The sequence below is a fragment of the Neofelis nebulosa genome, chromosome 3, assembly GCF_028018385.1.
Source record: "Neofelis nebulosa isolate mNeoNeb1 chromosome 3, mNeoNeb1.pri, whole genome shotgun sequence".
Lineage (NCBI taxonomy): Eukaryota > Metazoa > Chordata > Mammalia > Carnivora > Felidae > Neofelis > Neofelis nebulosa.
Window position 1 is genome coordinate 175,319,018 of NC_080784.1, and position 70,384 is coordinate 175,389,401.

The 70,384-nt window shown below is 46.5% G+C and overlaps 1 long non-coding RNA gene across 3 annotated transcripts; it reads right to left on the bottom strand.

Moving 5' to 3' along the window:
* Window positions 1-31,757: 31,757 nt before the first annotated feature.
* LOC131507699 (uncharacterized) lies at window positions 31,758-58,242 on the bottom strand. Of its 3 annotated transcripts, none has more exons than XR_009259634.1 (5): window positions 58,024-58,242; window positions 55,122-55,577; window positions 46,523-46,633; window positions 41,517-42,282; window positions 31,758-37,245 (listed from the first exon to the last, which is right to left on the bottom strand). It is a non-coding gene; the product is annotated as an uncharacterized LOC131507699 (long non-coding RNA). The 3 variants fall into 3 exon arrangements; XR_009259633.1 differs by lacking the exon at window positions 58,024-58,242 and adding an exon at window positions 57,372-57,668; XR_009259635.1 differs by lacking the exon at window positions 58,024-58,242 and adding an exon at window positions 57,372-57,668 and having other exon boundaries at window positions 44,779-46,633.
* Window positions 58,243-70,384: the final 12,142 nt, after the last annotated feature.

A 70,384-nucleotide genomic window follows, 5' to 3' on the forward strand; every position in this document is an offset into this window, starting at 1 on the left:
CATCAGTAGGGGAATGATCCAATAAATTACGTATATCCACACAAAAGGAGATTTTTATAACCATTAAGAGGATGAGTTAGAGCTATACCAGTTGGCTTAGAGGGATTTCCATGAAGCATTATTGAGTGAAAAACACAAGTGTGTATAATATGAACCCATTCTTGTAGAATAAATAATGGCAAATTTTCACTTGTATGATTACATGGGCATGGAGAAAAATCTAGAAGAACACATCCTGGGCCATAACATGTTTTATCGGGTGGAGACTGAAGTCCAGGGATGATGAACAAGGAGAAATATGGAGGAACTTGAGGGGAAAATCAAGCAAAAAATGACAAGGAACAACAACAACAACAAAGACTACAGGCTATGCTCACACTTATGAAAACTTATATTCATGTGTATGTATAAAGAAACTGTTTATTAGCTAAAAGTATATAATTGAAAAAACAATGGGCAGCCCTTGATCATTTTTGCTTCATCTTCAGGGAGAAGCCTGCCCTGTGAAGCTGGTGTAGAATGGGTCCCTCCTATGCATGTGGTAGCAGCCAGGACATCTCAGAGCTCGGGAGACTGACAGGGATTTTATTCTACACCCACCTCTCCTCCTATTCCTTCTCCCCGGTTCCACTCCCCTGCCTTTCCAAAGAAACAGAGACAGTGTGAGTATAATGTGGCCTGTTAGTGAGGTAGTAAAGGACCATCAACATGGGCCCTAAAAAAGGTTATTTGGTGTTTGGAGGTACATTTTGAAGTATTTAAAGCCACCTTAGAAAAGACACACAAGACCCAAGGATCAGATGCACACCCTGGAATTTGAAGCCAGAAACCTGGGAGCAAAAGACAGGAGACTCAGGGAAGAAACGAGCAGAATGTCTTCTAGTTCTTGAGGCAGAGGAGATTAGACACCCCCAGCCAGCCGCCCACTGAAGACGGCTAACGTGCTTAACAAACACTTCACATTTTATCGCTGTTAAGGGTATCGCTGGGCTGCTAAGAAAAGACGTTCTCAGAAGCCAGAAATAACGTAAAAGTGAGAATTTAGGGGTGGCGCCTGGGTGGCTCAGTTGGTTAAGCGTCTGACTTTGGCTCAAGTCATGATCTCACAGTTTGGTTTGTAGGTTCGAGCCCCCCCATCAGGCTCTGCACTGAGTGTGGAGTCTGCTTGGAATTCTCTCTCTTTCCTTCTCCCTCTGCCCCTCCTCCGCTCATACGTTCTCAAAAATAAATAAATAAACTTAAAAAAAATAAAGTAAAAGTGAGAATTCCGATAGGTAATCCACTTTGCTTTTGGGGGTGTAAGCCAAACCCTGGTGTTGAACTTCTGTTTTGACAGTGAAAACTCAAAGCCTCAATCTCATCCGGAGAAAGAAGTGTGGAGGGTCCCCCCTTGTAGATCTCTAAGAGCAACACTGTCATTATTAGGGTAAATGGGAAATAAACTTACCCCACAGAAGAGGAAATAATATTAAGAACAGAATTAATAAATACAAATACAAACATACAACAGAGAGGATCAATAAATCCAAAATAATTCTTTGAAAAGTGTTCTGAAGTTGACAAGCCTCTGATAATACTGATCAAAGAGGGAAAAAAAAGAACAATCATTTTTTTAACGTTTATTTATTTTTGAGACAGAGAGAGACAGAGCATGAACGGGGGAGGGTCAGAGAGAGAGGGAGACACAGAATCTGAAACAGGCTCCAGGCTCCGAGCCGTCAGCACAGAGCCCGACGCGGGGCTCGAACTCACGGACCATGAGATCATGACCTGAGCCGAAGTCGGACGCTTAACGGACTGAGCCACCCAGGTGCCCCGAACAATCATTTTTTAAAATCATATTATGGGGGCACCTGGGTGGCTCAGTCTGTTAACATCTGACTCTTGGTTTTGGCTCAGGTCATGATCTTCTGGTTTGTGAGTTCAAGCCCCACATCCAGAATTCTCTCTGCTTGAAATTCTCTCTCTCTCTCTCTCTCTCTGCCCCTTCCCCACTCGAATTTTTTCTCTCTCTCAAAATAAATAAACTTTAAAAAACAAAATAAAGTAAAATCACATTATGAATGAAAAAGTAATTGCTGCAGATAGTAAAAATAGATTATTCTACATAGATTTGTGCCAACGAATTATAAACAGGTAAAAGAAGAAAATTCTTAGGGGAAAAAAAAAGTACCAAAATGTTATCAAAAAAATAAAATCTAATGATTTGGTGAAAAATTTAAAAATCAAATCCATAGTTAAAAATGTTCCCGCTAAATAAACATACCATTCCAGTCTTGGATAAATTCTTCCACAAAATAGGAAAATACGTAACTCTTTTCACTTTAGGAGGCTGGCATAACCCATACCAACCATCAAGGATAGTCTGAAAAAGGAAAACTACTCATAGATGATTTTACTCATAAACGCTGACACAAAATCACCAACAAGGCACGAGCAAATCAAATCCACTTATAAATAATAAAAAAGACAACACGACAGGATGAACTGACTGTATAACGGATCAAACGGGAAAGAGCTCCTGATCGTCTTAATAGATGCAGAAAAGCATTCTACAAAATTCAGCATCTATCATGGTAAGAAATAGTTGCTACACTACAAAAAGAAGAAAGTATTCTTCTTAAAACCTACCCCACACATAATAGTAAATGGTGAGTGTAGAGAACGCAGGGACCAAAAGCATTCCCTTGCGGATGGGGAACAGTCAACAGCTATCGCCACTTGTACTGGGCATCACGCTGGAGATCCTGGCCTGCAGGACAAGCCGAGGGAGGAGCCACAAGAGAGAATCTCCTGAGGACCCACCCGAGGCTGACTTTGTGGAAAAACGGGTTACAGGAGCAGGGAAAGTTCCAAGATATCTTCTGCATGCTGCGTAAATTCAAGTCCTGCTACTCATAAGGCTTTGGGACACAGCGTGGCATTTTTGGAGGGACATGCATGGAAGGCCCAGTGCCTGGTCCATATTACAGGTCAATTAAAAATTAATATCGAGAAGAGCAAAAGCTGTTGGAAATTGTCGAGGGGTGCTTGGGTGGCTCAGTCAGTTGATCTGACTTGAGCTCAGGTCATGAGCTCACAGTTTGTGGGTTCGAGCCCTGCATCGGGCTCTGGTGCTGACAGCATGGAACCTGGTTGGGGTTCTTTCTCTCTCCTCTCTCTCTGCCCCTCCCCTGCACATGGGCACGCTCTCTCTCTCAAAATACACAAATAAACTTTAAAAAATGTATATATGTATGTATTGCATGCTTATACATGTGTATGTATCTGTATTAGTGAAATACATATAAATCTCTCTCACTATATAGCATTTTCTCCCCAGAAACTTGGTGCATTTCTCAGAGAGACAGGGAAGAAAAACACTTTGAAATTTTATATTAATGCTCTGTGCTGACAGCATGGAGCCTGCTTCAGATTCTCTGTCTCCCTCTCTCCCTGCCCCTGCCCTGCTCACACCCTCTCTCTCTCTCAAAAATAAACATTAAAAAAAGAAGAAGAAGAAGAAGAAGAAGAAGAGAAATTGTTGAAATGTCATACCACATCCAGCCTTAGTGAGTCACAGTGCACAGTAGGATTGAAGCAGCCCTGTGAGTGAGTCCAGGAGCCACAAAGCTCGGATTCCCCACTACCCTCCCAGTGGCCAGTGCCTGCCTCACATACCCTGTAGAGATCACTAAAGACCTGCCCGGACTAGTAGAGATGGAGACTCCTTTCCTGGAGGAGCTAATTTCTACACACGGTCACTAGAAACAAAAAATACCAAGCACCCTTATGTGAAATAAAACCACTTTTCAAGCAACGACTCTGTTCTCATGGCCATTTGGTCTGAGACGTTTCCAAGCATCTTCTTAGAGTTTAGGCATCTCTATCTGAAATCACAGGATTCCATCAGGGGAGTAAAAAGTTAGGAGACCCTATTGGCCATGAAACAATTATAAGCTTTTCATGACATAGGAAGATAATGCAAATCAAGTTGCTTTTTTGAAGTTTTTGAAGCAGCATGCCTATATCACTGTCTTACTTTTATGACGGTATTTATTCTACCCCGGGGTCCACTTCAAAAATAGAACTTCCTCTTTCCCCCATCCAAGCTCGTTTTTATCTTTCATCTACAAAAAAAAAATATTTGCAATTTCTAAAATTTCTCAATTTTGACAGTCCCCAGACTCTGAACTAAGCAAGGCTTTCTGTAATAATTAGGTTCCCAAGTCAAGGGGGGATTTTGGTGTTTCCGAAAGCTTGAACTTCCTTCCTCTTTCTCTTCTGCGTTTTGCTTCCTTGGTCTTTGCGATTAGGGAAATTTTTTCCTCTCCGAGTCACAGTCTCTTACTGTTAAAAAAAAAAAAAAATCTTACAGCATCGCCTTCACATTCCCTTTCTGGTTCTTATTTCCCAGAGTCCTTCTAGCATTCCAAGGGTGATAATGGAGGGCACGCTAGACCGGAGTCAGGAGATCATCGTTTTACAAGGGTTTCTTTTCTGAGTGTGGAAAAAAAAGGATGGGTTGGGTATGAAAGGTCCTGGATTAAAGTCCTCATTTAGGTCGTCTTGGGGAGGATATATCCCCTCTGTGGGCCCCAGTTTCCTCCTGGGTAAAGGAAATGTTGGTCTACCACAGGAATTCCAGAGTCAGGCAGCAAACGTGAAGGAAGGAAGTGCACTGTCAGAAAAGCGCTGGCGTCCAGAGGCAATAGGGAGAGGTGGGGACTGCGGAGGTCTGGCACAGGCACCTCCTGAAGTGAGACTTGCTCTCGACTACAGCAACACCATTCAACCACCACAGGAATGTGAGCTCTGTGTTGGCAGACTTCCAATTTCTTAAGAGAGCCCTGAAATGTGGATTTTTATTTAAATTCTTTTGATTAAAAAAAATTTTTTTTTAATGTTTAGTTTTGAGAGAGAGACAGAGAGACAGAGACAGAGCACAAGTGGGGAAGGGGCAGAGAGCTGGAGACACAGAATCTGAAGCAGCCTCTAGGCTCTGAGCTGTCAGCACAGAGCCCGACGTGGGGCTTGAGCTCATGAACTGTGAGATCATGACCTGAGCCAAAGTCAGATGCTTAACCGACTGAGCCACCCAGGCGCCCCTTGATTTTTTTTTTTGTTTGTTTGTTTAATTGCTTGCTCAAAACTTATAAATCATCACAGGTCTTTTTTGAGAAAACTCCTAGAGTCTCTTTTATGTCTAACGTCATAGGATCCTAAGTTGTGCCACGGAACTTTCGGAGAGTCTCCTACATTCCTCCCTCCAGTTTTTGTAAGTCTTCTTGGAGCTTTGTTTTGGGGCACCTAGGCCCCTGGGGCTTTCCTTCAGATTTCGGAATGTCTACCTCATTCTCAGGGGAGAAGCATTTTGAAGCTAGGATTTCCTCACAGACAGGATTCTCCTAAGTCTGATTCCTGGTCTTGGGGTAAGCAAAGGATGAGCCGGCACTGAGAGTTCCGCCTCGAGACCAGCCTCCCCCTTCGGAACGGGCCAGCGGGACTGCTGGCCAGGGAACTAGGCGAGTCTCTTCCCCCCTACAACCCCTTTTTGAGAAGTGGAGTCTCTCCTCCCTTATCTGAAATGGGAGGGTTTCTGGAGTGTGGGCTTCCTCACCAATCCGTTCGCCTTCTTGGATGCTGGGATTCTTGGTCTCTCCCTGCTCCATTCTCTCACCGGCCACTAATCCTGCCCAAACGACCCTACGCTGTGCAGCTCACCGCCAAAAAACCACCCAGCAGTGTCTGCTTGGTCTGACTAGCCTCCATTCCCCGCTCCTGTTTGGTTCCTGAGAGCCACAAAGGCCGTCCTCTGGCCAATATTTCTTAGCTACTTAGGGTCCGTTTATCCTCATAGTAGCTCCCACACAAACACTGACTTTCCTCCGCGTCAGGTCCCTCCAGCAGTACTGCACATAAGGAGATAATACGACAAAGTGGCTACGAGCCTAAGCTTTAAATACAGAGTTCCTGGGTTCAAAACCATAAGGGCAAACAATCCTACAGCTGCCATTTACTGGCTTTGTGGTCTCAGGAACATTGCTTCAAATGTCTGAACCCAATTTCTCCATCGGTGAAATGTATACAGTAAAGCATACTTGTGGTGGTTAATTTTATACGTCAACTTGGTTGCCCAAAGTGCCCGGATACGTAGTCAAACACTACTCTGGATGTGTCTGTGAGGGTGTTTTTGGATGACGTTACCATTTAAGTCAATAGAGTTTGAGATCACCCTCTGTAATGTCGGTGGGCCTGGCCCGATCAGGCAAAGAACTGAACAGAACGAAAAGACTGACCTCCCCTGAGCAAGAGTTATTTCTGTCAGGAAAATGCCTTCAGACTTCAACTACAATATCAACTCTTCCCAAGGCAGCATGCAGGCCCACTCTATAGATTTGGTGCTTGCCAGCACATTGACTAATCCCTTAAAAACTCTCTCTCACACATATATATATTATATATAATTTATATTTTAAATGTATATTATATATATATATATATATGTGAGAGAGAGAGAGATACACATAGCACATATATATGTTATATAACACTCTATGTGCTGTGTGTATATAGAGAGACATTATTACATATATTATATATGGACATTTATTTATTGTATCTTATCTATTGTATGTATATTGTATCAGACATAAAAGTCCACCTCTATCCATATTGTATCTACATTTATGTATATTGTAACTATATCTATATACACACAGTTCTGTTGGGGCTGTTTCTCCGAAGAACCCTGATGGATACATATGAATTCTTAAAAGGGTAACGTGAGATAAGGTTTATAAAAGCTGAATTACATAGTGCCTGGTATGCACAAATCTCTCCATAAGTGGTAAAAAGAGACAAATGATTCTAGCTGGCTCCATTTCTTCCCTCTTTCTCTCCACCCCCACAAGCCCAGGGCCCCAGCTGCTGGCAGCCTCACCCCTGCACCGTTATCTCATAGGCTACAGGTGATGTAAGACTTGGCTTTAGGCAGGAGGAGGATACGATGACATGCCACCCTGCCCACAATATTCTGGGAGCAAAGTCACTTATTTCAGAGCCACGAGTTCAGGTGTTACTGCGGGGTTCCTGCAGGTTTGGGATTATGATGGCCACATCATCTGGTACTTTCTAAAACTAGAAGAGCCCCAGGTCAGCCTACTCAAAGGCCACAAGGAGTCAGATCGGCCATGTGTGACAAGAGATCCAAATCCCAAACTCTCTCCAGATATCCAGACTCCCTGACCGGCCTACCAACCGTCCAGCAAGCAAAAGCTATCACAGTATGTGCTAAATCAACAAACCGTAAGAGGAAGCAAGGAAGATAGAAATGCATCTTCTGAAAGAGGAGCCCTTCTACGTTCTTACTGCCCTTTATTTACTTAGGGTCTGGACACCTGGCCCTGCTGGGGATCAGCCAGACCAAATAGCATCCCTGCACTCAGCGGCTTTGCTGTCTCCACCAGAGACCCCGTTAGACTGGAGGAGCCTCTGAAAACTTGCCCTTCTCCGGGCAAGCTGCTTACTGGGAGCGGCAGCTATAGATTTCTGCCCCAGTTGTTTTTGGCTTGGACAGCCTATGCTTTTACAAACAGACCCTGACCGCTCTGAAGTCATTTCTGTCCTGGATCTCCATCCCAGGCCACTGTATTGTTTTCACTTCCTGTGCTTCTGCACTTCCTTACCAAAACATTATCGCACATTCCTGGCGCCGCTGGGCGGCAGGCGGGCTGATACACCATCATTTGGCATCAGTCGAAATTGTTCCGTAGAACTTCTAATCACGGGTCCCTTAAGGCGCCCTGCAGGAGCTTACAGCAACTCGGGAGCAAATGTCACAGGAATGCAAAGCCTGACGTGAGACGTGGTATATATTGCCAAGATAGGCTGCCTTCTATTGAAAGTGGCTGGTGAGGAATCCCACGTGCCCAGCAAGGAATCAGGAAGTGGAATGTACACAGTGAGGTGCATATGGAATCCCCAACCTCCCTTTTACCCGGGTCTCATAAGTGAGATGGCCACCATCCTGACAGCGCTACAGATCTTTCCCCTTCTTGGGCAAGCTGCCCCAACTACCTGCTCCACAACGGTATACAGCACCAAACAGGTGAAACCCATAGCCCTTAGTTTATCTCAGGCCTCTCTGATTGTAAGATTTCAGACACTTTAAAATGGGGGTGGGGAGGTGGCTAATGGTGATTATAAAACATCGTTCGTCAAAAGGCACATTCTTATTTCAGAAATGTTAAAAAGTGGGAGAGAGGGTTCTAAAATGGATAAAATACAATATTAAAGACCTGGGAGTATTTTAGCAGACGAGTGATTTGTTTGGGGTACAAGGCATATCTATTCTATCATCTTATATCATTGATAATGTTGATGGCTGCAAAAATCAGAGTAATATATTACATTTTCATCATGTTTTATACTTTATAACATGTGAAAAGACTTCGTGGTCCTTCATCCTTCCAAGAGAAATCCTGAAGAGCCAACCTGATTTTCCTCCTCTCTCCAGAAAGAATTCTTTCATACTGGGAGAGGAGCTAAGTGCATCCACATAAGGAAAGAAAGGAGGGTGTGGAGAGGGGCAAAAAATAATAACACATAGTAGAGAAAGGGAAGGGTTTTGGGGCGGGGGGACTTGAACCGAGGGCGTGAAGTATGTATGTGTGAAGAAGGGATTTTCTGTTTATTGTGTGCTTAGCTCTGCTTTGCTGTCCTTCCGGACACGTGAGGAGGGAGTGGAATTCCTTTTTAATTCCTTTTGGCCATTGTACTGTGCTTCTTAATTAAGTATACCATTTTTAGAGTGACCACTTGGGTCCAGGTTTTTAAGGGGAATCATTGACGTTGTAATATGGCAGGGCAAATATCATTTGGTGAAGTATTTAAAGTATTTAAAGCATAGTTATAAAAATGCCATAGTTAATCAATTTTCACTGAGTAAATGCATAATTCTGCATATATTCAGAATGGTGGAAGGGGCAATGCCAGTTGAGAGATGCAGCAAAACGTCCCGCTTCAATGAAGTTAGGACAACTAAATTGAATAACTGTTCAAATGTTTGAACCGAATGGTCAACTGGCTTTGCGAATTGTTCCCCAAATTTGGTATACCTGTATGTAGCCAGTCATGACATTGTTAAAATTACTATTAAAAAGACGTGTGCCTTCGTCAATTCCACACCTGAGTATTTACCGAAGAGAAACGAGAACCTGTGTATGTCCATACAAAGACTTGTATGCAAATGTCCGTAGCAACAGTATTCACAAGAGCCAAAAAGTGGGCCCAATCCCAATGTCCCTCACTGAGTGGTAGGATAAACAAAAGGTGGTACGTCCATACAATGGGTTCTGTTCGGCAATGAGAAGCAACAGAGTACGGATACATGCTACAACAAAGAGGAAACACAGATACGTTATGCTAAGTGAAAAAAAAATACACAAAAAAACTATTCCATTTGCATGAAATATCTAGAAAAGGTAAACCTGAGGAGACAGGAAGTACATTAGGGGTTGCCTGGAGTTGGGGTTGGGAAAAATGGCCATGAGAGATATCATGGGCGACGGAAATGTGCTTAAGCTGGATTATGGTGATGGTTACATAGCTCTGTTCATGTACTAAAATCACTGAGTTTGTGCACTGAAAATGGACACATTTTATGGTATGTAAATTATACCTCAATAAAGTTGATAAAAGAAAAACAAAAGGAGGGGAAGGAGGAAGTGTGCCATTTACGGTGAAGCTCAAAGAGATTAATTAGGAAGTGGGGAGAAATGGGTGAAAGTGGCCCATGTGTCCAGGAAGGATTGTTGGCTGTAGGGTTAGAGTGAAGGACACGTAGTGAAAGCTACAATGCAGGAAATAGGTGCTGTGGTATGTATTTGATGTTAATAATGGAGGAGGGAAAGTGATTAACAGAAAGGCAAAGTGTTGAGCGCTAGGCTAGAGGACCACCATCAAGTTTTGACGCCTGTTAATGTAAATTCAGGAGATCAGAAGTTGGTATGAAGTCCATCATCAGAAACTTAAGCTGTAGGTAAGATGAGGGTATGTAGCTTCTGGCCATCGCATTTTGCTAGTAAAGTCCCAGCATAAGAAGCTTTTGGTAAATTATTATCTACTATTGTACAAAAGAAACCAATCAACTTGACAATCTATTGTTCCAGGAGAGTTCAGTTATTGCCCTAGGTAAGTACTTGGTATTTGGATGTAGTCCAAAATATTATTGCTTTGAAAGTACTTAATTTGTTTCTACTTTTACAATGTATAAAATCATTTGTCTTGTTTTACAGTACAGTTTTATGGTGCCAAACGAGTAAACTTCTGTTGATGAAAACTTCAAAAACCAAAAGGAACACCTGTTCCTGGTAAGGATTAAAACAAACAGAAGGGAGTATTAAATTCTAGGCAAACAGTAGCTTCCTTGTATCACCCAGAAGACAGAGGGACTCAGAAAGACAAAATGCAACACCGAGAAAGAAATTCACAAAGGCGTCTCTGCCTACAGTTTCTGCACATTCCTCCACCTTGCCCTTCTTCTCCCCTCTACCAAACAGCCCAGGAGGTAAAGGAAAGGAGATGAGTTACTCGATCTACTTGCCTACCTGGATGATTCTAAAAAGGGTAAGTTCCAACCTTTTGCAATATGAGAAGGTCCCAGGAGGTATAGCAGAATAAACATGGCTAACCATATGTGGGCATTCTCCAGAGAAACCAAAATCTCCTCAAGTCTCCTGAATTACTGAAGCCAGGTCTTAAGTCTAGAAAGGGTGAGAGTATGGTGCCAGTAATTAGCAAGACACTTAAGCTCGTGTCTTTCCATGCTACAGGTACCCCTGAACCAGACCAGGAGGTGGTAGCTTTATGAGAGTGGGGGCCAAGTTCACATTCTTGTTCAGCTCCAGCGAGATGAACTTACTAGTTGTCTGGAGGAGGCCATGCTGGGGAGAAGAATGTCATCTCTGCCAAAGAGCAAGACAGTGGTCTACTGGCACTGATCTTGGACCCGGGGGTGATGCTGAGTGGCCTTCCCATGGCAGTTGGTACACCAGATCTCTCTCCCAACTTGTGCTTGTATTTTTTTTTAAATGTTGCTATTAATTTTCTCTTGTTTGTTTTGGTCCATTTTAAAGAGTATAGAATTTGAAATCAGAAAAACCAGGATATAAACCTCGGTGCTCTGCAGTATTGTGTTGAATGATCTTGGGGAATTTATGTAAGCCCTGAGCCTCATCTAAAATGAGAATAATTGTAGCCAAATTATGGAAAAAGCCTAAATGTCCATCAACTGATGAATGGATAAAGAAGATGTGGTTGATATATACAATGGAATACTACTTGGCAATGAGAAAGAATGAAACCTGGCCATTCGTAGCAACGTCGATGGAACTGGAGAGTATATATGCTAAGTGAAATAAGTCAGGCAGAGAAAGACAGATACCATATGTTTTCACTCATGTGGATCCTGAGAAACTTAGCAGAAGACCATGGGGAGAGGAAGGGGGAAAAAAAGTTACAGAAAGGGAGGGAGGGAGGCAAAGCATAAGAGACTCTTAAATACAGAGAACAAACTGAGGGTTGATGGGGGGTGGGAAGGAGGGGAGAGTGGGTGATGGGCATTGAGGAGGGCACCTGTTGGGATGAGCACCGGGTGTTGTATGGAAACCAATCTGACAATATATTTAATACAAAAAATTACTTCAAATTTAAAAATAAATAAGTAAGTTAATTAAAAAATGAGAATAATTGGTCATACCTACCACTGAAAGTTGTTTAGAGACTTAAATAAGATCATTCTTTAGAGAAGGGCTTTGTAAGGTGCTGTATATGTACATTATTATTTTTGAAACTTTGACCCTCGCTTTTTTGGGTGTTAGCTACTCCCCCTTTGTTTTTGCCACCCACTAATGTTATAAACCAGCCTCCTGTATCTTCATCCAAGTTGTTCAAAAAGACAGAAAGGAGGGTGGGGAGGGGTGAGGGGAGCGAGGTGGGGGAGGACCCGGACAGGACTGACTGAGGACAGAGTTCTATTGTTCAATGCCAGCAGCCTCCCTCAAGCTGGCACTAATCAGCACATCTGATTAATGACAGCAAAATTTTTTAACCAGCCAAGAACTAATCTATTTGTCCTAAATCAGCCTGTGTTTCCCAATCGTCTCAAAGAGATCATGAAAGGATTTGTCAAACCCCTTAAAATCCAGGACGCTACCCTCATGACCCTCCCTTGATCTGCCTGTCCAGCTTTTTCACAAAGGAAATCAGATTTGCTACACCAGGTTCATCCTTCCTGAGCTCGTGCTACCCCCACGCATCCTGTAGAAATCCCCACAGGCCACTTGTTCTAAATTTGTTCTAGAATGTTCCAGGGAGGTATCTCTCCTTGGGGTGATAGGCCTTGGGAGAATCCCGATGGCACGCCAGGTTAGTAAGGGGAGAAGGGCGTCAGGTGCCGAGCTTTGTCTGGGAGCCACACGCAAGGCAGTGTGGGTGAGCAGCAGGAATGTACATGGGCATTCACACAAGGAGTCCGCAAAGCCACACCTGAAGTGACCGCAATCAAAGGTCTGGGGAATAGGTAAATTGAGAATTGAGGTGGTCAGGCATGACAGAGCGGCACCTGATCGCAAGAGTAGAAAACCAAGACTGGAAGCAGAAGGGATTGACTGAACGTTACCCACCCAAGCTGAGGCATGAGGACGCTCAGATGAATTCACCGAACTCCTACCAGTGCCCGGCCTGAATTATTAGCCCAACCACAGGCTTTCTCCCTATTTTATAGGACATCCATCCAGGACACAAACAGAAACTCAAGCTTATATACAGTTTCTCCCACCTCCTGAAAATTCATCCATTGGGGTGTGTCTGTCTTCCGGCCCTTTCTCCATCAGCCGCGGCTTTTGCAACATTCCTAGCAGCTCCTCCTCCATCACAGCTGCTGGTTGTTTCAACAGAGTTGAGTCAGGACTAAGAATATGGGCTTCGGTGCCTGATAGACCCGGACGTATGTCCCCACGAGGCCGTTTACTTCATTGAGAACTAACCAACTTGAGCCTAAATTTTCTTGTTGAAAAAATAAGGATAACAGTAATCCTACCAAATGGGGTCTTTGTGAGGCTTCCACAAAATCACGTATTTAAAGCGCACGGCCCGGCCCCCATATACCATGTAGGCTCCATGCGCGTTCCTATGGCCAAGCACACCTTTCCTCCCCTTGGTTCACTCCTCTCAGGATCAATACCCTTTGCCATGTGACTCGCAGTTCTCCCCACCAGAGATGGTGTGTATCTTCCGTCTCATTGGCGTTGACCTTGGCTGCCTGTGACTCGCTTTAGCCACTGGAATGTGGGCAGAAGGAACGATGTGCCTCTTCTGGGTCCAAGCCTTACACATCGTATCATATAGTTCTCATCCTGTCGTGCTCTGCCATGACCGAGCGAAGGATATGCCCCAGAAGGCCTACTGGTACCTGGGTAACGCAAAACACACAGAGCAAAGTTGGACCCAATGCATAGCTTGAAGCCACGTCTAGCAGAGCTCAGCCTAGATCAGCCAAACCCCAACCAGCCCACAAGCACACGAACAAGAAATAAGTGCTCATTTTTGTCCACCACAGGGTTTTGAAATGGTTTTTAAAGCGGCATTATTATGGCAATAATTTATACTTACCTTGTCCAAGGCTTGGCGATTTAAGCGTATTTAAAGCAGTTAAAGGGTTCATCTCTCTTTTACTCCATTTCCTGCCAAGCCTCAATATAATAGAGAATGGGTTCTGGGCCCAGAGAGACTTAATTCCTATCTAGCTTCCTGAGTAACCTAGGACAGGTCATTTAACCTCCCTGGACTTGATTCTTCATCTGTTAAAGGGGAATGAGAATACCAGCCCCTGTTAGTGTGAGGGCTAAATGGCATAATTTATATCACATATGTGGACACGGCAAGGGTTCTCAAGAAAGGTGAGTAACTCTCTTCTTTTCTTTATAAGTTTATTGTGCTTTGGAGAGCCTCATGTCCAGACCTGGACAGAGCAGAAAGAAGTGAATAGAGTTTGGATGCCTCTCCCAGAACACAAGGGTTGAGGCATTTGCCTTTGTCTCAGACGTGGGTTTGTTCATTCACATTTTTGTGGCTCTGTCGTGTGCCAGGCACTGGGAATCTGGTGGCCAATAAGACCAATGAAGGCACTACTCTCATGGAGCTTACATCTTAGAAGAGATCGAAATAGATAACAAGTAAGAAAGCAATAAATAAACTACACAATTCCAAGCAGGAAAAAGTGCCATGAACTAAATACAAAAGGACGATGTGATAGTGACAGAGTCAGGACCAGTGGTCAGGCCGTCCTCACTGAGCCAGTGACAGTCTCTGCTTTCCAAATAGCAGAAATAGTCCTTTCTAGCCCTTCTCGCTCCACACTTACTCAGAGAAGCTCTTGTCGTCAACACTTTAACAAGTTACATTTTTTCTTTCCTTAACCACCTGCCACCCTTGGTATAGATCCAAGTTAAGTCTTTCTAAATTCATGCTTGATCGTGTGCTCTTCCTTCCTCCTTCTGTGCATGTCTGGATTCTGTAAGTTACCTTAGGCAGCCACACCCACCTTTTTAGACACCCTCCTTTTCTTCCTCACTGGCACCATTTTTGGTTTCTTACATAGCAGAGGCTCTGTTTGGAAAGGCTCTCACCTTGTCATGCCATCTGCCCTTAAAAAACCTTGCCTGGAGCTTATCTTTGAAATCTGCTCCTCTGTCGCCAACAATATTTGACCGTCGCCCCAAGTCCCCATCTTGGCTCTCAAGAACTCCAAGTTAAGTGAGAAGATCACCTAAATTATCCCAGCTCACGTCCGCTTCAGCCTTGTTTGCGGCCAGAGGAAGGGCTCACACAGGCAGTATCCCTCACGCCTGGTGGATGAACTTGTCAGCAACATGTGCCAATAATTTAGTAGATGCTTCTTCTGCCTTTAGCAAACTGAATTTCCAGCTGTTATCTTGAGTAGACTGGTGATTCGGAATCTGTATTGGTCATACGAATGACCCAAGTAGCTTGTCAAAAATACTGATTCTGATCCACTAGGTCCAATGCCAGGCCCAAAACTTCTGCATTTCGAACACACTCCAGGTGCTGCTTGTGCTGCTGATTAGCAGAGCACATTTTGAATACGTAGTTTCAACCCTAAATTATCTCTGCCTCGAGGTACCTCTACCTGGAAAGTAGTCTGGGGCACATGCCCACGGCAGTATTTCTTCTCTTTGATATTCTGCCTTAATTCCAGGGCCTCACTCCCCAATTTCCTCCCTTCTACATAGTGTTCTCTACAATCACGTTGATTTTCCCAGTTTGCTGTCCAGACAAGGGGTACATCTTATTAGGGCGGGGAAGAACAGGATAGAAGATCTGTCATCATTGTTCAAAGAACATAAAATGACCCCCTGAAAATTAAAGGAGAAAAATTTACAGATAAAACCCTAAAACCACATTCAAGGGGAAAAGTCATCCATTCATATAACCAGAAGAACAACAGTGAGAAAGTACTCAGTAATTTTTAAGAAAAATTTAAAAAAAAATTTTTTTTAATTAAAAAAAAAGTTTTTTAATTTTAAATTAAAAAAAAAAGTGGGCAAAAAAAAGATCATGAAAAATACTCATTCAATTGTTCATTCATTCATTCATTCATCCATTCAATTCACCTAATACTTGAGCAACTATTCTGTGCCAGGCTTTTCCAGGTGTTGGGTATGGCTGTTGAAAATGACAGAATCCTTGGGGCGCCTGAGTGGCTCAGTAGGTTAAGCGGCTGACTTCGGCTCAGGTCATGATTTCGCAGTCCGTGAGTTCGAGCCCCGCGTGGGGCTCTGTGCTGACAGCTCAGAGCCTGGAGCCTGGAGCCTGTTTCAGATTCTGTGTCTCCCTCTCTCTGACCCTCCCCCGTTCATGCTCTGATCTCTCTCTGTCTCAAAAATAAATAAACGTTAAAAAAAAAAAAATTAAAAAAAAAAAAAAGAATAAAAGAAAATGACAGAATCCATCCCTTTCCTGGTGGAGCTGACATCCTGCGGAAAAACATAGCAAGGCAGCAGACAAATAGACACATAATTACAAATAATGCTTGACTACAAAGGAAATAAGGTGTTAATCCCCTCCCCCCGCACTACTGTGCAGAAAGTGGTGAGGGTCCTCCCTCAGGAAACCATGTTCAAGCTGAGAGTCAGTGGGACCGGTGAAGAGTCAGATTGGAGGCAGAGGGAAGAAAGATCACTTCAAGGAGAAGGAACAGTATCTGCGACGGCCCTGAGGCAGGAAAGAATATAGTGGGTCTGAGGAACTGAAATGAGTCTGTCTGGCTGGAGCCTAGCACGGTGGGTGGGGAGAGCGGCAGCAGAGGAAGTTGAAAGGGTGCTTTATAGTCTCGGACATTTACACCCATGGACTAACTGTGGCTGTTAAGCAAAATGAACTTGAAAGCTTAGTACAAGAGAGTAAATCTGTACTTTGGTGGGATGGGACTTGTTTACACAAATATTCCCAGAGTGTCTACTTGTTCCAGGATTGGTATATGGAAATAGATGTAGATTAAACAGAAGAAAAGGATCTGATCGAAAGGAATGGGCAAGACCATCGATCACTGTTGAGAAAGCTGTTGATTTACTTGGGTAGATATGAACCCAAGAAGGGAATTTGGTAGAAGAGTGTTGGGTGGGGGGTGGCAGACATCACTGTAACCTTGGATTGGACTGGCCTTGGATCATGGAAGCAAGAAGAGGCTAACCATACTGCACATGCTTGTGTGTATGTGTGTGTGAATGTGTGTGTGTGAGAGAGAGAGAGAGAGAGAGTTTAAAAATATATATCAATGATATTAAAGAAAACCCTCCATAATCTCACCAAGCTCACCTAACCTCTTCCACTTTTGCCACATCTTTCTAGCACTTGTTGGCACGCATAAGTGGCCCACTTACTACATCCATCACACGGGTACCATGTTGTCATCCCTAATTGTCACTACAACACACGCTGATATGCAAATGCAGCCCCTCCAATGCTCCGTGTTTCTGTGGTCTCCACAATTATATTTGAAGGGGTACTCCAGATTTTTTTTTAAAGAAAAAACAATTCTCTTCTCCTGTGGTGGTTGTGAGGCCAAGTTTTGGAGTCCGACAGGCCTGGAGTCAAACCCTCGCTTTGACAATTTACTATCTGGGCAACTTTCGTGAAACTGGCCTCTTGAAACAGCAGTCTTGTCACCCATAAAAAGGAACGGTGACCCTTAGCTCCCAGAATTGCTATAAGAATCGCAATATTGGATAGAAATTGAACATGGAGATGGGTCCATGGTGGTAAATGGAAGCTGTTTTATTAATAGCAACATTTTTATTATTCTCTTTGAGAAATTTCAAACAGGATATAGCACAGCACAGAGGAACTCTCAAGAGAGTAAATTTCATCTAAGTTTCACAGCAACAGACAAGACCAGTTGTCCCCTTCCGGGTTTAGGGGAAGGTCTTTTCTCCAGATTAGGTCAGGCATTCATGCCACTCATTTCTGCTGCACGCCCCATCTCTCTGCACCTGGTTTCCCTCCCAAACAGGGATTTACCTGACCTAATCCCATGGCTTTTCCTCAGGGTCCACATGTCACCATCCTTTGTAAAAACCACATTAATACTTTAGGGACACCAAAGCATTCATCAGTCCCCCGAAGCTAAAACATTTACCAAAGCTTGCCTGGCCAGGCTAAAAGAATTGGTGCAGCTTAGAAAAGCAGATCCTTTATAGACAGAAAGCACTGCCCCACCTGCCTCTGTCCCACCCCCCACCCCACCCCCCCGCCGCCCACCCTGTGCGTGTTCCCTGCTTATTATATTTTCTTCCTAAAGGCCACTGTCCCAGATCAACCCTTAAGCCGAATTTAAGTGTGAGTGCTCTTCACAAAGCACCCAAAGGTATTTGCTACCCCACATAAAGACATCAAGTTCTGTGTGTGTGTGTAAAATAGTCAATATGCCACTTATTACTTCTGTAGGAAGGAAAAAAATGAGTCAGTATAATTCTTTTCAGCAAATCAATTATTAAGCACGCATTCATCTGACCACTTTTTATGGAGCACTTTTATGTGTTAGATGCTGAAAAGGACATAAATACTAATCAGGCATAAAAGCCACTTCTGGACGCTGACAGCTTAGTAAGAGAGCCAACATACGTGTCCAACATGTATGTACAGATGTGTATGTATAAGTGCATGTATTAATGTGTGTGTATAAATACACAGGTACAAAGAATATGCAAAATGCCAGAGGATAGGTTCAGATAAAGTTCTGTGACTGTTCAGGTGGGGACCCATTCATCCCAGCTGAGGCCTGCCCTCACCACCCTATTTAATACCACAGTCTGCCCCACCTCAGACTCTTCCCGCCTCCCTTCTCCTGCTCTTCCTGCTTTCCCGGGGAACTTATTGCCACATTACTTATTTATTGTTTTTTATTTGTCATCCCCACTAGAATGTAAGGTCTCTCCTTAAGGGGCAGAGATTTTTGTGTTTTGATGTATCCCAAGTGCCTAGAATAGAGCCTGGCACATGATAAGCACTCGATAAATTTCCCTACCTGCAGGGCAGGCAGGACAGGTGAGATGAGAAACAACCATCCATCCATCCACCCATTTAATAGGCATCTATCGAGTTTCTTCGCTATGCCAAGCATCATCTTAAGGCGCTGGAGATGTAAAGAAAAAGAACTTTCTGTCCCCTCCAGGGGCTGGCAATCTGGACAGAGGGCAAGGGCTTCCTGCTTAGATAAACAGTGTGAGCAAAGACTCCAGAGGCACAACGGTGGGGGCCGTGTTCAAGAGAAGGTGCAAAATGGGTGTGATGGGGACATCCTAGGAATAAAGCTGAAGAGGGACTGTGGGCACCAAGCCCAGACTGCATAGAACCCCTGGCTGAGCAGTCCATGCTGACAGCTGGACCCTCACAAGGCTCAGAGATTACGCCTCATTGTTAAACAACCCCCTTCGTTACAGACATAAGACTCCATCACAGCCAAATAAATCAGACTTAATCCGAGAGGTGGAAAGTCAAACGGCAGTAATGCGCAGAGCCCTCTTCCTTGCAGCCCATATATTTTCATGCTTCACGCTTTGCCTGTTTCCAAGTCACAGAGGAATGGGGTCACGTAGGCAGGCCCGTGCAGAGCACCCCCAGGCTGTTTCCAACGTTGCACAGAGTATTCCAGCCAGGACAGGGGAAGGCCAGGTGGGGTGAACACACCTGCTTCGCCCTCTGATTGCCAGGCTACCTTGGAGGAAGAAGGATTCCTTCTTCTAGCAGCATGGCTGACACTCCAAGACACCCGGATGGCTCCCCTAGCTCACGCCTCAGGATCACCAGCAGTCAGGATCAGTCGCGGGACCTTGCTGAGTGCTGAGCTCAGAGCCAGGCACTAGGAAAGGTCATATACGTGGTAGAAGAGTCGGGAAGAGCTCATGTGTGACCCCAAGGAGGGAGAGAGGAGATACTATAAAAATAAATGCTTAGAGGCATCATTAGATTGGATGGCTGTTCTGAGCTCTGGAAAAAAAGAGCATATAAAAATAATTCTGTTATAAACTGACTCTTTCCTATATATAGCAAATACAAATAATCATCCATTTCCCCAGTTCATCTGTTTTGTGAGTTCCTGTTTTTAAATGGTGGTTAAAAACTCAGCCACAAGCAGAAGTTCTAGTGACAGCCACAGAGGAATGTCCAGCCATCAAGGTGACCCGGAGGTCCCTGCAGGGGAGGTGGGCTGGGGGGGGGGGGGTCTGTTGCAGGAACCGGATGATTCATCCCCAGGGAAAATCAGGCCACTTGGGCAAAACCGAAAGCATGCATTCCAGGTCACTGCTGCTGGGTTTTTGGTCCTGTTCCCCGGCAGACTGGAGGATGCTGCAGGGAGTGGATCCCAAGTTACTCTGCAGACGTTCCTACCCTTTACCCTTTGCCCCTGCCCTGGCATCTCTTAACAGCCTCACCAAAAATGCCCGCCATCAACAGTACGGAGAAACCACCTACGTTATGTGAATATAAAAGCATATGAAGAATACAGATCTCCAGGTGATTACATGGTCCCGGGTCGGACGTGTTGCTGCCCAGGGTGCCTTTGCCCACGAGTACAAGTGTGAGTGAGAAAAGCCAGTTTCTCTCCCCGTAAGCAGCTCAGCCAAGGAAGGGAGCCTCTATGGGACATCAACACTGATAAAGTTCTGGCTGCTAGGAATGCATGGAGGGAGGGGTCAGGCAGATGTGAGGACTCACTCTTCCAAGTTGTTAAGAGATTCCAAGCTGAGTCTTGTCAGGAAATGCTACCTGGTGTTAAGCCTTGTAACTCTACCCGAGGAGCCTCTTTTCCCATTTCTTTTTTAATTGTTTCCTGCCTCCGTCCAGGGGAGCGATTTAAGTCACTCTGATTCCCCACTAACAGCCTACTGGATGACAACAGACCAGAAAAGAGAAGACATTCCAGAAATAGAAAACCACTGTGAAAAATAACTGCCCAGAGCTTCATTAAGCCTTAAGAAATAGGACCACTCCCCGGTAATCTCATTGTTCAGAACATAAGGGAATCCACGGTAGCAGTGGAATATATTTTCGGTGGTGTTCCGGCTGTCATTCTTCCAGCAGGCATGCACCGAATGGCACTGACAATAGCTAATAGCTGATACTTAATACCTGCTTACAGACCAGGTACTGAGTACTGACTTAGTACTGACTTAGGATGTATTGTCTAATTTAATCCTCCCATTCATCTATGAGTGTCTTGCTGTTATGACTCCCAATTTATGACCAAGAATAATGAAGGCGCTGAGAGGCTAAGTAATTTCCCCAAGATCACAGAGCTAAATCACAGAAAGCCAGGACTGGACCTAGTTTAGGCCCCAGCTTTAGGTACTATATTTCTCGGCCCCTACGAGAGATGTCCAAAAAAGATTGTGCAACCTGCCCTGAAAATCCGTTCCAGGCTTGCCCTCAGAAAGTCCCTTCCAGGGAATTTGAATTTCTCTTCTTCTGTTACAGTCCATTTCCTCTTGATCAGCTCCAAGGGGAGCTGCAGAATTAGGCATGGCAGCTTCTGAGAAGTGGAAGGGGAAGGGGCAGGTCTGGTCCTAGAGCAGGCACTGAAGGGAGAGATGTGTTCCTCAAGCCCAGGACTGGAACACTTGCGGTGGGGGGTCGCCTGCGGCGGGGGGGTGGGGGGTGGGGGGGTGGAGGGGGTGGAGGGTCACCTGCGGTGGGGGGTCGCCTGCGTCCGGGGCCCCTGTGGTGGGGGGGGGGGGGGTCGCCTGCGGTGGGGGCCCCTGCAGTGGGGGCCGCCTGCGGTGGGGGGTCGCCTGCGTCCGGGGCCCCTGTGGTGGGGGGGGGGGGTTGCCTGCGGTGGGAGCCCCTGCAGTGGGGGCCCGCCTGCGGTGGGGGGGGGGTCGCCTGCGGCGGGGGGAGGGGGGGGAGGGTCACCTGCGGTGGGGGGTCGCCCGCGTCCGGGGCCCCTGTGGTGGGGGGGGTCGCCTGCGGTGGGGGCCCCTGCAGTGGGGGCCGCCTGCGGTGGGGGGTCGCCTGCGTCGGGGGCCCCTGTGGTGGGGGGGGTCGCCTGTGGTGCGGGCCCCTGCGTTGGGGGTCGCCTGCAGCCCTCGGGAGCCCTGGTTACATCCTGGTGGAAGCCTGCGCTCCTCCCACCGTTGAAGAGCAAAGGTTCATTTGCCTGCCGAGAAGTCAGAATTTGGCCTCTGATGCAACATGTCTGGCATTTTGTCAAGCGCTCAGTGCTCATGGAGAAGGGCAGAGAGTGCTTTTGTATGCATTCTTAGAAGAGTCCCTTAGGAAAACTGCGTTTCCTGGGGCCTCAGAAGCCCTACAAACCTGGGGACTCAGTCCTAGTCATCGCCAGTTAACACCAGGACACTAACAACCCTCGAGCAAAAACCCTCCCCCCGCAAAACTAGAGCATGCCCACAGGGCTTGTTCAAACACCCCCGCTTGTGTTCTCCAGCACCATCCCGCTGGTGCCGTAGGTCTGGGAGGGAGCCCCAGCGGCTTCACTTCTAGCAAGTTCCCAGGTGACGCTCTTGGTCTGGGGGCCCTACTTTGTGTCTCCAGAGATTACGCTGTAGAGTTCTGGGTGCCAGGTTAGTACCAGCAAACGCATTCCTATGACTCACAGCTGAAAACACAATTCCAGCACGACGTGGTCTTTCAAATCCCAGAAGCACAAACATGCGAGAAGTGAGAGGTAGAGGGGGTGAACAGGTTGAGCCCAAGCTGAATGACACTTCAGAATACACGTCTCAGGGACAGGGGACTGAGGGAAGCTGAAAGGACTTGCAGAGAAAGGCTTGTTGGTAGTCTTTCCACTTCATTCCTAACTGTCCCAAAGTTGGTCTGGGCAAAGTCCGCCCTGCCCTGTGCAGCCCAGACCTGCCCGAGGTGTTCTCTTCTGCCTCAGGAGAGTAAATTTACCTCCCAACCACAAATGGCTGCATTTGCGTTCTCTTGCCTTGGGAAAGACAGGGACATGTGCCCGCCTTGCCCTACCAGTTCATTAACATACCCTTCATCAGATCCCTGTTGGGGTTCTGAGATTTCAGTATAAATACCCAAAAGGAAGGGACCCTGCCCATCATTACACTTCTAGAAAGCCTGAGGTCAAGACCTAGAAAATAGAGTGGGGGCCTAACACAGCCTACTGAGGGAGTCAACCTTCTGGTTTTGGGTTTGTTTTTTTTTTAGTGTTTATTTATTTTTCAGAGAGAGAGAGAGAGAGAGACCCAGCATGAGTAGGGGAGGGGCATAGAAGAGGGAGACACAGAATGTGAAGCAGGCTCCAGGCTCTGAGCTGTCAGCCCAGAGTCCCACACGGGGCTCAAACCTACGAACCTCAAGATCATGACCTGAGCCGAAGTCTGAGGCTTAACGGACTGAGCCACACAGGCTCCCCCAACCTTCTCCTGATGTATCCAAAGTGGCTTCATCCCTATTATTCCTCTGAATGGGAATCCCTTCCTCCTTGACCTCATGGTGAGCTCCTGGTCTGCCTTCAACACTCATCTCAGGGCTGCTTTGGGAGGCGATCCCTCAGCACCCCGGGGAAAGCTGTCATTACTTTCTCTATGCTCGCCACACTGCATGCACACTTCCATATTGTTTATGCACCTGAGTGGCAGCAGAGAGATGATCAACCTCTAGATATTCCCAGCCTGTGCTCTCCTTCCTTAGTGGCTAAAAAGACCCTTCCCGCTTGGTTGCTACTGTTCTGTCACTCTCCAGGGATAGAGGTCTCCCTTGCCAGAATCTTTCTTTTCCGTGGTACAGACCCAAAGGCTCAGACAGAAAAATGAAGAGACAGAAGGAAAGAAGAAGGTTTCGAAGAGATGAGAGGCATGTGGACTAGGGACAGAAAGATGTTTTATCAAAGGTAGGAAAGGAAACTGGCATGGATCAGGGCACTTTTCTGGTGGGGTGGGGGTGGGGTTGAAGAAAGAGTGCCCTGGGGAGGCTCAGGCTGCGAGCAGGTGGACAGAGAAGGGAAGAGGTTGTATCAGGGTAGCTTGGGAATCCATATGGATTCCATTTACAGAACTTGAAAATACAAGTAAAGGACTTATGTTATTCTGAAATAACTCTTGGTCACTGGGACCCTCTTTCTCTGACACGGGGGCCGGACCGCGTGGATTACGCTTTTATCCGGTTCCACCCTCGTGCTTCTCAGATGTTCCCAACATGTGGCCCAGAGCCCGGTGCACGCGAGATGCTCAGAAAAAGTTAGGTTTTTTCCTCCTTTCTTCCCTTCTGTCAACCTTGAGCAGCCCATCAGGCTGAAATGATGGCAGAATGGAGGATGGGCTGACAGGACGAGTTGGGGGAGAGAGGCAAATCAAACATGGCGCTAAGTCTGCCTGGACTGAGTACCAGCAGCACAATGCTGATCTTGGCTGGGGGCCCACCATTTACCAGCCCCCTCCTGGCCTCTGGGGTATGGCTAATTAAAGACATGATTACTCATTTCATTCCCAAGTCACTATTTAAGGAAGTAGAATCATGCCATTCCTATAAGGCCTCTGACCCTAACTAGAGGCAAACAGTGCCAGGGCTTGTGCAAGTGGCTGGAAGTACAGAGCTGTTCAAAGAGCCTGGGAGGAGGGAGGAGGGAGCAGGCCCTACAGCTGGGCCAGCTGCTGGATTGAGCCCCCCCCCCCCATGTCCTCCTCTCTCCCTCCCGCCAAGGGGTCAGGATCTAGTGACAATCCCTCCCCGAGCCCCCTGCCAGGGCAACTCCTATGTTTTCTGAACACAGTCAGAGTCACACAGCTGACTCAGAAAAAAAAAAAAAAACCCAAAACACTAACAATCTCCTTTTGTATTTTAAGTAGCAGCAACTTGGAGCATTTGAGATTCTTCAGTTGTTTTTTAAGAAATCAAAAAAAAAAAAAAAAAAAAAAAACCATTGCTTTTAATCAACAAACTCTTTAATCAACAAACTCTCACTGCTCTCTGTCAGGCCCAGTGCAAAGCACTGGGAAAAGAAGTGAATCAAAATCATTCCTGCCCTCAAAGGGTATCCAGTCTTAAAGATGAAATACATACATGAGCAAGTAGGTTACACTAACATGGAATAAGTACAAAGGTAGAGATACAGACTGCACGATACAGAGAAAGTGGTGCTGACGGGCAGGGAAAAAAGGTGTGCCAGAGGATGGGAGACCTGATGGGGTTTTGAGGCAAAAATAGGAGTTCATCTTACCAACTTACCAGCCTAGTAAGGGAAGAGCAACCCCGGCAGGGGAAAGCATATTAAAAGTGATTGAAATCATAGAAAAACAGGTTGAACTCCCTTGTTTCAATGGGTTTCAAACTTGTCTAACAAATAATTCATAACTGCAGATTGACATAACTGCGGGGTATTCCGAAGCATCTAGTACAAACATGAAATCTCTTTTTTTATGATTTTTTAAAATTTTACTTATTTTTGAGAGACAGAGACAGACCAAGAATCCCAAGCAGGCTTCGCACTGTCAGCACAGAGCCCGACTCGGGGCTTGAACTCACGAACCGTGAAATCATGACCTGAGCCAAAATCAAGAGTTGGACGCTTAACTGACTAAGCCACCTAGGCGTCCCTGAATTTTTTTTTTTATCAAAATATAATTGACTTATAACATTAGATTAGTTTCAGGTAGCATGAAATTTCTTAGATATTTATTTTCATTTTTGAAAACTGTATACTTTGTGTAGTATGGTTTGTAACAGTCTCACATGTTTTGATATTAAAATAATGTTTTCAACTTTCAGTCAGTAAGATTGACTTTCCAAACATACACTGTCAAACAAAATTTATCCTCCATGGAAAAAGAAGCTTCCTGTTGACCTTTTGGGTTGAGAGAAAGGCAGTCTTTATCCAGCCTAACAACGACAAAGACTAAAAGATGATCAGAGGGGCGCCTGGGTGGCTCAGTTGGTTAAGTGTCCCACTTCGGCTCAGGTCATGATCTCATGGTCCATGAGTTCAAGCCCCACGTGAGGCTCTGTGCTGACAGCTTAGAGCCTGGAGCCTGCTTCAGATTCTGTGTCTCCCTCTCCCTCTCGCTCTCTCTGCCCCTCCCCCACGCACACTCTGTCTCTCTCTTCCTCAAAAAAATAAGTAAGCATTAAAAAAATATTTTTTAAAGATGGTTGGAGACTAGAGCTTTGAATACACACGTGATTTTTCATACTCATATTTACGCCTGTTGACTGAGTTTGACCAGTTACAGTGTCTTCCAAAAACTCTTCTTCAAGTAAGTTTGTCCTACTTCCCTTTCTGTCTGCCATGGCTGTCTGCCATGTTGATTGACTTGAGGAAAATACCAGAGGAGGAAAAGCCACTGGGAACCAGTCAGCAATGACAGAGCAGACAAAGTGGATTCTCTCCAAAAAAAATCAGGATTTAGAGCAATCCCAGGCTGAATTTGCATTGATCGCCAATTAGATGCAGGCCACCATTTGAGGTTTAAATTTTTTTTTAAATGTTGTTTGTTTATTTTTGAAACAGAGAGAGGCAGAGTGCGAGCAGGGGAGGGGCAGAGAGACAGGGAGACACAGAATCCGAGGCAGGCTCCAGGCTCTGAGCTGTCAGCACAGAGCCCAACGCGGGGGTTAAACCCAAGATGAGATCATGACCTGAGCCGAAGTCCACGCTTAACCGACTGAGCCACCCAGGTGCCCCCGCCATTGGAGGTTTTAAAATGCCACCTCAGGTGAAAGGTAATGATTCCCTAATCCCCATGCCAGGTTAACACTCCAGACCAATTAAGCCAGAGTCGCGTCCAGGCGTTAGAATTTATTAAACCTCTAGGGTGATTCCAATGTGCCACCAGTTTGCGAATCAGTGGGCCGGATCCTGGTGGTTCTCAACCTTGGCCACACATTACAATCACCTGAGGGGGTTTTTATACCTATGGTGGAGGAGCCCCATCTCCAGCCCAGTAGATCAGAATCTCTGCGGCTTGGGTGTGGGTATCCACGTGGCCCTTCAACCTGGGGAGGAAGTCAGCACCCCCTAGCTCTGCATTCTGGGGCAACTTCCTTGCAATCTCCTAAGTCCTATGTGGATGCCTGGACCCACAGGGGCTGTCGGGGCTGTCCCCTGGGTGCCCCGAGCAGGGACCAGGAGACAGATGCTCTCAGAGCTCAATGTCTCATGATTTTGTCGTTGTCAGGATGCCTGTGGCCTGAGTGGTTCCAGGAGGGAAGCCTGGGTCACTCCTGCCTGATGCACTGGCTGCCAGTGGTGCTAACACCTGATGGGGGGGGACAACTCCCATCAAACATGCAGCATGGTTGGGGCTCTGGTTTACCCGCCATCCACCCTTATCAAGTTGCACGTGTGGGCCCCACATGCGTGGTTCTTGCCCTTCCCCGTTCAGACCGTTGGGTCCACAGCACAGAGAGGTATGGGGAGCAAGCCTGGCCCTGTGAGCACCCCCCCCCACCGCCGCCCCCCGGCTGACACATAAGATGAACAACCACCCCAGGGCAGGGTCCGCAGGTGGCTTTCCAGGCTGTTCCTCCTCGATACCAAAGGAGGGTGCTGGTCAGATTCCTCTCTTTGTCTCCTGGTGGTAGTGACCTCGTGCTGTCCCTGTCTTCAGCCACGCCTGATGACGGTGGATGTTTTTTGCGGGAATGGGACAGTTCTGCTCACTCTTGCCGTAGGCCATTACCTTCTGGGCTGGTGGCCCTGTGCAGCCAGGCTGTGGTCCCCACTGAAAGAGATCACATTCTAGGAAGGTGATGATTACCACCCAAAGGGTTCAGAACACCGTGGAAGATAATTTAACATTTGTGCTGGAAAATCGCAAATGACAAATTTAACGTCACCAAAGAGAAATGTTAGCCTTCACACTTTCTTGCATACGGGGGAACACCTGTGTTTTGTGCTTATCATCAAGAGGGAAGCAGGGGTCCAGCCTTCGAGAGGGTCAAGGGGGCGGGGGGCGGAATCTTCACCCGGAATGCTATGACGCGACAGCTTGCCAGTAAGAAAGGCGCAACCTTAAATGGTGTTAAGGATCTATTCCATTTCAATACAGATTGGCTTCGAGGAGCCCCAGCATTGGGATGACAGTGCTGTTCTCTTCCAATGCTGGGAGGCGGGCAGTTACCCAGGAATGCGGTGTTAGACAACGTAAAGAACGAGAAAAAAAGTGTGTCTGGACCCTACAAAGAATCTTCGGGTGCAATGACTGGACACTGATAATTAATACCTAAAGTAGTTCTTCAACCCATAATTCTCATTTTTCTTCAGTAAATCACTATACCTCACATGGGCCTACGAATTTTATAATACATTTGTAATCGACTTGTTTTATACCCGACAATAAACATATAAACAGCTTTTCTGTACCTATTATTCTAATATTTTTTAATAAATCACTCACGTGGGCCCATGAGTTTTGCAATATTTTTTAAGGTTTATTTATTTTGAGAGAGAGACAGTGCGAGTCAGGGAGGGGCAGAGAGAGAGAGGGAGAGAGAGAAAATCCCAAGCAGGCTCCGTGCTGCCAGCACAGAGCCCAAAGCGGAGCTTGAACTCACAAACCATGAGACCGTGACTTGAGCCCAAACCAAGAATCGGACGCTTAACCGACTGAGCCATCCAGGTGCTCCTGCAATATGTTTTATAATCAACTTGTTTCATAGACAGGAGCCCCACCAAACAGTATTTTCCCAGGCTTTTCACGTGTTATGGGAGATCCTGTTGGGTATCTGGTTTTGCTGGGGTTCTTTTTTTTTTTAATTTTTTTTAACGTTTATTTATTATTGAGAAACAGAGAGACACAGAGTGTGAGCAGGGGAGGGGTAGAGAGAGGGGGAGACACAGAATCCGAAGCAGGCTCCAGGCTCTGAGCTGTGAGCACAGAGCCTGACGCGGGGCTCAGACTCACAAAATGCGGGATCGTGACCTGAGCCGAAGTCAGTTGCCTCACCAACTGAGCCACCCAGGCACCCCTCATTTTGCTGGGTTTTTTTTCAAAAGCTTCCCGGGTGATTCCAAGTTTGCACCCAGGGCTGAGAGTTCCTGCACCGGAAGCAAGCGGGTGTATGCATGCCCACACCTCTGATTCCAGCCAGCAGTGCGGAGGTGCCTCAGGTGGACTTAGAGGTTGAACTGTGCCCCCCACCTCCCTCCCCGACCAGAATTCATTTGCTGAAGTCCTAACCCCTTGCACTTCAAAATGTGGCCTCAATTGGAAATACGGTCACTGCAGATATAATTAGTTAAGATGAGGTCATACCAGAGTAGGGTGGGCCCCTAAAGCGGTATGACTGGTGCCCTTATAAAAAGGGGAAATTTGGACACAGTCCCACACACAGGGAGAGCATCATGTGAACATGGAGGCAGAGATCGGGGTGATGCATCTATAATGCAGGGAACACCAAGGATTGCCAACACACCGCCAGAAGTCAGGAGAGAGGCCAGGATGAGATCCTTCCCTCAGCAGGACCCAAGTCCACTGACGCCTTGATCTCGGACCTCCAGCCCGCAGTTTGTGGGACTTTGTTCCAGTAGCCCTAGCAAGCCCACACGGGGAGTTTCCTCCAAAACAGCAAACAGAAGTTCCATACACAAATGTTCCAAGTGGACTTTAAAACAAACAAAAAACCGGAATCTCTCTAGGTAGCGAAATTGCTGGAAAGCTTTGGAAACTATTTGGAAACTCAAAGAAATCATTTTGTTTTGTTTAACGCGGTTCACACTGCCGCAGGAAGCATCGTAAATCTCAGTGACCATCCTGACCAGCTGATAGCTACTGAGAAAGTAACTGGTTTGTGTCCATTCCTGCACTCCATTCTCTCCCTTGCTCATTTCAGCCTGTCAGCAGCAGGACAGGTAATTGAATTAAATCACCTAGCAACTGCGATGCTCTCCTTTTTCGTATCAAAGGAGCCTTTCTCTTTAATCGATTAAAAATCTGAGGTCTCCCTGGCAAGGAAAAAATTCTTAGAATTAGAAGTTGGCCAGGAGCTGGATTTGTAGGGACAGTTTCCAGATACAAAAGGAAGCTTCAGGGGGGCCTTAATCAGGCCCCCCCCCCAGAGGAACCCACGGGGTGGCCCAGGGGTTCCTGGACAACAGTGGCTTGCACACCTCCCACCAGCTGCTGAGTCCCTCAAGGGAGAGGACTCTGTCCCTCACATCTCATCCCAAACCCAATCTTCGTGGATGTTCTACTGAATTCTCCTGCTTAACCCTTTCCTGGGCACAGATACTGATCTTCTTTGCCCGATTCCTATGCAGGGACCAGGATAAACAGAGCTCATAGATTGCAGGGATGCAGTGAGAGGGCAGGAAATGAGCATCTCAGCTCAGCCACTCACAGTAGTTTTCAGGGTCACGCATGCCAGACAAAAAGACAAATGGAAATTTAATTAGGGTCAGTGAAAGGAGAATGGGTATTGAACTTAGCCATGAATTTTTCTTTTCGAAGATGTAAATAGAACCTCAGAGTGGAGTCCTTTGGCTCTTTTGAGTTATGGAGATGGTTCTCTAATTGAAGAGTTGGGACACACTCATCTTCCTATGTAAGACATAAGCAGATGTAGGGAGCTTTAGATAAGGTTCTTTCAAAAAAAATAAATAAATGCAAAAGAAAGACATTACTAGCTTTCATCTTGACACTTTTCTTAGGTCCCCTCCTGCCCTAGGATTTTTCAGTGGGTAGATGCAGAGGAAAAAAAAAAAAAATTCAAACATGAAATTGCTCAGTTTCAAGTCGGCTCATTTCCTGGCTCTCTGGTGAGTTGCCTGCCAAGTCAACTACTTGTCCTCTAGTGCCTTAGAAATGCCCTCGTTCAAATTTGTTCAAAGAGTTTGAACACCTAGTACCATCCAGGTGGAGCCCTTGTTCCCGCATGGACCCCGACTGCAGAGAGGAAGCTCGGCCTCCTAGAAAAAGCTTCCATTCCAAAGTCCCAGATGTGAACCCCAGGTCCTTCCCTTGTGCAGGTGATGAAGGATGGGAGTGTCTTCACAACCTCCTTGTGGGCATTCAGTGGAAGAATAAATAAAGCACCGAACAGAGCTCTGATGCGCTCTCATGGGTGCTCAATAGAAGGGCCTCCACTCCACTCTGCCCTGCAGCTCAGCGGATTCTTACCCTCCTCTCCCGTCCACATGGATACGGAGGGGGGATGGGGCCAGTGTTCTCTACTCCCCCTACCCGGAACCCAGGCTCCTGTGCCGTACCTTCTAAAGAGGGAGCCAGGGCTGATACAAGACTGGCCCTCTCCATCTCAGGGAGTCCACGTGCTGGACCTCATTTCCACTCAGTAAACAAGTGCTGAGCACAGACCGCCTGTTGACCCAATGCTGGGGCCTGAGGATGAAGCAATGAAAAATAGTGGGCCCTTTCCTCCAGCCTCAACACGTCAAAACGTCTCTCAACACATCTACTTCCCTAAGAGACTGTGGTCATTTCATATTTTATTATACTACTTTAGCTTATTTTTATTTTAATAAAAAAAATTTATGTGCAAAAGAAAAACATTATTGGGGCGCCTGGGTGGCTTAGTCAGTTAAGTGTCCAACGTCAGCTCAGGTCATGATCTCATCGTTCATGAGTTCGAGCCCCACATCAAGCTCTGTGCTGACAGAGCACAGCCTGCTTGGATCCTCTCTCTCCCTCTCTGTCTGCCCCTCCCCCACTCTCTCTCTCTTTCTCAAAAATAAATAAACATTAAAGAATGTTTTAAGTAATAAATAATGTATATCTTTTTTAAAAAATGGAAAACATTATTTTTCCCTCTCTTTTAATCCATAAACCTCAATGACATTTAAGACTGAATTAATTTCTTTTTTTTTTTTGGAATATTTTTTAAGTTTTTATGTATTTATTTTGAGAGAGACGGGGGGGGGGGGGCGGGGGCGGGGAGGGGCAGAGAAAGAGGGAGAGAGACAATCCCAAGCAGGCTCCCAGCTGCCAGCACAGAGTCCGATGAGGCGCTTGAACTCACGAATGGGGAGATCACAACCTGAGCCGAAACCAAGAGTTGGACACTCAACCAACTGAGCCACCCAGGTACCCCAAGACTGAATTAATTTCTGATACTATAAACAGGAAGTGACTGTCTTTTCAAAGTTACTAAATAAATAAAGCCAACCATATTTCCAGTGGAATATTTGACAACACATTTTTTTAAGTCTGAGAGAGGAACTCATTCTCTAATTAAAACCCATTTAATGTAATAAAGTAGACTCTCTGAGGACCTCCTTTAATAGAGAAAACTTTATTAATCTGAGATGAGCTACAATATGAATTTAGAGGAAATAAAGTACATTTCTGGAGAGAAAACCAAACATCGCTAAGTGGGAACATAGCCACACTGGCTCCCCAGTCGACTCCACGCCATTTGACAGGTAGCTGTCTTCTCCAGTTAGGAACCAAAAGCTAAATTCCCTCCACTGATGGCTGGTGATGTTTTTCCTTCGGGAAGGCAGATTTGCTCCTCGGCCGTCTCTCGCAACCAAGTCAGGCTGATATTGATGTTCTGACACTTCCTCTCTCACCCAACAGTTTCCCATTGAAAAGTGAGACCGCGCTGGTCAACTAGGTTTGTTGGTGGCCGCAGAGGGAGCTCGACACAGAACGGAGAGTGGCACTGTCTGTCCTCCCAAGGGAGAGGACACAGCACACCATTCTCTCTCCCAGAACCCCCGGAAGTGTGGCCAACACAAGAGTGGCTCCTAACCTAGGTTACGGGGCCTCTGAGTAACAACATGCTTCTCAGAAGATCACGTGTATGTGTTATGGATGATGTAGCTGCACAACTCCAGCCGTGAATACATCTCTATATTTTCAAAAAAGAAGCTTGAACTGAGGTCAAAAAAGACTTCCCTAGAGTCTAGAGGTTTCGAAGGAACTTGTCTTAATTAGTAGATCAAAGTGGTTTGTATTTAACACATCAAATAGACAGATGAGAGGCCATTAGACAGATGGTAGATAGGTAGCCAGACAGAGGATAGATTGATTGATTTAGAAGTCAGATAGACCTAAGTTTAAACCAATTACTGTCAGAAGGAGCCTTGATAAGGTACTAAGTCTCACTAAACCTACATTTCCTTGTCTGTAAAATGGACTCAGTTACTTCTCCAGGTGGTATTAAGGAATAAATGAAACAGTGGGTGCAACGTGCTTAGTGAAGTGACTGACACAAAGTAAGCCTCAATAAACAGGAAGCATTCTGCAACAATGCACAGCTTAAGTGGGGCCAGTCACCCGGTGGTCAGACGTTTCCCCGGTCGCCAAGGGTGAGACAGTTTTGCCAGGGAACCCAGCTTGATTTCCTGGTTCAAAAATCACACCTGTGAAACTCAATCCAGGTGGGAAATTCTTCTGGTTGACTCTGCTAAAGCCATGGTTCATTATCAAGTTATGTCTCCGGGTCACTCTGAGGTCATCTCTTAATCAATAACAGCCAGCGGGAGGGGGGGCCGGGGCAGGGAGGGGGGCACAAAATCTAGCCGTTCAGGCTTTGCCTAAAAGTCCATCATAGCACCTCTCTTTTGTTGAACATTTTCTGGGTACCAGGCACCATGTCCAAGGCCTCCTGCACATCAGTTTATTTGATCTTCTAATGATCCCCCGGGGGGGGGGGGGCGGCTACAGTGATCCCCATTTAAAGATGAAGAATTTCAGGCTTGCAAAGTCCAGTTATCTGTCCAAGATCACAGCTAGCTGGTGGTGGAGCCAGCATCAGAGCTCTTCCCACCAGGCTTTGCTTCACAGAAAACCATTAATCCCCCTTTTCTCTCCCATGTCACGTGTGTTTATACTGCACAGGAGAACAAAAGATGGTTTAAAATTCTCGTTTTTCTCACCTGCTGAAAAGCAGTCCGGCCTATTGTTACTAATCAGGCTGTACCTGGCTCCTGGCTTTCCAGGCGATCCCTCCAATCCTCTTCATATGGCCTCTCCGCTTACCCTCATTCCTGCTCTGGATTCTTTCTGGCCTTTCAGAAAACAACTGGCAACAGTTTAGCAACTAGTTTAAATCTCTTTAGCTTGGCTAAGAATCCCCATTGCAGGGGCACCTGGATGGAGCAAAGCAAGAGTGCCACCTGGTGGCATATTTGGGTCACTGCCAACAATATTCCTTGGGCAAAGGTGGGCTCCCTGTCGGGCTGCAGGTACAGGGGGACGGACCAGCGTTCATGCTGTCTGGGAACCACTCCTAGACAACTACAAGAAACAACTCACCACTGTCTAGGCACTAACTTCATGAAACTCAAAGTCTTACTCAAATACAAGTTTGGGACTTTAAAGGCATGCATTTCTTGGTTCCAGAGCCTAGGGCTGGGATTAAGGTGAGGTAGGAGGCATCCCATCCATGCAAGGGTTGCATCTCATCTGCATTTAAAATTTTGAAATCCTTGGGACGCCTGGGTGGCTCAGTTGGTTGTGTCTGACTTCAGCTCAGGTCATGATCTCACAGTCTGTGAGTTCAAGCTCCAAGTCTGGCTCTGTGCTGACAGCTCAGAGCCTGGAGCCTGCTTCGGATTCTGTGTATGTCTCTCTCTCTCTCTCTCTCTCTCTCTCTCTCTCTGCCCCACCTGCACTCATGCTCTGTCTCTCTCTCTCTAAAAACTAAATAAGCATTAAAAAATTTAAAAAATATATTTTTTGAAATTCTTTTCATCGTGGATGTTTGCGTTAATTTTGACCTTTTAAAAGTGCATTAAAATATCAGTTATCTTAATTACTGAGTTTTGGGCACTCCCCCCTGACATCGTGCACCCATGGAAAACTCCTCTTGCTTCACCCTAGTATGGGGCTGCTGAGGTCCTCTGACAAAGGATTCTGTTTCCTTTCAAAGCTCTGTCGGTACCTGAGCTACAACAGCTCCTGTGGTCTCCTTGCTCATCTGCCTTTTCTCTATCCCGTCTGAGAATGGCCTTGGCATCACCACCATCCCTCCTACCCAATTCGCCAACTCAAGTCAAAAGAAAGTACCCAGACGGGGACACACTTCAGTGTAATTGCTGGGGAGCCTGACAAAACACATTTGCTGTTCACTGACTCCGCCCATCACCGACCTCTGCCTGTCACCGACCTCAGTCCATCTCTGACCTCTGCAGATCACTGCTCGTGAGTGGGCAGCTAACTTGCCTCCCTGCTTTTGCCAGGTCCCAGACCACTGGGCTGCAAGTCTGAGCAAAGTGCACTTGTCTACACTGCATGCCAGCCCAGGGTCTGCCTTGGGGTGTTGCTTTCTCAAGAATGTCCAAGCTGGATGCCCACATCAGGTCAGATAGCCACAAAACTCAGCGTCTGCACTGGGTCACGCCAGTCCCCTGATCCATGGCTCAAGGCTAGGAGGGAAGTTCTTTACCTGGAACATATGAGTGGGTTGGGAGGGGGGGGATGATTCTGGAAACGCCTGAAAATTTATGGAAATGATGTGTATTTTCTGGGGAGATGATTTATCACTTTCTTCCCATTCTCCGAGGAGCCCTTGACCCCACAGAACGTAAGAATCACAGCCATCTCCATAAAGTCTTCAGGCTCCATCAAGGGTCTGTGTGAAAAATACAACAAGAGATCTCTCCATGCCTGACCTGGTAACAAGTGTCAGCGGCCCCATCTGTGGTATTTAAACAGTTGGGAGAGTCTGAGAAGGGCCGGAATGGTTTTCAAAATTCAGAGGAAGGAAAAATTCCTTTTACTCGATAAACTGGAATCTCAGGTGGATACTGAGAACTGGAGAGTCGCCACTGCCTTCTCTGCCTTTCCCTCCCTGAAAGATCTTTCGGCCTTGCTATCGTTCTCTGGCAAAGTTCTTTTGCAAGATCTAGGCTTCCCTCTGGAATACTCTTCCACGCTTTTGGCATCCTTCACTCATCCTTTCTGTTGAGCTATCTCGACATTTCTAAACAGCTGGGCACCTTACACTCCTGTTATCAGGCAGATGACTTTTCTGGGTTTATTTGTGTATTTACCTATCCTGCCCATAAGACTGTGATCCCAGGAGGGCAGGAGCCCAATCATACTCATTTCTGCATCCCCAGCACCTAGCACAGAATCAATGTGTGGGGGAAAAAAAAAAAAAGGTACATGGATGAATAAACAAACAGATCCATGAATGAATGAATGAATGAATGCACAGCTCCCCACCCTCCCCACCCCCGCACATACACACCCCCGTGCCTTCATTTCCCAGATGAGGCATGTGAGGCAGGGAGGGACATTAGCATGCCAGTGAGACCGAGCCCCCAGGGCCTCCCCACGGGAGCCGCACCCACGCCAGCTGCAGCTGCGCGCTGAGATCATGCAGAACCCCGAGCCACTCGGCGGCCACCTTGCCTTGTCTTTCCTTCTTGTTGCTGCTCCTTGGCTCAGCGCACACAGTAGGGAGATGCTGACCCAGGGAAATCAGAGGCATGCAGGCGGTTGCCGGCAGGTGCCAGCTGCCCCCCCCCTCGGCGGGGTCTGGGAAACCGGAATCTTCTCTGTGACTCTCTGTCATTACCACGAGGACCACAGTGAGAAACGATTTGACTCTCTCAAACTTACTTCAACAGCAGGATACAGAGAGCTGAACCTCATGCCCAGAAATGCATCGTCCATGAGCCTACAACAGCCAGTTTTACTTCGCTTCCTCCCCCACGGAATTAGATTCAGGAGAAGTCGGATAAAATCTCCGGACGGGCGGCCCCAAGCGCTGCTTGTCCCAAACACATTGCAGAGACTGGGAAGAGAGCTGGAGGAGGGTGGCCTACCCAGCTGGCCTTGTTCCTGCTCTCAAGTGGGGGGTGGGGGTGGGGGGAAGCCTCTGAGGAAATTCGTGGGCCCCAACACAGCTGTGGTCGTTACTGAATCATTAGATTTGCCACAAACAAGATAAAAATTTCAAACAACAAAGAGGACTTTTCCGTGGTCGGCTGAACGGGGTTTCTCATTGTGTTTTGGTTCCTTCTGGTTTCCTCACACCCTGACTGCCTTTGCCAGAAAGCCACAGGAGCCCCTGTTCCTCCAGCAGTCCTGAGGGGGGCAAAGGATTTTTTGTTTTTAAATGTAGGTAAATCCGGAAAAGACTCAGGGTTTTGAGTCATTGTTTTGTGAGCAGTAATTTGACCTTCTCTTGCCCACTTCTCAGAATCAGAGGTCTCCTCTCTGAGGAACACAAAAGCCCAAACAGGAAAAGAGAAGAATATCCCAAATTCATAGCTAGGAAAAGGGAAGTCACTTCGCTGTTTGTCCTCAAATGGACACCCTATTCAAATTCTCTACCTCTTCCAGATGTCGGGTAGAAATAAGCCACTTGTCCCTGATCCCACAGTTTTCTATTCTGTGTGTGTCTTACCTGTCACCCTAGACTTCAGACCTCTTTCTGTTGCCTTTCATACCTACTAAGTGTATAATAAATATTATTGTCTGATCAAAAGCCTGAAGCCAAATTAAAGCCGAGAGCATTTTTATAAAATACTAATTATTTAGAAAGTGTTACTAGAGGCCAAGCCCTTTATATCATATTTTAATCCTCACTGAAGTCCTGTAGGGGTGGGCGTTTTTTTGTTTTACAGATGAGAAAACTGAGCCTGGGAAGGCTTCTGGGAGTGCAAGGTGCTTCTCAGTGGTGGGGGGTTGAACTCCGGGACAGTCTCACTGGCAAAGCTATGCTCCTCACCTCTTTGGACTTGCCAGCATTTCAGCGGATGACCCAGGAAAGCTTTCACTTATTGGGCACAGTAACCAGGACCTAAGGGATCAGGACACTGTGTAAAACACGGCAGGACTCAGAGCAGAAAAAGGTTCACTAGCATCCAAGTCGTTAATGCTTTTCCAGGCAGAGTGACAGGGACTGCCCAGGCCAAGCCCTCATCTCCCAAATCCCACCCTTGCCCCCCAACCATGGCCAGCTCTTCTCTCCCAACCACCCTCGGTGAGTATCAGGAGAAATGTCCTTTGTCTCCTCCCCTGACTAGCCCTGAGCTGGAGTGTGGCACAGTATGGTGGTTCTGAGTATGTGTGTAACTGCGGACCTTTGCCCCAGTCATGCTCATAGCCAATATCCCTGAATTGATCCCAATACTCCTTGCTACAGAAGACAGATCAGAACTCAGAATCATTCTCAATACAGCATTCCAGGCAAACACTACCAATCCATCAGCCTTGTTCTGAGGTTAAGCCTGTTTGTCATTATTGGCATAGCAAGTGATCAATGGAATTTAATTTCCATTCCCTTCTACCCTTCCTGCCTTCCTTCCTCAGTGTTTCTGGGATGGGTAGAGGGATGGATGGATGGATGGATGGTTGGGGAAATGGATGGATGGATGGATGGATGGAAGGAAGGATAGAGGAAGAGAGGGAGGGAAATAGGGAGGAATGGATGGATGGATGGATAGAAGAAGGGATGGATGGATGAAGGGATGGATGGATGGAGAAATGGATGGAGGGAAGGAAGAAAGGAGGGAAGGATAGAGGAAGGGAGGGAGGGCAATAGGGAGGGAGGGAGGGATGGATGGATGGTTGGGGAAATGGATGGATGGATGGATGGATGGATGGATGGAAGGAAGGAGGGAGGGAAGGATAGAGGAAGAGAGGGAGGGAAATAGGAATGGATGGATGGATGGATGGATGGATGGATGGAAGAAGGGATGGATGGATGGAGAAATGGAGGGAGGGAAGGAAGAAAGGAGGGAAGGATAGAGGAAGGGAGGGAGGGAAATAGGGAGGGAGGGAGGGAGGGAGGGATGGATGGATGGTTGGATGGCTGGATGGAAATTAAGTTCTCCCCTTACACAGGAGCCCTGGTTGGCACCACTCCTAATTCTGCTGACTCCACTCAGTGCCAGTGCTTCCTTGACAAAACTTGCTCTTAGCATGTGGCATTTGTTATAGGAACTGGTGAGATTCCTGGGTCATTCTGAGGCCATGGAGGATCTTCAGCGTCAGCACTTTGTTTCTCACTCAGTCTCATTTCCTCCCCCTCTAACATATGCCTGAGCTTAAAAACATCCACTCACCCCATACTTCCTTCTTCTTTTTAAAGCTCAAGCTGACAAGAGAAATTTCTTCTCCCACTCACCACTTTTTTTTTTGTATACAGAGAAGAAAAAATACAATTCCACTGTGGGGTGCATAGGAATTGCCAATGATTAAAAACTTTTCTGTCTCTTTGGAACCATCATCACCCTTAACCTATACCATTAGTTGCCTAGAGGTTCTGAATCATCCCATGATTTAGTTATGCATGGGGAAGCATGTTTTTCCAGGGCCTTTTAAGAAGCTTTGGCTTTTGGTTTTGAACCAATCAAGTTATGGTGATAACAGAATATTCTTTCCCTAGCAAAATACCACGTAGTGTTCAAGAGGAAGAACATGTTAAGAAACTTTTATTCAAGTCACTTTGAAGAGGAATAAAATAGCTCTTATAAAGCAACATTTTTGAGATTTGAGTACAAGTAAATCAGAAGCATATGGATTGTGTGCTGTGAAAACATACTTTTGTTTCCCTGGGAAGGAAAAAAAAATACTTGGGAAAAATATATTTTATAAAACGGCATATATTAGAAAATAGCTGGAGATTTTTAAGAGAACCAAAATGTAGCAGGAATGGTCCAGCTCTAGTTATTAATATCCTGGAACCAGCTGGGGAGTAAAATTAGGTGGTGAAATTATTGTACCATTCTTATTCCGAGCTGGAAAGGACACATTTCTCACATCTTTCTCACAAAAGAAAAATGATATACTGAGACCTAGGAGATGAGGCTTTGTGTTTTTTTCTTTGTTTTGATGTCAGTTCTGATAATAATTCTTATCACTGGACTCATAGACTAGGTAAGGTAAGAGTGTGTAGGTAGTGGGGCGCCTGGGTGGCTCAATTGGTTAAGCATCCGACTCTCAGTTTCGGCTCAGGTCGTGATCTCGTGGTTTCATGGGTTCGAGCCCTGCCTTTGGCTGTGCACTGACAGTGCGGAGCCTGCTTGAGAGTCTCCCTCTCTCTCTGGCCCTCCCCTACTCATTCCATCTCTGTCTCTTTCAAAATAAACTTAAAAAAAAAAAAAAGAGTGTGGAGGTAGATATGGGGTCCCAGAGTCAGACTGCTGCCACAAATCATGGCTCTACCCTGTTAGACATGGGATCTCCACAATCCATTCACCTCTTTCTATGCCCTTGTTTTGTCATCTGGAAAGTGAGACGAAGACAATGACGATGATGACAATGAATTACTACACTTACTATCTGGGAAAGCACTTGGAATAAATGTCTGATGCACAGAAAAGTTCTCAGTAAATGTTGGCTCATATTATTTGTCTTCTTGCCTAGAATGCTCTGCCACTAGATAACTCTATGGTTCAGTCATGCACTTCCAAACCTGACAAACCTTTAGGTAGACTGAGGAAAAAAAAAAAAGAAATAAAATGAAATGCAAGTGGAGACATTACAATCAACTTGAAAGAAATAACAATTATGAGGAGAGAATACAGTGAACAACTGTACCCCCAGCAAATCAGATAATCTACATGAAATAGCAAATTCTTAGAAACACACCAATTACCTAAATTGACTCAAGAAGAAATAGAAACCACAACAGACCTATTACAAGTAAAGAGAGTGAATCGGTAATCAAAACCTCCCATTGGAAGAAAGTTCAGGACCAGATGTCTTCACAGGTGAATTCTACTAAATATTTAAAGAAAATTTAATACCAATCCTTCTCAATCTCCTCCAAAATATGGTAGAGGGGAACACTTGCTAACCCCTTGCATGACGCCAGTGTTCTTCTGATACCAAAATTAGTCCCGCAGTTCTTTCAGGACTCTGCCCTCCCCTTCCATATAACTATAGTTTCACCTCCTCCCACACACATATGCATTCCTTCGCCTCAACTTATTTTTTATCATAGCTCTTATCACTACCTGAAATATACTTATTTTCCTATTGATTGATTGATTCTCTTCTCTCACTAGAATGTGGGAGCTCCATCAGAGCATGGAATATTCCACGGAATAACTTCTTAGGCATGAATTTTCCACGCCTAAGATAGTGCCTACCACATAATAAGGGCCTATAAAAATGTGTTGGATAAATATATTGTCTAACCATTCTTTTACTGAAAGAAAATAAAGAGAAATCTAGAGAAGGACCTGGGTATTGCAGAACTCCAAGATCTAGCTGACTAGAAGAAAATTCGCCTTCAGAAGCAGATAACCAAGAAAGTGTTATGTCAGGAAAACAAAGGGAAATGAGATTTCTGAAAAGCAGGGACCAGTCAGCAGTGTCAATAATGCTGAGAAATCAAGTACAATAAGAACCAAAATGTCCACTGGATTGAGCTGCAGATTATTGGCCACCTTCGTGAGAATCATTTGGGAGGTATCATAAGGCTAGAAGACAGAAGCCAGGTAACTTTGAGCAGTAGATGAAGGAGGCAGCCCATTCTGATAACATTTTAAAGAAGTTTTTCTATTAAAAAAAGAAGACACAGAGATAAGGAAGCTTCTAGGAAGGGCAGGTGTCAAGTGAGGATATTGTCTTTAAGTGGGAAAGATCTGTAAATGTCTAAAAGCACATGGAAGGAACCCAGTTGAGGAGAAAAGAAGTTGAAAATACAAGAGAAGGCAAGGTTCCCGGAAGGAAAGGTATGGGAGGCAGACCATAGGACTGGCTTTAGCAAGGACCAACCTCTCCTACACTCTCAGACTGCAGGAAGGCAAGACCCGGAGAGCCCCTTTGACTTACCCACCAGCCCAACCAGGACCCAGGTCTCCAGTGTTCTTTTTACTATGCAGTTTTTTCTCTTGCTCAAATTAGAATGTTCAATGAGACGTGAGGAGGAGAGGGGGTTAGAAATCAAAACTGGTAAATAAAAAATGCCTACTACAATAGATTTTGTCATGGAAGACTTTCTTAGGGAGGGTGCTTCTTCCCACTCAGGAGCTCTTTCCCCAGCAGCATGAACCCCATTAGCAGAGTATCTCCCTGGAGCCCTTCTTCACCCCTCCCCTGGACAGCAGAGGGACTTACCTAATTGAGGAATCTGTGAGAAGAAACCAAGCATGCACAGCCCAGCCCCTTCCTGTCTCTTCTTCCTTTTAGGAAATAGCAGAGAAAACATGCTCTAGATGGCTGTCAAACCCATGGCAAGCACAGCAGTAAAGCTCTCCACGCTTACCGTGTGTGGAGGCCAGCAGTGGTCTGCTTCTGCCTCTGACCAGATCGGCTGGTGCAGCCAGCACGTGGACTCAGGATTAGGAAGTCCATTTGGCCACAGATACATTCCACTTTCTCCAATGTCAGCTTTATCGATAGGAAAGATGTTATTTTGGTGTCTCTCTGCCTCTCTCCTTTGTCTTTTTTTTTTTTCCAGTGGGTTCAGAAAAAGATGAGAAGGAAGGGAACTAATTATTCCAACAAAAATTAAACTATTCAAATCAGCATGTGAAACTTCATTCTTGAAATCATTCTTTTTAAGACAGAAGGACCAAAAAACCATAAGACACAATATGACTATTTACTGATATGATTTAAATAGTGAAAGCGCATTCTTTTCAAGGAAGAACACCCCAAAAGGAGAACACGAGGGCCTGATATTTCATAGATGTGTAAAACCCAAAGGATCTGCTTGCTTAATTCATCTGGATCGAAGTACAAAATCACAGTTGATTGTTTGACTCTTTCCAGGATTCCACTGTTTTCTGTCTGGAAACAGCCACGGCCACATCCACAATTCCAAACTTGAGAAAATGACCCAGAATTCTCACAACATGTGAAGAGCACAGCGATGACCATCCTGTGAGGGTGGGAGAGAAACGTGCCAAAGTACATTCTTTGTTGATGAGAAAAAATTCACCGACAATTGTAAAATTAGGTGTTTGGCACCATATTTAGCCATGGAGCCAGTTTTCAACTCACTTCTCTCCAACTTTTTCAGTGCCAAAGAGTTGCTCCTAATAATCATCTCAAAAATAGTCACTGTCACCTTCTCCAATTACTTCAGTCTCCATATTTCAAATTGAAAAATATTGGCCTCGACTGCACAACTTCTCCCAAGTTGCTATTTGGAAATTTACCAGATAAGCTTTAGGTCTATCAGTGAAGACCAAGACTAGCAGCAAAATCCCTCTTGCAATTTTGCTTGAAAGCTATTTTAAGAAACAAAGGGGCTGGGGATTATTCAATGACTTTAAGGCACATCAGAATCTGTGGGAGGTTTGAAGTTGAGGGTGGGAATGTGGGCAGGACTAAGGGAGCTGGTAAAGGCAAGGTTGAAGGAGACACAGCAAAACTCAGAGCAGAAGCATATGGTCTACACTCCATCCAGGTCCTGCAGTGAACAGCCTCCAATCATCTTACATCCTTGCAACAGTTGTTTGAATTCAAAGCTCCCAGAGAGAGGATCTGACCACTTTGATTTATAAGAGCAGGCACTTCCCTCCACCATCTGCCCTCCCCAAAACAGCCCATGGTGGGAAGCTCTCTAAAAGATAGAAGGAGTACAATTGGAATGGTAGGATTGGGTGCTGGACAAGTGACCCCCATACTTGGGCCCCATGGGGAAGTCCAGTGAGCATCAGTTCGGTGGTTTGATTCAGCCATAATGGTTTATTGCATGGTGATCCTGAGAGCCCTCATTCATCCAAACACGATTCAGTACACAGTGATTAAGTCCTTCTGAGTAGAGATACATCGGTGAACAAAACAGACACAGTCCCTGCCTTGATATAGTTCACAGCCTTCTCAAATCATCCACTTTGACTTATAGGCCACTGAGCCACCCTCATTGTTAGAAGCTCACAGTTGCTATAAAACAATCCCATCCAAACCTTAGCCCCGGTCTGACAGAAAGTCTGGGTCGGAAGGACACCACTGCACAGGCTTGACATACTAAGGACTGATATTCTGAGCTCAACTCATCTGCAAATTGAAAAATGAGCTTGAGCTCAGTGTGGACACAAGGAAATGCAGAATGTGACCATGTCACAGGGGACTGATCACCAGCAGGTGACCCTGAGGGGTCAGCAGACAGTAGCACAGCTTGCTGGAAACTTTGTACCTAGTGATATTAGTACATGTTAGTTCAAACAAACATTTCCATTTTGGTAGATTCTTTTGTAAAACTGCTAATTTTACATTCGAAGAATGCACTGAACTACCTAAAGTGTGTAGTGTGTGTGTGTGTGTGTGTGTGTGTGTGTGTATGTGTGCACGTACATGTGTTCACTAGAAAGTATAAAAAAGAGTTCAAATTTTTTCCCTTGTTTTTCATGGTGACATCTGGGCATCCATGGTGGTCAATGTCATGGAAAACTCGGGAGCTTCCGGATCTAATACTCTCGGTTATTTATCTGTGTTCATGGCCTTGGAGAAGTTTCCTAACTGCTGAAGTTTGTTTCCTCATCTATAATATTAGAATCATAATATCTATCCTCTGTCATGCACTGACCATGTGCCAGGCACTATGCTGAAAAATTTTAAAGATTTTTCCCCAAATCCCTTTTGCTTACTCTTTACTTATACTGATTTTGCAAATGAAGAATCAGACATAGAACAGTTAAGTAATTTGCCTAAGATCATGGAGCTGATAAGTGTAGGAGAGGTAAGTTTTTAATCCGGGTGTGTCTGACCCCAGAGCCCATATTCCCCAACACCTCATTCTACTACTTTCTTACTGGGTGCTTTTGGTAGGACAGGATCAGATCAGGTGACCAAAACCCTCAAAATTCTCCTCTACAATCATCAGCGACTCTAGCTCCTTCTCGTTGCTTTACCATGCTCAACAAGTGGTTTCCACCTCATGGTCTAAGAAGGCTGTTCACACCCAGCCATCACATCCACGTTCCAACTGGCATAGAAAAGAAGAGACAAAAAGGGGCATGTTTTTTCCTGTTTAGGACACTTCCTCAGAACCGCACAGAACACTTCTGCTTCCAACACAATGACCTCATGGGCACACGTAGCCACAGGGGAGGCTGGGCTATGTGGTCTTCTTGTAGGAATTCATGTGCCTCATTTAAAGAAAAAAATGTATAATTATATTATTAAGGAAGAAAGGAAAGGAGAGCACTGGAAGACAATCTTTGGTGCACAGGATAATGGAAATGATGAGGGAGAACGTAAGAGACGCACCAGTTCACTGCCTGGCACGTAGCAGATGACGTAATGCCATCACTTATTACGGTTGGCCTCCATCTGGCATCCTGCAGGACCCCAGCAGAAAATCAGATTCGAACCGTGAAGGAAAGGTCACAGGAAAAGGGTAGGAGAAGGAGCTACTGTTTTAAATCACCATCATATTCTGGATCGGGCCTCGTTTCCCACACGGAAGCGCCGCCTCCGCCCATCTGCGGCACCCTGAGGACCGCGCGGAAGGTGATCACGAGAAGGCGCTTCAGCAACCGTCCCTGGCGGCATCCGTGCCCACCACGTGAGCCGTGGGGTGATGCTATCACAGGTGACCGCCGGTAAGTAATTTCTACCGCAACGGTTCATGGAAATGCAGTTTTCATTACAGTAAGAAAATTGAAATCTCAGCCAGCCTCTGTGGGTTGCATCTGGCCCATTCCTCATTTCTCGTAAGATTGCGTGTTGTTTTCATTCCCCTCCTGATTAGCCTTTATCATGAAGGGTAGAGGGGGAGCAAGGTGATTGAAATCCCCAGGAAATCTCCACCTCACATTGCCATTCGGCAATCTTCCTCAACCATCCAGATACCAGGGCTCTGATCAAGTAGGAAAGGGCCATTTTTTAATTTGAGGTGGAGATATTATCTAGTAGGGAAGGTTCCAGATGGCTGGACTGAATTGAAGTGACAGACAGGCAACCAGTATGGAAGGGGGAAGAGGAAAGGGAGAGAGGGAGAAAGAGGGAAAATGGCGGCACTGAGGGCCCCAAGTCAGCGAAAAGCTCTCAAATGTACCGGACGACTTCCCTTGGGTGGGAGGTATTTGGGGCATGGATACTATGAATGCCTTTCCACACAAAGTATGTTCTCAACTCGGTTTGCCTCTCGCTCTTTGAATTGCAAATGATCTGTGGCTGCACAAAATTTCTCCTTTGTTGGAAAGACGTTAACTAAACATGCTGCAGACTTGCTCCTTCAGAAGCCCCTTTCGTCTCAATTCAGGGTCGCTGTCCCTCAGCTCCTAATCTCTCACGCCCCGTGTCCTTTCCTGCCACTGCCGGCTCCTTCTCTGCAGCTCATCTTTTCTTGCGCCATCCACTCGGCAGAGTAAGCAAGGAGCTAATAGATTTGCAGCAAAGAGAACATCTGCTTAGCCACGCGAGTCAAAGTGCATAATTTTGTAATTTTGTTGAAAAAGCAGAAGAGCTCTAGACATCCTCCCCTTGGCAAAGGCCCACCCAGTTTTAGGTTTTATCTCTTCCCTGTTTTTTCCTGTTACTGCTCATCATATGACCAAATGGGTCCTGGCTGCCATTTTCTTAGCCCCAGACTGATACTCTATCAACCACGTGCAAGTAATTTCCAGAAGAGTGACTATGGTGAAAATCAGGGAGGAGGAAAAGTTTGATTTCAGCAGAGAGCCAGACTCCAAGTTTTCCCATAACCTACCCATGTTCAAGCCATGGCCAATTCAGCATGGAGTAGTGACGGGGAGATTCATCTACACCATCTCGGAGAGCTGTCTGACTGCTCAAGATGTTCACAGGAGGGAAACTGCCTTGCCCCTTATTTTGTTTACTCATTCAGCATCTTCAGATTCTTCTTTCCCAGACTCTTTTAGCAGATCCGTGTTTTGCCATGACTGACAGAAGTTCATAGGCACTGGAGCTACATTTATCTGTTAGTCTCTTGGAGGGCATGCTGTCCCCGCTTGCAGGCAAACTGGGATTCTGGAATGATCTGGGGATCATTTCACTGGTCAGTGGGTTCATGTTCCCTCTCCAAGCCTGGAAGCTTGCTTGTCCCCATTCTTACTCTCGAATATCATTTCATTTGCACCTGTGTACGCGGGAGACCTTTGAGCCTGGAGATGGCTGGACTGCCAGGAAACTGACAGAGTCCGACTTACCCTCATCTTTTCCTTTTGCGTCTCCGACTCCAGTGGCACCACGAGGTGTCCTTCAGGATCTCAAATACAGCGCTGCTCCCTGCTCCCTGGTCTTCTGCAAATGGGCCGGCACTGCCAGAGGACAGGCGGTGGACCAAGGAAGGAAAGACTTACAGGTTATGGATTTCAGAGCAATGAGGAACCTTAGAGACCGTCCATGCCTGTCACTTTACAGAGAGGAGTGCCACGGTCAAGCCTGCGCACAAAGCCACGGCAGAGCCAGGCCAAGAGATGGAAACTCCAGCTTCTGATTCGGGGCTCTCTTCACTGTGCCTGGTGTGCCTGTGTAATGCTGGCTGATGGCACTCCCCAGACCCAAGAGTTCCCAACACTGTATGAAGACACCAAAGAGATGTAAAAAGTGGAACCGTTGACAGAGAGAAAGAGGCAGAAACTTCTTTTTATTTATGGCCAGCTGGTGTTTCTGTTGGCCTATTCACGATGGGAGAATTAAATGGATCTGAAGGACGGGAGGACAGCAAAAGAAATGAGGCAAGGGGGTCAGAAGAACATGCCAAGGCGACTGGCCGCGTAAGCAGTGGAAGTGACCCGCACGGGCCCAAATCCCAGCTCTCTCCCTAGCTGTGTTGCGTAACCTTTCTGCACCTCAGTTTCCTCAGCTGTAAAATGGACATCATAGTACTGTCTGCATTATAAGTCTTTTCGTGGAAGGCACTCAGGACAGTACCGGACACATAGCTGGCCACGGTTATATTCTCAGGGAAGGAAGCGTGAGGGACAGCCACGAGAAAAACACAAGGCGCCTGTCAGGCAGACTGCAAATGAACCCCTCTCCCCGTTTCTGGCAGTGTTGCTCGGAGAAAGTACAGTGTGATGCCAAGGGCCTGCGTTTGAAAAATGGTACGAGTGTGACACTAAAACGGAGAGGTCTCAAAACACCATGGCTTACAGAACAAAGAGGGTTATTTGTCCATCAAGGCACAATCCTGATGTGAACTGTGCAGGTCAGCGGAGGAGCTCTGTTTCTTTGTGATCATTCGGGAACCATGGTTTTTTCCAAGTGGTGACTCTGCCAACCCCTCCGTGTTCTTGTCAAACCGAATCACCCCCATATCCAGATTTTAGCCAGCAGGTAGAAAGGGGGTGTGGGGAGGAGGCGTACCCATCATCTTAAGGCTCAAGCCACAACCTAGCACCTTGATGTCTGCTCACCTTTAACTTGCAAGAATTTTGTCATATGGTCACATCACCCCGACTGCAAGGGAGGCTGGGGACAGAGTCTAGCTGTGCAGTCACCAACCCAGAGAGGAGGGGAGAGACACCCACGTTCAAATCCAGTTCTCGTGATTACTGATTGCGTTTAGGGGCAAGTTACGGAAACGCTTCCTACCTCTTCTTGCTCTCTCCTTTAACCAGTTCTCTAGTGTCAATCACCCTTCGATTCTACAAGTATTTCTTGAGCACCTACTATGTGCCGGACACTGTTCTAAGTCCAGAGGACACAGCTTTGAACAAGACAGACCAAGCCGCCTTCACTTTGAAGCAGATTCACTATAAAGCTAATGAGGAGCCTTCCGGGGACTTTTTCTTTTCATTCCAAATCAATATTCATTTTCATGCTGAATTTTATAGTCTTTTCTTAAAATTGTTTTTCTCTAAGTTTATTTATTTATTTGAGAGAGAGAAAGGGAGCACAAGGGGAGGAAAGCAGAGAGGGAGGGAGACAGAATCCCAGGCAGGCTCCTCACTGTCCGTGCACAGAGCCCAACGCGGGGCTCGATCTCACAAACCATGAGATCAGGACCTGAGCCGAAACCAAGAGTAAAAACCTCTCTTTTTACTGAGATCTCTCGTTAGGATTGTAAAAGAAACGATAGACACCTAGGTCTTGAGACATTTTAATGATCATTTTATCAGAACTTAAATATGCTCGAGACTTTTCAGGGCTACTTGTATCCACACTGTCCAGGCTTCTCCATGGCCTAGGTCCCAACTTGCCTTTTCTTACCTCCTACCCTGAACACCTAAATGCAATTCCTTATCCTAGAATGAGTTCTTAAGTCACAGAATTTTAGGGTGAGAAGGAACCTTGGTGTTGATGAGTCCATTCCAGAGATATTACCGATCGGCCCTGAGATTCACAGTGAGTTTACGGTCAAGCTAAGGGAAAGCCTCAATCTCTGCATTCCTAGGTCTGTAATCAAAGTCAGTGACAGATGAAAGGTGCCTGCAGTCTTTTGTGACAGCAGAACTTAAGGCAGAAGTGTTAAATAAACACTCACGGACGTGGCCTGCCAGATCTACCCACGTCGTAGGTGGTTATGAGCGTTCACTGAGATAACACATGTTAAAGCACACGGAACGGCGTGAGAGACATTTAAACGTCAGTGGCGGATACTACTTTGGTGGCAGAGCAAGGGGAGTGTCCCAAGACCAGATGTGGTCCCCGTGGGAAAGGGCGCAGGTGTGGGGCACTGTGGGGTGGTCTTGGGGCCTGTAGGCATGAACAGAAGACCTCAGCAGAAAGGGGCTGGCCGTTATACCTCCGGAATCCCAGGAGCTGGGGAAGGAGTCATATGAGACCACCCAGAGGGATAGAGACCTTCAGCCTGGGTCAAGGGAACCACAGGAGACAGGGGGCCCAGCTGGAGGCCTCTGCAGAGCCCGTGACAGGGCCAGCTTTAATCATCTGCCAGGCCACCCCATGGAGGCCAGCTGCCGGCCCAAAGGGCTTAGGCCACCCAGCCACGTGAGAACGATCTTATTCCCTTACCTCTCCCCTTTCTGGGCTTCATTCCAAGCACGGAGGGAAGCAGCAGCTAGCAAGGGGGAGGAGGTGAGCAGAGGGGGAGGCGAGGAGAAGGGCCATGCCCCCTTTCCCAGGGCAGGCTTCCAGGATGAGGCGGGTCTGAGCCAAGGGAGAAGAAAAGATTTCAGGCTAAATCAGTTTCAGAGTTTTAACTATTACCTGGGACTTAGAATGTTAAGGTCCGAAGGCAGGCCACTTCTTTGCAACTCAAAGGAGTATTGTATTATCTGAGCACGACAGCAAGTTCACTGGCCCAAGTCATCATTGGAGGGAGAGGGCTGCTGCCGCCATCGAACAAAATTGAAGGAGACAATGGGGGCCCCCACAAAACTTGGATCTGCCCCTACTGCTCCCAGGGGCGAGAGATGACAGACAGATGGAGAGAGAGAGAAAGAGGGGAAGAGTTCCATTTGGTTCACAATCCCTGTTTCATGCTCTTCCAGTGAGCCAGTTATACACGATTTTAATTTGACAGTCATTCTGGCTGTGTCAAAAACAGGCAATGCTATTTCCTAAATCGTCACTTTCTTTTTAAAAAAAAATGTTTATTTATTTTTGAGAGAGAGAGAGGGAGACAGAGGCTCTGAAGCGGGCTCTGCACCAACAGCCGTGATCCTCCCCACGCAGGGCTCGAACTCACAAACTGCGAGATCATGACCTGAGCCGAAGTCGACTGCTCAACCAACTGAGCCACCTGGGGCACCCCCTAAATCATCACTTTCTGCCAATAAGAAAGCGCATTTTTATTCCACTCTAGTGTACTCGCTCATGAGTTAAAAGTACTTTTTGGACTCCCTTTTTAACTTCCTGATTGCACACGATAGTTTTATCGTCTATAATCCTTTCACTCACTGAAGCCTCAGGGATATATATCATAGAGGCCATGTTGCTCTGAACATGGCATGAGCTCAAAATTGCAGTCACTGACTCCTCGTGTCTCCAGGCCACGGAGTCCCACACGGTGTTTTCATGTTCCTTGAGGCCTTCCCCATCACTCTCTACTGACAGATTACATGCAGTCAGGTCATTCATTCATTCATTATTTATTGGATTGGGTACCCCCTTTATGCCCAACACCCTGTGGGGTGCTGGAGATAAAAACCTGACAGCTGACCAGCGCACAGACCCTGCCCTCGAGGCACACACCATCTACTATTTCATGATTCACTGGGTATTGAATGATTGTGATAACAGGTGATAAGGACCACGTTGGCATTATAGACAAGGTGCAGTGGCAATGGGTCAGATCAGTTTCACAAAAGAGAACAGCATCGGGCTAGAAGGATCAGTAAGACTTTTCCAGGCGGAGGGAACCCCTTGCATGAGTCAGGATGGCCTAAGTTATGCCATGGTAACAAAATGACCCTGAAGCCTTGGTAGCTAAATATAACTAAGATTTATTTTTCACTCGAGTCACGTCCAAGGCCAGTCAGCTGGTTCGGGGGTGGGTAGGAGGGGTAATAGGCAAGGCTCTGCTCTACACAGTCCTTTGAGTCCCGCAACGAAGCAGAGTCCATACGCTCTAATAGCCCTACCATCCAGAACATGTGGCTTCCAAGCTGGCACTGCAGGGAACAGAAAGCTGGAAGGTAACACATTGAAGGTGAATTCCTCAGCACAGAGGTGATAGAGATAATTTCCATTCCCACTCATTGGCCAGAACTAATCACCTGTTTCATCAGGTTGTGAACTGTACAGGGACACGTGGCTGTTCTGTGAGTGTGGCAAACGTCTCTGCCACAAGCTCAAAGACAGGAAACCATTTCCTACGTTTAGGAAACCGAATAGTTCAAAATGATTAGAGAAGAGAGTGCAGACAGGCAGCAGCAAAAGTTGAGTTAAGAAAGGTAGGGGGGGGGCGCCTGGGTGGCGCAGTCGGTTGGGCGTCCGACTTCAGCCAGGTCACGATCTCGCTGTCTGTGAGTTCGAGCCCCGCGTCAGGCTCTGGGCTGATGGCTCGGAGCCTGGAGCCTGTTTCTGATTCTGTGTCTCCCTCTCTCTCTGCCCCTCCCCAGTTCATGCTCTGTCTCTCTCTGTCCCAAAAATAAATTAAAAAAAAACGTTGAAAAAAAAAAAAAAAAGAAAGGTAGGGGGAAGGGGCACCCGGGTGGCTCATTTGGTTAAGCGACAGACTCTTGACTGTGGCTCGGGTGATGATCTCACGGTTTGTGAGTTCGAGCCCTGCATCAGGCTCAGCACTGACAATGCAGAGCTTGCTTGGGATTCTCTCTCTCTGCCTCTCTCTGCCCCTCCCCCACTCGTGCTTTCTCTCTCCCTCCCTCTCTCTCTCTTTCTCTCAAAATAAATATATAAACTTTAAAAAAAAAAAAAAAGAAAGAAAGGTAGGGGTAAGATGATGGAACCTTGTGTGCCTTGCGTAAGAGTTTGGACCACCGTATGTGCAAAGCAGAGCTTTTGAAGAGTTTTAAACATAGTATCACAGTCATTTTGCATTTTAAGTGCATCCCTCATGAAGCAGCATGCAGGATGAATTAGAAAAGGATTGAGACAGGAGATGGAAAGACCAGTTTGATTCCCACAATTGTCTGGGTTAAAGATGATGGAGGAACTAAAATAGAGTCACTGGGGATGAATATGAAAAAGGTTAAAGAGACAGTCAGTAGAACTTCATGACTGATTCAATGTGGAAGAAGGAGAAAAATAAGATGACTGTCTGTTCTGCTCTAGATGAATCTCGGTGCCACCCGTTAAGGAATATAGGAGGATGAGTGGGCTTGGGGGGGAAGACACTGAGGGCGATTTGGGACCTGAATTTGAGTTACATAATGTGTTTGTTATGAGCTGAATTATGTCTCTCAAAAATATATGCTTGGGGCGCCTGGGTGGCTCAGTAGGCTAAGTGTCTGATTGTCGATTTCAGCTCAGGTCATGATCTCACGGTTCGTGACACTGAGCCCTAAGTCGAGCTCCATGCCATCAGCGTGGGCCTGCTTGGGATTCTCTCCTTCTTTCTCTGCCCCCCACCCCCACCGCTCTCTCTCTCAAAATAAATAAATAAATAAACTTCAAAATAATCAAATAAAAACTTTAAAAAAAGATATGTTCAGTGGGGCACCTGGGTGGCTCAGTCAGTTAAGCGTCCAACTCTTGATTTCAGCTCAGGTCGTGATCTCAAAGTTCATGAGTTTGAGTCCCGCGTTGGGCTCTCTGCTGACAGTATGGAGTCTACTTGGGATTCTTTCTCTCTCTCTCTCTGCCTCTCCCTCTCTCTCTCTGCCTCTCCCTCTCCAAATCAATAAACTTAAAAAATATTTTTTTAAATATGTTCGGGTCAACCTCCCCACCAAGAGCTCAAAATGTGATCTTATTTAGAAATAGGGTAATTATAGATCTAATTGTTTACTATTAGGATGAGGTCATCTGGAGGAGAGTAGACCCTTCATCTAATGTGACTGGTGTCCTTATAAGAAGACAGCTAGGTGACCACGGAGGTAGAGATTGGTGTGATGTACCTACAAGCCAAGAAACACCAAGGATTGCCAGAAAACATCAAAATCTACAAGAGGCAAGGAAAGACTCTCCTCTGTGTTTCAGAGAGAGCGTGGCCGTGGCAACACCTTGATTTTTGACTTCTAGCTTCCAGAACTGTGAGAAAATAAACTTCTGTTGCTTTAAGCAGTTTGTGGTACTTTGTTACAGCATCCCGAACAAAGGGATACAGGCATCCAGGGGGAGCTGTCCAGTTGACAGTATGGATGAGGGCAGACCCGTCTTCTGAAAGCCCAAGGTGGGGTTACTAAGCAACACGGAGTAGGCTGGGGCACATGCTGGAGGGGCTTTCTCTTGCCCAGGGAGGCGAGGAAAGGGAAATGGGCAGGGAAGCATCACAATGAAGATGACGTTAGAAGAGGGCTTTGGAGGAGAAGTTGGGATGTTTCTCTCCTAGCTGATGACAAACTCCTGGGAGCCAAGTCTACATATCTGACAAGTATCTGACAAACATTTATTGAACACTCTTGCGACGGGCTCTGTGCTAGGCTCTGAGAGTATAATGAAGAGGGAACAGGCACAGACCCAATTTTCATGCAATTATAATTTACTGGGGGAGACAGACTAACACCCGTCAGTATTAAATAACCACCCAGAAAAACATACAGGCACCCACTCTGGTTAAGTGATATGAAACACATCACCAAGTGTTAAGAGAACGTATTTCAAGGAAGTTGTTTAAGCCTGGAGGCTGTGAAAGGCTTTCTGAGGAAGCGAGGTTTGAACTGAGATTTGAAGTAAAGGAGTTAATTTTACATGAAGAGGGAAAGGGAGGGGTGAGTCCAGGCAAAGGTTCTGGAGCCAGAGGGGAGGCTCGTGCAGATTTGAGGATCTGAAAGAGAGGTAAGGTCACTGCAGCACAGAAAGGAGGGGGAGCTGACCCTGAGAGGAGGCAGTAGCCTGGAGAATGGAGGGAAGTGAAAAAGCCAGTCAGTGACTTTCAGCAGGGATCCAGAGAGACAAGATGAAATTTGTTTTTGTTTTTGATTTAATTTTAAAGATCACCTTGATGAGAATAGTTGGAGAAAGTCAAGAATGGAGGTAAACAGGGGCACCTGGCTGGCTCAGTCAGAGGAGCATGTGACCCTTGATCTTGGGATCATGAGTTCAAGACCCACACTGGGTATAGGGGTAACTTAGAAATAAATAAATGGGGCACCTGGATGGCTCAGTCGGTTAAGCGTCTGACTTCAGCTCACGTCATGATCTCATGGCTTGTGAGTTCGAGCCCCGTGTGAAGGAAGGAAGGAAGGAAGGAAGGAAGGAAGGAAGGAAGGAAGAAAGAAAGAAAGAAAGAAAGAAAGAAAGAGAGAGAGAGAGAGAGAGAGAGAGAAAGAAAGAAAGAAAGAAAGAAAGAAAGAAAGAAAGAAAGAAAGAAAGAAAGAAAGAAAGAAAGAAAGAAAGAAAGAAAGAAAAACTTTAGGGGCAACTGGGTGGCTCAGTTGGTTAAGCATCCAACTTCGGCTCAGGTCGTATCTCCCAGTTCGTGGGTTCAAGCCCTGAGTTGGGCTCTGTACTGACAGCTCAGACCTGGAGGCTGCTTTGGATTCTGTCTCCTTTTCTCTGCCCCTCGCTTGCTCGTTCTCTGTCTCTTTCTTAAAAATAAATTGAAAAAAAACATTTTGGAAAAAGAAATAAATGGACTTTTAAAAATATTTTTTAAAAAAGAATGGGAGCAAATAGAACTATTCAGAAAGTACTGCACCGGACCAGATCAGAGAGCACGTTGGCTTGAGCAACGCAGCAGCAGAGGAGACAGAGGATTTAAGTGTTTCTCTAAGCACGCAAGGGAAAAATGAATGAATGAATGAATGAAATCAACTGTCTGTATCTGCAGCTATTCCACACTCTGTCTTCAGGTTTCAAAATACTGTCTCTCTGAACAGTGACATTGATGCCTCGGTGCAAAACATCGTGACATCTGATAAAGGCTTAGTCTATGAAGAGGAAATTAAATGGTGCTCTGAGGAGACGGTGATATTCTTTCCAGTTGGGAAGAGGGGGCCCAGAGAAGAGAGAATAAGAGGTTTGACCCCTGAAGATCTTCATAGGTCGCAGGGGCCCTGAGACAAGGACCTATCTGAAGGACCTAAGGCACCTGCCAGCCACTAGGCTTTCTCTCCTCTGATCTTCCCTAAGGAGCATGACTCACAGGCCCTGTGTACCGAAGGGACATACCGTACAATCGAGCTCCCCCAAGGCACCCTGCTAGGCAGCAGTATCACTCGGAAAGAGGGCTCACACTTCTGTAGTTAGATTTTCCTCCGCTGTTGCACTTACCCTGAGACCCGGGGAGAATGAAGACTGGGCCGTGGCCTTCGCATTACACAGGAGGGTGTGCTTCCTCCCGGGGCCTGGCGCATACCTGCAGTTCTCCTGAGCATCAGCTCTCTAGCTCCTGAAGGAGGCAAAGCTGTAGTCCTAGGAGCCAAGAGACTTGGCCCACTTTTGCAACTTGCGATGCGTTGAGTTCAAATAATTCACTTGTTTGGGTACCTAATTAGATTTAAGATGCTGTACTAGGTGGGTCTTGAGTTCATTTTCCTTCTCCATCATGCCAAGGAAGGGCAGAGTTCAGAGGCATGAAAGGCAGTCAGCCGTCTTTGAAAATCCAGTGTCTCACAGTTGATAGAATCTAAAGAGTACTGGGATATTGCTTCGAATCTTTCCTTCTTATTCTTGTTCCAGATGCTGGAATGGACTCTCCAGAAACAAAGAAAAACCAGACTCTGAAATCTAAAGAACAAACTGATGGTTACCATAAAGGGGAGGTGGGTGGGGGCGACGGGTGAAATAGATGAAGGGGATTAAGAAAACATTCATCATGATGAGCACTGAGAAATGTAGAGAACTGTTGAATCACTATATCGTACACCTGAAACTAATATAACGCTGTATGTTTGGGGCGCCTGGGTGGCTCAGTTGGTTAAGCATCCGACTTCAGCTCAGGTCACGATCTCATGGTCCGTGAGTTCGAGCCCCACGTCGAGCTCTGTGCTGACAGCTCAGAACCTGGAGCCTGTTTCGGATTCTGTGTCTCCCTCTCTCCCTGACCCTCCCCTGTTCATGCTCTGTCTCTCTCTGTCTCAAAAATAAATAAATGTTAAAAAAAAAAAAAAGTTAAAAAAAATAACACTGTATGTTAATTATACTCGAATAAAAAAATAATCAAATCAAGGCAATGTTTTCATCCTAATTTAACCATGCGGGAGCTACTTATGAAATGATACAAATGACTGAATATTATCTAATAATGACATCATATCCACATTTACACCCAAATTCCAATGACTCCGAGCTCCCCTTGCCAAACAGAAGGACCTGAGCCCCTCTTTGAACTCTCCCTGTTATTTCCAGGCGATTCTGAAGGGGCCTCAGTGTCTTGGCCACAGGAGCCACACAGAGCTCTCCATCGGGTTTGTCTTCAGTGAGTCACCATCGTTGGGGTCCACCAAACAGAGCCGTAAAGAGACCGCCCATTGCTGGCAGTGCTGAGACCGCCTCCCCAGCTCTGTTGGACAGCTTGTCATTTGGGTGCTGAGGCCTAAGCCCAGAGTCTCCCAGTCTTTCGTGAGGGCAGTCCCGTTAGACGATGGCTCCTACCCATCTCCTTGGAGAACGCTCAAGCCTGATTCCAAGGAGGGTTGAGGACAAAGGCCATGACATCCCTCTCTCGCCATCCCTGTTCTCTCTGTGGGGCTCCCTGCACACCCCAGGCCTGTGTCTCCCCCATTCAGTCACACAAGCCCCAGGCACATCCACAGAAATCCAAAGAACTCCTTCCGCTGACTGCATCAGAACCTCCTCTCCTGCCTGCCCGGACACACACACACACACGCAAATTAATATATGTATAGAAAAGGAGCCAAAAGGTCACACATCAAGGAGTTTTCACAATAGCAATGATCCCTGGAGGGTGAGTGTTGTTTGGGTGTTTCTCATTTTTTGTCTGCTGACATACCCCCTTGCTCTGCTTCTGTCATTATTTTACCTTGTGATGCTTTCATTATGTATTGATATGCAGTCTACATTTTATTATCTAATACTTTCATTTTTAAAAATCACTTAAGATATTAACATTTGGCTGATACCTGGAAACCCTCCAGTTTATTTTTGGTCTTCCTATAAGTTGCTTGCAAGCCTTCAGGAACTGTTCTTTGAGCGTTTGTCTGGCTCTGTGTCTCAACCTAATACGGAAGCTGGCGAGAGCTGGCATCTGTGCGCCCTCACTGTGTGCCAGGCTCCGTGCCAAATGCTTTCCGTGCATTGAACCAAGCCACCCGCCCGAGAACTCTGGGCGGGCACTGTAACCCCCACTAACACTGATGAGGACGCGGCTCTTGAGAGCCAACATAAACCACAAGGCAGCACAGGATGGATGCCAGATGCGTGGTGCAGAGCCCCAAATCCTACAGGAGACAAGAGGCCCAGAGCCCTTCGGCGGGGAATCCGGTTAGGGCGCTAGTCCGGGGGGCTTCCCGAGGCGTTGGCCAGCCGGATCTCCCCCTCCCAGGGAAGTCTTCTCCTTACCCCAAACCCCAGCGTCCTGGAAGAAACAGACGAGGGCTGGGTCCTCTGTGGAACCTCACCCGCTCCCACCCACAGGCTCTCGCGGAAAGTCAGCAAAACTCGGCCAGCCCACTTCAGAGCGGCCGCGGTCCTACCACGCCCGCCCCACCCAGCCTCCTGTAAGAGCTTAAGTCAACAGGCGCAGAAAATCAGACGGCCGTCTTGGGATAAGGAGAGGAAAAAAGTCCCCAGCAGCTGCCGCCTAATTGGCGTTCGAAAAGGGAGAGGCTTCCAAGTGCAGAAATGAATTAAATGAGCTTTTTTCCCCTTCAGGGTGGAGTACCAGCTCCACGTCTCCACCCGAGTCACACCCTAGCTGCGGCTATTTATAAGATCTAAGCGCCAGATGGAACCTGCCAGGGCGAAACAGAAAACAGAGGGCCGGACGAAAGGCAGAGGCCCCGTGAGCCCCGAGGGGAACAAAGCCTGAGTGAGCGGCGGGGGGACCGCAGGGCGAGGGTGCGGAGGCAGCCGGTGCCTCCGCCGCCCCTCTCACCCAAGCGGCACTGTCCCAGCCGGCAGGAAATTGGGAGTGCGGGCTGTTGGATGCTTCTCCTACATTCCACAGCCTGGGGCCCAGGGCCCGGTTGTGGGCAGGGACTCCGGGCTGTACCTGTTGGATCAGGAGCAGACGGCAGAGTCCAGGAAAGCCCGCCGGGCCAGCAGCCAGCTGCGGGGAGGGGCGAGGCGGGGCGGGCCGCTGGGGTGGGGCCCAGGTCCCAGCAGAGGCTGGAACACGGTGGAGCTTGGTGCTCAGAGTGCAGAGGCAGGGGCAGGGGGCAAGTCCTGGCTTCCCCTCTTACCTGGCATGACCTCATGCCTGTTAGGAACCCCTGGACGACTCTTTATTTGGGAAACACTGGCAGTAATTAAACCAACTGGGTAGGATTGTTGAGAAAACCGAACAGTCAGGGCTGAGGAGAGTGCCGCAGCACTGAAACAGCCGCTGTCACTCTTGGACTTTTCGCCCAGATGCAAAAATGCTTCCGTGTTAGCCACTGTCTGGACCAGTGACTTGCAGGGCAAACTCAGGGCCCTCTCCTCCCGGAGGGCTGAAGGGCTTGGAGACAGATCACATCCCAGCTTCCCAGTTCCATGTGCTGTGGAGGGTTCCATGTGCTGTGGGTGACCGAAGGCTGGCCTGAGCACACAAGTCACCTGAAACAGGCACCTGATGAGATCCAGGTGGCTTCCTCCTGTCCCTGCCCACTGGTCTGCTAGGGAGTTAGAATAGTCCCCCCCCCCCCCCCAAACATAAAGCTCTTTCCTCCTTCTCTGGTGAAATCCTCTCCTCCGCTCCCCCATTCAGGAACTTTCCTGACCCTCAGACCACCCTGGAGTTCCTTCCAGAATTTCTAGTGTGGTGTCATCCTGTGGGAATGGAATGCAGACCATGCCAGTCATTTTAAGTTTTCTAGTAGCCATGTGAATAAAAGTAAAAGAAACAGGGGGGCCCTGGGTGGCTCAGTTGGTTGAGTGTTCAACTCTTGATCTCAGCTCAGGTCTTCATCCAAGGGTTCAAGCCCCACATTGGGCTCTGCACTGGACACGAAGCCTACTGAAAGAAAAGAAAAGAAAAGAGGAAAGGAAAGGAAAAGAAAAGAGAAAGGAAAAGAAAAAAGAAAAGAGGGAAAGAAAGATGAGAGAAAGAGAAAGGTGACAAGGAAGGAAGGAAAGAAGGAAGAAAAAAGAAAAAAAGAAAGGGAGAAAGACAATAGAGAGAAAGATGATAGAAAGAGAGAAAGAAAGAAAGAAAGAAGAGAGAAAAAAGATAGAAAGAAAGAGAAAGGAAAGAAAGAAAGAAAGAGAAAGAAAGAAAGAAAGAAAGAAAGAAAGAAAGAAAGAAAGAAAGAAAGAAAGAAAGAAAGAAAGAAGAAAAGGAAAGAAAGAAGAGAAAGAAAAAGAAAGAAGAGAGGCGCCTGGGTGGGTCAGTCGGTTAAGCATCTGATCTTCATTTTGGCTCAGGTCATGATCTCACGGTTCGTGAGATCAAACCCCAAATCAGGCTCTGTAGTGACAGCATGGAGCCTGCTTGGGATTCTCTCTCTCCCTCTCTGTCCCTCCCCTACTTGAGCATGCTCTTTCTCTCCCTCTCTCTAAATAAACATTTTTTTTAAAAAAGCTTTAAAAAAAAGTAAAAAGCAACAAATGATGAAGTTCATTTTAATATATTTTATTTAACCCAGTATATAAAAAATAGCATCATTTCAAAATGTGATCAATATAAACATTATGAGACATTTTACATTCTCTTTTTATGCTGAGCGTCCGAAATCTGCCGTGTATTTTATACTTATCTCCATGCACAGTAGCTACGTTTCAAGTGCTTAGTCTGCACACGTGGCCAGTGGAGCCTGGATCTCACTCACAGTCCCAGAGCGCCGGCTGGATTTGCCGTGGAATTGTTTGGCGTGGTCTCCAGCTCAGGTCTTCAATGGCATCTGGAGAAGAGCAGGGTGTTAATGCCAGTGTGGGGAGGCTGGCAAGAGAGCCGGCAGTCAGAGATGGTGTCAGAGACAGGACGTCCAGGCTCCAAGCGTCATGCTTCTCTTCTGTCTTCTCCTGGAGCCCCTGACAGTGTGGGTATTAGTGTCAGGGTGGGGATGGGTCATGGACACTGTGAACAAAACATAAAAGCCACTGGCCTCCCAGAGATCTGGAGGGCAATGGGACCCCGGGACTTCTGCTTTCAGAGGACATGATTTCTGCACCTCCCTCCAAGTTCACAGCTGGAGTGAGGCTTTCGGCTGAGACCAGGCTGTCACAGTTGGGGAATAAAGGGATCTGATGAGGGAAGAAGCCGAAAGAGAAAAGAATGAAAGGGGAGAATCTTTGAACCACCAGCTGTAGGAAGAGTGACAGCCTTTACACACAGCCTCAAAATCTGGAAAAGCTTCTTTGGCTTCCAAAGTGTCCGAAACAGTGTTAGGTCTGTGGCCTTTGAAGGCTCTGTGTGCCTCTGTACGAGGAATAGTTTCCAAACACGTTAGATGAAAAATAATTTCTTTTTGTGCTCTGAGGACCTGAGCTCACTGAGGTCTGATCCTACCAGTGAATATGGAGGAAGGCCCTCCCTGAGGGGGAAGCTGCCCCAGCATCAGCTGTGCTCACCCCATTAAACCACAGGATTATGGTGCTTGTGCTTGCCTTGTGCAGAAAATGCTAGAACCTTCTAGAAGACTCTGAATGGGACCAAGATGGGACCTTGTGGCTGGTGCCTGCTAGTCCTGAAGCCACAGAGGTGACCACGCATGGGTTTGCACAGGTCCCCACCCACCTAGGGCCTTCCCAAGCCTCGGGTTGGCCTCACTTTCTGACGCATTCACTCCTGTTACTGCCCATCATGTAGACTGCCAAGCTAGTTACTGAGAGGATCTGGAATCTGGGGAGTAAGAAAAATCACCATCTATGCTGCAGGGAAGATTATGAGGACAGTCTGAACCAAATGATCTCTTCTGGCCAACCTGGCCTCAGTGCAGCCCAGCCCTTACAGAGGCACCAGTTGTCCCAGAATTGAGCCAGTGGGCAAAGGGGGCGGGGGGGGGGGGGCGGGGGGGGGAGGTGTCCCTGATTTTGTCTGGGATACTTCTATGTCCATCCAAAGATGACCACATGGACACCTTGTCCCAGAAAATGTAATTTCCCAGAGACATCGCCACAGCACACACCCTTGAAAATTAATTTGCTTTCTTCTTATCACCGTAAAATCTCAAAAATTAAAATGTTCAGGAAATGACATTCTTCCGATAACTGGCCTCTTCTGATCAACAGGAAGCTGTTTTTATTTTAACCAGCGATGCTGAAAATCTCTGTCTCGTGGACCAGGGCCTGGCCTGCTTGTAATCACACAGGACCCTGCTGGGCTGCAGGGCACGGTGAATCCAGACGCATGGGCTGTCGGCCTACAACACATAAGCCACTGCGTCGAAGCTGGTTCCAGGCCTGCGGCTGGCGTCTTGTTTCTGTCTGGTTTTAACCAGACCCCTTAGATGAACTCATTTTCTTGTAGTACATCCCCTTTCCCTAAACTCAAAGCATAAAAATTCTATTTTGAGGGCTCAAGTTAACCAGCTTCCACTTGAGAAATGGCTCTCGTTGGAGCAAAATGTCTGGCTCCCATCTAGGGCCTGACCATATTTTGACTATGAGATGACTTTAGCATTCACTTGGCAAGGGCATTTCCATTTGGCTCCCCATGAAGTCACAGAAATTCTGGTTATTTCTGTAGTGTGCTATTGCCTGGTTTATTTATAAGAACCATCCATTGGGGCTGAGCTGTTCTGTGTCTGGAGGCATTTATATTATCACAGTTATGAAATGTTTATTTTCTTAGATCAGCTTAAGCTGATACAGCACTTTTGGGCCATTAAGAATCTTGTAAATCAAGATAGTTTAGATAGGGGACGATTTTTCTGATGGGGGCTAAATCAGCTGAATCAATGCCTCTCCCTTGATTGGACTCTTACATTAAATGGGTGTGACTATCACATGTTCCTTTGAGAAATAGTGTTGCCTAGTTAGGAAGATTTACTGCCAGCCCACTTTGTTTCTTCTGGCTCACACCCCAGCTGGGAAATGTAGCTTCCAGGACCTGGGTTGATGAGGCCGCCCCAGTGAGGCAGAGGAACCAGTGATGAATATTTCAGGGCCATGATTTGCAAAAACATTGGACACAAGAAGCCCAAAGAAAATATTCCACATTAATGAGGGTTGAACCGACTCGCGAATTTATAACTTAAACCCAAAAATCTATTTGAGGAGCCATCTGGCAGTGCCTATCAAAAACGGAAGATTTCACTTGTTCAGCAAAGATTTAAGCGCCTCTTCTGTGCCAGGAGCTGTTCCAGGATATAAAAGTGAAGAAGACAGGCCTTGCCCTCATAAACCTTGCTTTCCTGTGACAGGGGCAAAGAGAGAAGCAAATAAATATGCAACTTGCTGCTGACAGCACCGACATGGACAGGGGAAAGTGGGGTAAGGGGAGAAAGACCAGAGGGGCAAGTGGGGCAGAGGAGGGGGGGTTACCCGTCGGGGTGGCCGGGGCCAGCCACTCTGAGGAGGCACATTTGAGCTGGGACCAGAACCAAGTGAGAGAACAAGCCAAGTGACTGGGAGAGGAGCTTCCGAGGCAGAGGGAACAGGGAACACAAATGCCACGCAGGGAGCGTGCTGGCCGCAGAGCAGAGAGCTGGGTGTGTCTAGGGAAGAGCAAGTGAGGGGACAGGAGGGAAGGGAGATGACAGAGAGCTGGGGTGGGGTGCAGATCGCGTCGTGCCTTCCAGCAGACTGTCCTCAACATCCATCCTCTCTCCCTCCTTTTAGCCCCCCACCCCCCGCTGTCTTCTCGGGGCTCATGAACGGTGTGCTAGAACTCACATCTTCCAGTCTCTCATGCAACTGGGTGTGGCTTCTCTGTGGGGTTCTCGCCAACGGGCTGTGAGTGGAAATGATTTCTGCGACTTCTGCTACTTCTTGGTTGGGCAGCCACAGAGTGGGCTTTTATCCCTTCCTTCTGGCGGCACCGAGGGCAGGTGCTGGTGAGCCCACCTTGTCCATGAGGACAAGGGGAAGGCCCCACACGGAAGGTCCCCGGGGCAAGGTTCATCAAGTGTGGTCCTAGACCTGCCACATCAGCATCCCCTGGAAACTTATAGAAATGCAAATTGTGGGGCCCCCGCTCCAGACCTACTGAATTAGAAACTTTGGGGGTGGGGCCCGGCAATCTGTGTTCTAACAAACCTCCAGGGGATTCTAAAGCAGTCAGGTTTCAAAACCACTCTACCCTGGAGCAGAGTTTCTCAACATCAGCAGCGTAGACCCTGGGTCGATAATTCTTTGTCGTGAGGGCTGTTTTTCATACTGTAGGACATTTAGTAGCGTCTCTGTCGTCTACCCACTAGAAGACAGAGGCACATGCCCCCCTCTCCCTCAGGTTTTTACAACCGAAGATGCTTCCACAAACACTCACATACACGTTTCCTGTGACACACATATTAATTTTTGGAAGAACAAATGATAAAACAGTAAGAGTGACTACCCTTAGGTTGTAGCACGTGCGTAGAGGGGACTTTGGAGGACTTTACTTTTATTTTGTATGTTTCTGTTGTGTGCTTTTACCACAGCGACGACGTGGGGAAATGTTTTGGAAGGACCACGTATTAGAAAAATGGACACAGGGTTTCAATTCTTAGACGCCAGCTGGGTGTCCTAAAATTCACTTGATTTAGAACTGTCAACCTGGAAATAGTATCAGATCCCACAGATTAAGGGCTCGATCCCACAAGACCATCCCCCCCTCTCCTCCATCCTCCTTCAGATGCCCATCACACATTCGGGTTGTCACCGTGCTTCTGACCTGTTGGCTGTAGATCAAAGTTCTCATGACCCCCTCCTTGGTGTCAGTTAATTTGCCAGAGCCACTCACAGAACTTAGGAAACCAGTTTGGGTTTGGTTACTACTGGTTTATTACAAAAGGCTATATATAAATCAGGATCAGCCAGGTGGGAGAGATGGGAAAGGTGTAGGGAGGGGGTGTGAGCTCCCATGATCTTCTCTGGGCATGCCACTCTTCCAGAATCTCCATGTGTCCACCAACCCAGAAACTCTCTGAACCCTGTCCTTCAGGGTTTTTATAGAGGCTTCTTTTCATAGGTATGATTGATGAAATCATTGGCCATTGGTGACTGATCCAACCTGAGGAGGAGGCCTCTTCCCTCCCAAGAGGTCAGGGGGTGGGACCTAAAGTTCCAATTCTCTAATCACATGGTTGGCTCCAGTGGCAACAGCCAGTCTCAGGTGCTTTCCAAAAGTCACCTCATTAACATAACACATGACACCTTTATTGCTCCCAACACAGGAAGTTCCAATGGTCTGAGGAGTTCTGTGCCAGGAACCCGGATGAAGGAAAAAATCTATGTATTTCTTATTATTAATCACAATATCACGTCTTCTATAAGACTTAGCATCCTTAACACATGCTAACCGTGTTTTAATCTCCCAGAGGAGCAAAATCCAAAATGGTGTGTGCCCCAGAGCACTTTGGGACGCTGCTTCCTGGAGCCCTCCAAATCTAGGAAACAGTTAAAAGTCTGGCCACAGCCACAGAAAAATTTATTCCAGGCATCTTGCTGGAATGGGCCTGCTCCTTCTACGTTAAGTTAAGAAATATGCCTTGAGATATGACAGTTCTTTGAGGCAACTCTTGGCTGGCTCTAAGCAATTCTCTCTCAAGAAAAAGCCTCACAGGTAGTCTGGGTGTCTGTGGTCTGTACCACCCCTTGTGGCTGAACAACCTGCAAGTCCTCCAGGAGCTGGAGGAGGGGGGACGTGTTTGGGTTCCACTGCTGGAAACATGTTTTCACCCTCTCCACCCCATTCCCACGTGGCCTTGGACAGGTGCATGTCTGTCCATGTTCCCTGGAACAGGGCCAACTGTCAGGTCCCACCCCTTACTTTTTTGCCTTCTTCTATTCCCTCAAATGTGTTGAGACAGATTTTTCTTCTCCCCCTCACCTGCCCTTTTTCAGAGAATGGGGAAGGAATGAGGGAGAGGGGTTTAAATTTTAAATCCTGGTGATCCGTTCATTCTTAATCTTCTTTACTATTTACCCAAAACCTCCTCAGGCACATAGCACAGCTAGAGACCGAGCAGAAACACTGGAAGTTAACTGAGCCCGCCCTTCCCCTCTAACCCACCAAAAATGGCCATCATTCTACGGTTGCAATAGATCAAATCCTAACGGTGCCTTGCCTCATTAAAGGAATTAATATTCACCTAAAGGGCTCCTAATAGTGCCCGGCAATATGGTGACTGCTCTCTTTTAGCTATTATATCATCATATTCTACATTCATATATCATCATATTCTACATTTCTATTTGTCCCTAGAATTATTTAGATTGTCAACGAACAGTTTATATCATGAATGAGGTACAAAGAGATAAGCAAGTGGCATGAGCCACAAAGTATGGGAGGTCTTCATGGCAATTGGCAAGTGAGAATAAAAGGTCACGAAGAAAGAGATAATAGATCACTAAGAAAAAAAGAGACTCTCTTCGCAGCGTTGTTTCAATCCCAGGTGTCTCCCACTTGGTCCATTGAGATTTTCTCCCCCGACACAAGTGGTTCTCAAGCTTTAGCAGGCATCAGAATTCCCCAGAAAGATTTCCAAAAAGACTGCCAGCTCCACCCTCTACAGTTTCTAAATTAGTAGATTGGGGTAGAGCCTGAGAATTTACATTTTTAACAAGTTGTCGGATGACACCGATGCTATTGGTCTGGGGATTACGCTCTGGGACCCACTGCCCTGCACATGAACTTAGAACCTGACGTTTAAAAGTGCATTTTGCTCAAATCAGGTCATGGGTCCAGCTTGTCAACATCAATCAGAGTCTGTCATGTCATTCACTGCATTTGCTTTGTGGCATCCATGCATCTGACAGGTTATGCCCCCTTGGTCCTTCTGTAGGTCCCTGAGACAAATGTGGACCGGGCAGGCTAAGGACAAAATCCAGATAGGGTGATTAAACCCTTGGCTTTTAGTCTCCCTTCAAGCCATGTAATCACAGCAGTAGTTCTCAATTTTTGTTAAACTTTAAAATCAGAGGGGAGCTTAAAAAGGAAAAACAAAACAAAACACAAGGCCCATGCCCCACCTCAGAGAGGCTGAGTTTGTCAGCCTGGAGTACCCACAGGCATCGGTACTTGAAAAAGAAAAAAAAAAAATCTCCAAAGTGTAACCAGGGCTGAGAACGACCATCTAGAGGTCTTACTGGTTTAATGTGTTGAATCAACCTAACTGAACTGTCCTCTGTCCATGTAACTTTAAGTTATTTAAGCTTTAATAAGTTAAATAAGCTTTAAGTTATTTAAGCTTTAATAAGTTAAATAAGCTTTAACTTATTTAAGCTATTGTGAGATGCTAAAAGCTTTGCTGATATCAAGGTATGTTTTCCTACAGTTTTCCCTCTTATAGTCAGTCATTACAATTAAAAAATATATATAAAATTATATTGGCCTAGTATGACATGGTCTTAGGGAATCATACTAATTTTAAAGATCATCTTTTAAATATGTTTACAATCTGATGAGGAATTTTGGCTGGGGTCAATTTCAATCTCGCAGGATTGGATCCATTTAGTTACATAATCATAACGGAATGGTAGCTACTACATATGTATTGCTTAACTTTGTCTCAGTGACAGTGCTCAGTATTCTTCATAAATATTCAAATAATCCTACAAAATAGCTATTATTGTTTCTAGTAGATACGGAAGGGGGGTTGGATTCCAGCTGACTCTAGGGCCTGTACTTTTAACCGCTACATGTTGCTTCTATTTATATTTTCCAGGCTCCATCTTGTTCCTCAAACGCTTTACAATGACTTACAAAGATATTAGCAATATGAGAAAGCATGAAATAACTGGAGTAAAGTAAGACTGGAGTAAAGGGTCAAAATGAGTCATGGGTCAGAACAAAATGCTCGCACATTTGCTAACAGAAGGGTCACCGATTTGGCTTTGAGTGTGCTGGAAATGTCAATGCGATGCTCAGTCGCCCAGCTGACAATGGATTACACACAAACAGTGCTCAGGGGACGAACCTGAGAAGCCCTGGGGCTCTTTAAAGAAGACACTGAGGATTAAAGGAAGGTCTGCAAGAATAATCTCATGATTCAGGCAGACAAGAGCTTCACAGGTCTCAACAAACCATAATTTACACCATCCGCTTCCTCCCTTCTTAAAAAAAAAAAGGGGGGGGGTATTATAGCTACTTCTAGAATTCTACAAAGATTTCTGCATTCCTGTTCCCAGCACTTCATCCACTATCCTCCACTCGTTCCAAGAGAATATTGCGATTGAGCAATTCTTTGCTCACATTTTCTCAGTACCCTGGAATGTGATGTGGGCAGTCAGGATTTACCTTTGGAGAGTTCCACAGTCTCTTGATTCACCTTCCCTTTGGGGCTTTCATGCCATGAAATCACACCTAACTCTAAGGAGTGTCTTCTCCCTGCCAGTTTCCCCTTGCTGATCATCCCGGCATGAAGCCGATATGGCCGTGTCCACAGGCTGTGAGATCTGCAATGAGATGAGCACGACCTGAAATAAAGAGGTCACTCTGTCAGGTAGGTGTCCATCGCGATGCCATTTCCCCAATTCATTCCTCCTTGTAGCTCGATGCAAAGTCAAGAAGAGCAGATCCCCCTGGGGCACTTGAAACAGCCAGTGGATGGGACCAATATTTTATCATTTATCTTTATGGGACTACAGAGAAATGGGATTTTTATCTTGAAAAATATTGGTATTTCCTTGCCATCTGAAAAAGAGGTGGTATTCAAAGGGTGTTGGGGGGCACCTGGGTGGCTCAGTCGGTTAAGCGTCCGACTTGGTTTCTGCTCAGGTCATGACCTCATGGTCTGTGGGTTCAGTCAAACCCTGCATGAGGCTCTGCACTGACAGCGTGAAGCCTGCTTGGGATTCTCTCTCTCTCTTCCTCCCTCTCTCTTTGCCCTTCCCCCATGCATGTGGGTGCAACCATACACATTTGTACTCTCTTAAAAAAAAAAAGTGTGTTGGAATTTTAAGAAAGAGATCTCTTGGTACAAGATGCAAGGCTAGGAGAGAATTCTGTATCGTTTGGAAAGTACTCTTCCATCTTCTTTTTTCAACGCTTTTTATTTTTATTTTTGGTACAGAGAGAGACAGAGCATGAATGGGGGAGGGGCAGAGAGAGAGGGACACACAGAATCGGAAACAGGCTCCAGGCTCCGAGCCATCAGCCCAGAGCCTGACGCGGGGCTCGAACTCACGGACCGCGAGATCGTGACCTGGCTGAAGTCGGACGCTTAACCGACTGCGCCACCCAGGCGCCCCTACTCTTCCATCTTCTAACATCAAGCTGCCCAGAACACTCTCACCCACCTGCTCCTCAGCTCCGTCCTCTTCAGACCCTTCAGATCTTGCCTTGAATACCAGCTCCTCAGCGGAGCCTACTCTGACCACTCTATGCGGGCAGCTGCCACCCCGTAATCGATTTTTGTTTATTTTAATTACCTATCTCCCCAGCTAAACAAAAGCTCAGTGATGGCAGACACTTCCCTTGTAGTCCCAGGACCTTAATCAGAGTGACCATAGGAGGGGAAACCACAACCATTTGCTGGGAAGAGTGAAGGTAGGCAAGCAAGGGAGGTATCAGAGTTGCAGAGGTGGGGCCTGAGAGGCAGGCCGGTCCAATTCTCTTCACTGTGGGAAGGCAGCAGATGAAAGTGATCCTAGGAATGATCATAGAAGCATATGGGGGAAAAGAGAAGGATCCCGAGTGAAAAAGTTCATTTTGTCCTTTCTAATAACCAAGCCATTTAGATGATTGGAGCATATGAAACTTAGCAATAAAGTTGACTGCCATGTACCTCACAGGAAGGAAAATGGATCATGTCATATCCTTGGTAGCAAGTACAGGAAGACCTAAGGTGGGCAGACATTTGATGACATGAAACGGACCACCCCTCCCCCCACCTCAAGCAAGCTTGCCTCTACTTCCCTAATATGCTATGTCATCTGCAGATTCCTCAAGATGGCGCCTCAGGATGTCATCCTGGAGGGTGCTGAGAGCCAAAGCCAGAGTTGAACAGTAATCAGAGTCAGCTTCTCCAACAGTTGGAAGAAATAAGAAACACAAGGTTTTAGGAATAAGAGATGTCTACGGGAGCGGGAAGAAGACACCCAAAGTTGGTCAACACAGAAATTGGTGAACATAGATCTAAATATGGAATAAGACAAAGACAGTGGCAGAAGGAAATAGCCAGAAGGGTGAGGAAAAGCAGAGGAATCCGACTGGGCGAAAGATTGTGAGAAAGTTGTTCCCCCTCACCCTGTCAGATTGTCCAGGCTATCTTGGTGGTTCTGAGGAAAGGGCACTGCAGCAATAAAGTGCAGTGAGTCACTGGCGCTATTTTTAATGCTCGCCATTCAGCTCCTCTCTGCTCCCCTCCAGAACCTCTGGGATCCCGAGGGGCTGCGGGAAAGGGGCGGGCAGTGAGACCATGTGTCTACGGCAGGCAGCAGGCAGGAGAGCAGGCAGCTAGCTACAGAGTTGCACACCAGAACCTACTCCACCCTTGCACCATTACTGAGGGCAGAGGGCTCCAAGTGGGGGAACCAAGGCAAGACTACAGACAAGTCCCGTGGAAAGGGCCTTTCAGAAAAGGATGTTTGGAAGTGTTGCTGGGCTTAGGTCAGCTCTTGGCCAAGAACCATGTAAACGTTGCTCCAACAGCATCTTGGAGATGCTTTTATAACTTGCTCAAAACTTTCCAAGTGAAGAGTTTGAGTGCTTTAAAGTCCTTGGTTAAAAAACATAAAATTTGTAACATGTTTCAATTAGTTTGCATTAGTCTGCCATGAGAGAAGATGGAATGGAAATTTACTAGCCGGATTTCAACAAACACCTTTGCATAATCGGTGAATAAAAGTGAATTAACGTGACCAGCAGTGCCCTTCCTCCATTTAGAATTTGGAAGCCATCTTTTTTCCACCCTCGACACTGCATTAAAACCAACAATCAGGGGCGCCCGGGTGGCTCAGTCAGTTAAGTGTCCAATTTAGGCTCAGGTCATGATCTCACGGTTCGTGAGTTTGAGCCTCGTGTTGGGCTCTCTGCTTCAGTGCAGAGCCCGCTTCAGATCTTCTCTCCCCCTCTCTCTGCCCTTCCCCTGCTTGTGTGTGCTGTCTCTCAAAAGTAAACATTAAAAAAAATAATAAAACCAACAAAGTGGGCTGAACTTAGAAGCTAACATTACTGCATTACTGAATCACAATCTTAAAGCCATATTTGAAATGACCAGGTGTTCATTGCTTTCCTTAGAAACACTGGATATCAACATCTTAATCATTAATATTTTTAAACTATTTTGTTTCACCTCATTTAAAATTTCTATTTTATGATAAAACTTACTCACATACAAAATGTTTTA